Source organism: Anguilla rostrata, chromosome 17, assembly GCF_018555375.3.
Source record: "Anguilla rostrata isolate EN2019 chromosome 17, ASM1855537v3, whole genome shotgun sequence".
Taxonomy (NCBI): Eukaryota; Metazoa; Chordata; class Actinopteri; order Anguilliformes; family Anguillidae; genus Anguilla; species Anguilla rostrata.
The window spans coordinates 10,920,231-10,981,178 of NC_057949.1; the positions used below are offsets into that span (position 1 = coordinate 10,920,231).

The 60,948-nt window shown below is 43.5% G+C and overlaps 1 long non-coding RNA gene across 2 annotated transcripts; it reads right to left on the reverse strand.

Moving 5' to 3' along the window:
• Positions 1-3,462: 3,462 nt before the first annotated feature.
• LOC135243002 (uncharacterized) lies at positions 3,463-57,006 on the reverse strand. Of its 2 annotated transcripts, none has more exons than XR_010326524.1 (4): positions 56,668-57,006; positions 48,946-49,027; positions 28,494-28,623; positions 3,463-5,911 (listed from the first exon to the last, which is right to left on the reverse strand). It is a non-coding gene; the product is annotated as an uncharacterized LOC135243002 (long non-coding RNA). The 2 variants fall into 2 exon arrangements; XR_010326525.1 differs by lacking the exon at positions 3,463-5,911 and adding an exon at positions 24,121-24,431.
• Between the last annotated feature and the right edge of the window lie 3,942 nt (positions 57,007-60,948).

Consider the following 60,948-nt stretch of genomic DNA (forward strand, 5'->3'; position numbering starts at 1 on the left):
TATAATGCTTATATGTCCAATTTATCCAAGTAACCACATTTTATGGGAGTTTTATTTTATTTTTGTTTCCCCTTTTTTTGTATCATAGACTAAAACCAGAATTCCTTAAGAAATCTCTTTAGCTTGTGGAAACATCTAACCAGCGCGGTGGAAATATAAATATTAGTGGCGAATAAACAGCTGCAGTAAAGCACATTAAGCTTGGTGTTCAGAAGCAGAGATGAAGGAGAGGACTCAGCTGCACTATGAAAACTCAGTGCACACAGTGCTGCCTCCAAAATAAAACAACAGTAATCATAATAATGATAGCCAACATAAAACCAGTACACAGGAAAGCAATCCAATTATAATGAATTACCATTATACTACACTACATTACCCACCATGTTATTATAACACACCTTGTGCTTTAACTGCTGAGCAGAGGTCACCGTTCTCTCTCTAAAGTGAGTGCACATTACATTCCTGAAGCTGCCATCTCGGTCTGGAAAAGAGCCCAGTGTGTTAGCTCTTACAATATTGATGTGCTACATTTTACAGATTTGGTACTAAAAAAAAAAAAAAACTAGGACAAATAATTGGTTTGGAGGGTCCAGGGTACATTAAATGATATTATATCGGTAAATTTCAGACCCTAAGCGGTGGCAAAGCGTTCGCTGATGAGAGGAGGCCGCTCGGCTGATCTACGCCAGTCATTTTCGCTGTACACACATCCGCTCGTTCGGCACAGGCTCTCCGTCCGGAGTGATTCACGGCGGCATCGCGGCACAAAGTGCAAATAGCCCCGGGGGCGGGCGGCGACGCCGCGGATATAGGGCCGAGCTGATGGGGGACTCAGCCTTGACACGAGCGAATGAAATTAGGTATAAGGTGCGGGGGGGGGGGGATATCGGACTCGGAGCTCTCAGAGCTCTAACGCAGGCGCGAGGAGCCCCGCCCCCTCCCCCGCCCGAACACGTGATAAATCAGGAATGAAAACCGCGTACCGCCGACGATCCGGAAACATCCATAAAAGCGGGAGAGAGTCCAGGCCAGGAATGCGAAAGCCGTGCGATTGGCTGACGGGGACGTGACGTGTAAAATGTGCTGGTGAATTAAACGCTGGCGTTAAAACTCCTCCTTCTGTGGACTGCTTTGAAACTTATGCAGCCCCTTTTAAACTTGAACGCTGATGAGACCGGGTGCAAGAGCATCTCTGCTGAATCGCCCTTTTCTTTGGTTTGTTTTGTTGTTCCGGGAGGATTGCTGTACAAACTACAGGCCTGTTTCAGGCTGCACAGTTGATATTCCTCCTTGGAGGTCTGCATGTCCCATTATCCTCTCTGAGACTGAATTGCTTCCTCCCCCAGACCTGGAGTGCTGAGTCACGTTCTATGTAGCATTACAGTACAGAACATCCATTGCTGTATTACAGTATTGTACCTGGACAGACCCTTTCACGAATGTCCTTAAGGTGCTTCAAACCAGGATGCTTGGGCTTCAATGGCAGGGGGACACCGTACAGAATCTGTGCTGAGTCTCCAGCCCCTGATGAGACTTTGGCAAGATGGCAGGGCCAGGAAGGGTGGTTATCAGCAGGGTTCGGCTCACTGCAGAAATGTCACTGTGGCCCTCAGGGTAACCTGTTTTTGGGTAAAGAGCCAGCGGTCAGCGCGCATTTTGTGTGTTCTGGCACTGTTCTGGAGCTCGGCGACTGGGTTGAGTACGGACACTCTGACATTTTGGGTTCAACAGGAGGCTCTGTGCAATTTTTACTGAGAGCTGAATGTTCCCTACCACTCCCACAATTATTTGACTTTGTACCCTTTGAGGATAAATCTGTCTTAACCAAATTTAACCAGCGTTGTCTTTAATGTTCTCAAAATAGTATACTGTTACAGTCAGGCAAATGTAAGTCTATTTTTTATTGTCAGCTGTGAATCCAGTTCTCTTCATCATTAATAACTTTGGGACTCACACTTGAAGTTTTCTTATAGCTGCATGTAGTATTAGTGTTTTGTGACTCGACAACTAATAAAGTTCAAAACCCGTCTTGTGACTAACAATTTTGCCCAGCAAACCACAGATTCAGGTCAACTCACAACACCCTTATAAAGCAAAAAAAAATAAAAAATTCATTAGTCCAGAGATTCTTGTTTATGCAAAATATGACTTTGAATTACACTCCTCCTTGAATTAAAATCTTTCAATTGCACTGCGGATGTGAGGGCCTGTTACTGATGTGCTCACATCCCTGCTGTTACTTCCAGGTCAGATCTGAGGTCGTAAATATTCAGTGTTTTTCCCTGAATGTTTCTCATGAGCATTTTATGGGACATACTTTAAAGAAAAATAATCTGCATATTTTTTCAGTTTGATGTTGGTGTATTGACAGACTGTGCTGTTCTAGCTTCTGTGAGCCACTCTATACTCCTCCAGGACTTGTAGAGGGGAATATTAATGGAGCCTCCAGACAAACAGCACTCAAGGTCAGGAGTAATTCATTAACCAAGGAGTCACTGAGTTAGAAAATAAATAAGCAAAAGCACCACATACGTCTGATAAGACTGACCACTGAGCTACCTCTGCATACACGCCTCAGATACAGGGGCCACATTTAGAACCTACAGGATACTGTAGACTTGTTACATACAGGGGCCACATTTAGAACCTACAGCACAGACATCTCACACACAGGAGCCACATTTACAGCCTCCAGCATATACATCTGTGATACAGGGGCCACAATAGGACCTACAGCACAGACATCTCAGATACAGGGGCCACATTTAGAGCATACAGTATACTGTAGACATGTTACACACATGAAGCCACTTGTACGGCAGGGCCACAGAGTAATGTAATGTAATGTAATGATTAGGGAACTTGGTTTGGAAACTGAAGAGTTGCGAGTTCAGTTCCCAGGTGGGTCAGTGCAGTTGTAGCCTTAGTTAAATCGCACATACACTCTTAATGCTACAGCATGCAATAACATTCTAGATGATTCTGTGCTTCCCCAACAGTTTGGGGAAGGCCATGTTTCAGTATGACAATGCCCCCAGGCACACAACAAGGCCCATAGAGAAATGGTTGACAAAACAATGTGGAAGAACTTGACTGGCCTGCACAGAGCCCGGACCTCAAGCCCATCCAACACCTTTGGGATCAATTGGAAAGCCAGGAAGAGGCAGGCCTAATCACATCAGTTTCTAACCTCACTAATGCTCTTCTGGATGGAAGCAAATCTCTGCAGCAATGCTCTAACGTCTAGTATAAAGCCTTCCCAGAAGAGTGGTGGTGGTTGTAGCGCAAAGGGTGGACCAACTCCATATAAATACCCATAATTTTGAATGAGATGTTGGATGTCAGGTATCCACATACTCTTGGCCGTGTAGTGTATGTCAGAAACAAACTGTAGACTCAGCTGTGTAAGGATATGTTAATCTGCTAAATACCTGAAATACTCCTTAACGGAGAGCTTGCTGTAGTGCATCTGTAGCATTTTCCCCACAGGGTGGTCCACCGTCTACCCAGCACACACCCCCGAAGGCTGGTATTTACTGAGCAAGACGCTCATTTAGGATTCATCTCATCTGCTATCACACATCCCCAGTATTTTAGAGAAGGAAATAGATGCAACACCACCATATCAATATTTTGTGTAAACTCCTGGGGGAAGGTGTATGTCCATGTGTATGCGTGCGTGTGTGTGTGTGCGCGCGTGCGCCTGTGTGTGCGTGTGCGTGTGTGCCTGTGTGTGCGTGTGTGCATGTGGGGTGAGGGTTATCATTCTAGTAGGAAGCAGTGGAGTTACAATTTAATAATTTACAAGCACAAACAAGCAGTTACATTTAATATTTAATGGCTGTTTTGGCCTGTCTTTCATAGGGGGTGATTAGCAACAGCCACTCTCCCTCTGTTAAATGACAGCGTAATAAGACTCAGCCTTTTAATATGAAAATAAAATGTGAGGTAAAATCATTGGATGAATGATTTGCTGGCCACTTTGTTAAAAGCCTCCTGTCAGTTCCTGGCAGTGCGCTTCAGTGTTGATTAAAATTATGAGTGCATTAACAAGCTCATTGATATGCGCACACCTGCAGTGGGCAGTGATCTATAGGCAGGTTAGGCTTGAACTTGAATTTGAAGCCAAACAGGCCCTATGCTAGTCCAGTTTTGTTAGGCTAGTTTTAAAACATATTTTAAAAGTTCTTTTTACTGCGCACAAAGCACCTGAATACATTTACAAGCTTTTAATTCATTATCAACAAATCAGAACTCTTAAGATCTGCTGAAGCAAAGCTCTTATGCCCCAAAAGGTGAATTATACATGAAGTGGTAAAACATCCTTTCCTGTGTATGTGCCAAAACTATGAAACAGTTTAATACAAGCTGCTTGTTTTCTTGCATAAACGTTTATGATTATAACCATTACTGTGTGCAAATCTCTCATGTTTTTGAGAGATTGTTACAATGATTAAGTTTGTCAGTTTAGGCACAGACCTTTCCTGAGCTGTGGATTTGTAATCTCTGATTGAGGAGAGGATCTAGCGGTGAGTGATATGTTATCTAATGCCTGTACCAAACACAGCTTAATTTTATGCACCACAGTTTTAAAGATATGGTGATATACTCAGCTCAGCTCAAGTAGCTTTAGCATCCATTTAGCTCATATTCTTTCTTCAGCCTGCACTACATTTAAACACATCTGCTGTCGGCCATTTTATATCCTTTGCTTTGTTGTGCTGTGCTTGCAAAAACTGATGTGATGCAACTGAATGAATGATAGTTTCTTTAAACAAACAAACAAATTCTCTCTGTGTGTATACCAAAGGTTCCTACGGGTCTATAAATATGGTGATGAGGTTTTTAGTCCTGCCCCAAAGAGGCTATATTAATGAGCAAGAGTGCAAGCACAACAGGATTTGAGATTCTTGAGTGTTGCTCTTGGAGTAGGCCTGCATTCATAAAGTATCTCGGAGTAGGAGTGCTGAACTTGGATCAGCTTTCCCTCGTCCATATCCTAACCTTATCCAATATAAGCTAAAAGCTAAACTGATCTTAAATCAGCCAATCTACTCTAAATAATCGAAATAATTTCTTAAAACTGGCCATGGTGGTTTCAGCAGGGGGGGTTGGAGTCCTAGTAGCTTCTGTGTTTGGCTCTGGCAAACAAGCCAAGGTCAAACTCTGGCACACCATAAAACCACTCTGACCGTTGTGTTGTTGTGTCCTTTTTCTCCAATTTCTGCTAAGAAAAAAAGGTTGACAGTAAATGTTTCCACCATCTGATGCAGAGCTGAACTGTCAATGGCACTAAGCCGGTCACACAGGTAGGGGATGTGCATTCTGGACAAGGGTCTGAAACACTGGCTCTTCAGAGGACTGCCACATGAGAAATTCCACCATAAAATGATCTGTCTCCAATAATGTAGTCACAAAATGTATAACTTATGACATAAATCTTCTAGATAGCCATGTCCTGTGTTGAATCCCATCACCAGGGCAGCCATAACCACTCTGAACATTATGTAGTGAAACATCAAAGCTCAATCAAAGAGGAGAGGGAGAAGTAGCGCAAAGCTAAAAAAAAAAAAAAAAGTGGCAGTGCTCATGAAAAAACTCGGAAGTTCCAGTAATGTATTAGTCCATTGCAGCGTACTTCAAGCCCTGTACATGGCAAGATATCTGCACAACCCCAAGCTGGAAAAATAAGGGTTTTTAAACCTTCAGTGCAAGGATGAATAAAATACAATAACATGAAATTAAAGTGGATATCTGATTGCACACTTAACTCAAATCACATGGTTTCTTGAACTGGTTGCTGATTTTCCAGCTGAGATCAGGGCTGAGAGCCTCTGCATTAGACCATGGATCAGCTCAGCTCCCAGGGAAGGGCCGGGGGAGAGGAAGGGGGCGATGCAATCTGAATCTGCAGGGAGGAGAAATTGGATCAGCGGGTTTTTACGATACCGATCACCTCGGTACTGAGACAAGGCGGGAACTTGCTTCCAAATTCGTACGACAGGCAAACCTATCCCCAGGGGGACGGGCCTCGTTTCCAGAGCTCTCCTTGTTACTGTGAAATATTTAGAGCTGCTGCATGGCAGCAAGCCGGCCCCAGCCTCGGAGAGACTTCCACCAGCTCCCGTTAGCGACAGACGCGCGTTGCTAACACTTAACTCAGCTCAGCTCAACTTCACTGTGTCACGCAGGCATTGTTTAACAGTGTGTTAGCAGCTTTTCACACCTTTTTTCCTAAAGAATCTGTGTCACATTTTAAATGACATCAGTGGTAGCGGTAATGCAGGATTCTGCTATTTTTATAGTGAAAAATTGCTCAAACGGAGGAAAAAATTACACTGCATTCTCTAAACGCAGATTTTACTAGGTCTTTTTTTAAAGATTACAATAGGCAACGACCCAGACTTGAAATACAACAAGATAAATGCTCCTGTGTCTTTGAGCCAATCATCTTTCAGTGTCTGACATTTGTGTTGTTTTTTCTTCATAATATGTACAGTCATTGGTAGCATTGCCAGATTCAAAAAGAAAGCAATTTGAAAAGTTGGACATGAGATATCATGCTCTGGCTAGCTTGCTCAACATGAGTAAATTAAAACAGAAGTCACTCCAAGGGTTTCTTAATATTATTAGCCTGTGTGACAAAAATGTATCCTGCTTCTGTTACAAAATAAAATTTTGTAACCGAAGAGATAGAGAGAGAGAGAGACTGACAGACAGAGAGTCTATGTGTGAATGTCAGTACAATGTGTTAAAGTGCAGAGGTCTGCTGCTATGCTAGGGCTCAGAGCACCACTGGGACAATCATGCAGAGCCCAGAACACTGTAAGGTCAAGGTGAGGGCAATAATTGGGCTGTACCCGTGCAACAAATAATATGCCAACTCACAATAAATGTATGTCATTCATTCATTCATTCAATTATGAATGACATACATTTATTGTGAGTTGGCATATTATGGCAAAAACAGTCATTTTGATCAAAATGCAAGTGAATTAGAGTAAAACGCAGATTTTTAAATGTCCTCCATTCCAGTAACGCAGCATTCCATGGCCTAGCGTGATCACTGGCATGAATGCGATACACCATTGGTACTGTAGTTATGTGTAAGTGGGTTGATAGCAGCTTGTGTTGCAGAATAATTTTGATGTTAACTCATTTGTGTCCTATTGCTCCCTACAGACTGAAATTTGTCAGGATATTCACACGGTCATCACGTTTTCCAAACTGCAAACGTTTCTTTACTCCTGGAAAAACTTGGTGTACTTCCAGGCTGGGACAGGCGTGAAGTACAGAAGCAGGACACGGTGTTGCACGGGTACAGCCCAATTATTGCCCTCACCTTGACCTTACAGTGTTCTGGGCGCTGCATGATTGTCCCAGTGGTGTTCTGAGCCCTAGCATAGCAGCAGACCTCTGCACTTTAACACATTGTACTGATATTCACACATAGACTCTCTGTCTGTCGGTCTCTCTCTCTCTCTATCTGTCTCTCTGTCTCTATCTCTCTATCTCTCTGTCTGTCTGTCTGTCTGTCTCTCTCTATATATATATCTCTCTCTGTTTGTCTGTCTGTCTGTCTCTCTCTCTGTGTCTGTCTGTCTGTCTCTCTCTCTCTGTCTCTCTCTGTCTGTCTGTCTCTCTCTCTCTATCTGTCTGTCTGTCTGTCTGTCTGTCTGTCTCTCTCTCTCTATCTTTCTCTCTCTGTCTGTCGGTCTCTCTCTCTCTATCTCTCTGTCTGTCTCTCTCTCTATCTCTCTCTCTGTCTGTCTGTCTGTCTCCTCCTCTCTGTTGGCATTGAGGGTGCAGTGTTATACTGTGGAGGGCCAAGCCCTCCTGTGTCCCAGCCTGTGACAGCGTGGGTGAGTGAGCAGCCTGAGCCTGGAGTGAGCTTAGGGGAAAAACCGCCTCTGTTTCTCATTACCGCAAACTGCCTGTGAAAGCCCTCGCTTGGCAGAGGCAGCGGTCAGCTGACCATTCAGAATGCATGTACTGTAAGATGGAGAGCTAACAGGGGAACAGGGGGCTGGATAGCGGGGGCAGGGGCAGGGGCGGGGGCGGGGGGGGGGGTTTCTGTCCATACAGGCCGAAGAACCCTGCTGTTGTGAAGCCAATAAACTCATTCTGCAGTCAACGCAGAAATAATCATACATGCACTGCTATTCTACACTGGATTAACTGATAATTACGCAGGAATTATGAAAGTGTGTGTACGTGTGTGAGTGTGTGTGTGTGTGTGTGTGTGTGTGTGTGCATGTGTATATAAGGGTTCAATGATGACATTCACAGCACTCGACTCAAAGACATAGAATCCCCCCCCCCAGTGTGATTGTGGACTGTGTAAATTGTTTTTATTTCAGGTTACAGTTTCTACCAATTTCTACCAGTTTCTAAAAAAAAAAAACCAAAGACCACAAGTGCCTGCACGCCCCACACCTGTGGAAGGGTGTTGTGTTGTGGGCAATCTGGCGCAAATAGACCGCGTTTGGGAATGCGCTGACGACTACAGGGATCAGCGTGTGGATGCAACGCTGTGGGGAAGATTTATTCGCAGATTACTTACAGGAGGAAACGCACACCGCACAGTCGCTCATTAAGGAATTCTGAAATCCGGCCAGATATGCTGACAGGCTGATTAAATACAAGCAACATCTGCCGGGCTTTCGCTAATGCTACGCGTCACACAAACCTCATAACACGGTGCTGGCACCAGCCCAAAGAATTCAAGCGCTTTCTCTTTCCTCGCATAAATATCATAATGCATTTTCCAAGCATAACAGAGAAATGACAGTTGCTATGGGGATGCTTCTGTTTACGTGCAGATCTTTTCACTCAGCAGTGGTCAATCTAAAGGTAGTCGCACTTTTGAATATTATCTTAAAGGAGTAGAGGGTTGTGTGTCAGGGATGCAGACCTTTGTTGAAATTCAGGCCTTTGAATCCAAAATATGTCACACGTACAAGTAGCTAAACGGGGGTTGGTGGTAAGTACATAACATATACATCCTAGCTATGCTCACTAATCAACAAAATAAATTTCCTCGACTTTTGACATCAATGAAAAAGCACACGCTACTCAACTCTGCAGTCATTGACCAAGAACAGAGGACAAATATTTGAAGTCAATATTTCAAGCTTCATGTAGAAATCTGACCAATGTTACAATATTGCCATTTAATTTCCATCAAGCAAAAGTTAACCAGCCAAGGCCTGAAGTACCGTAGATTGCTAATCCTACATTCAAGAAGAAAAAAAAAAAACATAGTGAAAAGTGCCAGGGTGGGGGGTCCCTAAGTGGCATTTCACAGGGCAGTTATATTATAAATGGGTAGACAGTGAGGCGGTTTTTGCAATCTCGGAATTGAACAAAAATAAAATGGGCAAAATCAAGTATTTACTTAAGAACACAAAAAGTTCTCTCTTTCTCCCTCTCTCTTGCACACACACACTCGCACACACAAACACACACACAGAGGCAATTGCATGCAGGCACGCACACAATAATCTGCATCTCAAATGATGTGTCCTGCCTCCTCTCTCTTCGTCTGGGGGCAGATGAGTCAGCTCTGTGACCTAATCGCCTCCTGCAGCTCTCACACAGAGCTAAATACTCCCTTCTGCAGGAAAATGCTCCCCCCCCCCCCGCAGGCTGTTCCCTGAGCCAGGGTCATCACAGGTCACTGTGCCATCATCCTTCAGCGGTTAAACGCGTCTGAGATGTCCTGACACTTCCTACAAACAGCAAGCTATCTGAATTTGAACTTCAGGAACGTGCTCGTTTGGAAATGCCAAGAAAATGTGTGTACAAGAGCAAGAAAACTTTTTTTTAAAATACAGCCACCCCCAGGCCCACTCTCACACCCCTAAACCTACTGTCTCAATACATAGCAAACTGAAACTAATTCTGGGGCAAAAAGTATTTCCAAGACAATACAAAAATAATGTTGTTGAAAGGCCCAGATCTGGTGATCAACATCTTTATAAATATCACAATAAATTCCACGTGGGATAAGCACATATTTAAATACTAAAGCACTCATTTAAGTTGCCCATTGAAGACACACAGTGTGACCCAGGAGTGCAAACGGTAGGTTATCCATTAGCTACCCAGGGAGTGGGTATCATCGGACTCACTCGCTCTCCCACCCCCTACGGGCAGACACATCCGCCACAGGAGACTGAGAACCGTTTCCCCGGCCACCTGCGAGAGACGACAGCCGCGCTTCACGCGCGCCGCACCGCCCGCCTCAATGTCACCGCTCGTTTTCCTCGCGGGAGGGAGAACGGCGGCGACGTCGCGGGGGAAGAACCGAACGCCGGACATCTGGAGAACGCGCTCGATAGCCCTTAGCCGCACGTTTCAAACGAGTTGAAATTTTTAAATGCGCGAGAAATGAGATTCATTCATGCGGCAAAGTAATGAGATACAAGCAGTAAAGACTAACTAACCGTTATTTTGAACGGAAACGGGGAGGAAACCGGAGTTCCTGGAGGACACCCATGAATGTAACCCACGAATGTAATGAACGCATTCAGTCTGAAACGCGGCATGTGCGGTTTCTGTAACTTATTAAAGGAAGCAGCGTGCATTGGAAAGAAATACCTAAGTGATGATATTTCTTTCCAACACTCACTGCTTTGTGTTGAGGTGCCTGACAGCCTTAAGTTTCCCAGAGTACTTCAGCTCGAAGGATATGGTCAGCATCGTCTTCATCTTCATCCTCCCCCATTAAAACTTTCACACACCTTAATCAATTACACTTTCACAGCATGTGCAAGAGGCCTCCCATGATAATAGATTAAAATTGCACATGAAAGACTACAGACATTTTTTATTTTATCAGTCTCCCAAACGTGATAATGCCCTTGATTAAAAGTTGACAGTTGCACAGAATGCTAGATCTGCGCAATCAGTGCCATTGTTCAGATTTTATTTATTTTTTTTACGAAGAAGATTTTGTGTGCATGATGAACAGTGGACGTTTGAAGCCCCGCTTTCTCTCCTGAAGCGCCGATCGCATTGTTCCACGGCTCAAAAGAGCCCGGCGCCCGGAACGACGGCAGGCCCAGGGGAAGCGGGATTATGTCCACGGCCCGGCCAGCGGACTGACGGGAGAGGAGCACCCGAGTCGCGGCTAACGGCCGCCGGCGCGCCCCCGCGTCTCTCGCGCGGCGGTAACCGATTTCCTCTGTGCGACGCGGGCTGACGTCCTGTCCAGGGGAAGCCCGACCTTCGGAGCACCGGACGCTTAGCGCGGCTAATTCCGCCGCCGTTAGCGAACGCCCGCCCGCGCCGCCTGAGCGCTAATAACGGGCTGTCCGCGCGGGCGGCCAAACGAGGCGGAAAAGACAGCGCCGCGCGGATTGTTCTCTGCGAGCTGAGACGCTTCTTAATTAGCTTCTTTTTTAAAAAAGTACATTCGGACCGACGCGGAAATATAGAGAAACTGACATAGTCTCAGTCACCACAGATTCACAGGCAATAGCCTCTGTGGTATCGCTCAGTTCTTCCACATTGACATTAAATAGAGGATAAAGGACTTTGTCTTTCCTGTCGGGGCGGGTTGGACTCACATCAGTCAGGGTTCCTCAGGCTCCGGCTGTATCAGTGCCCTTTAGCGGCTCACCCGCCAGACATCACCGGGTTAGCACTGCTCAACAGTGAGAGATACATCTCACCCGCCATGGAGATCAGGGGTATGAGGCTTAAGACGGAACAAGGTCCGCTGGAGGGGTTTTTTTTATTATATTTCGGGGTTATTTCTGTTAAATTAGGTGTCAAAAGTATGACAAAGTGTCTTAACACAAAAGAGAGGTGATTTGTCAATCTCAGCATGACAGAGACATCTTGCCATTTTCTTTTAAAAAATGAAAAAAAAAATATTGAAACTGAATTTCCTCCTTTAATGTACTCAGCAATTCTGAACAGGCAACAGATGAAACTTTCTTGACATGGAATTAGTTTGCCTTTAATTGTGCTGTAATGATGTTCATGGAAAAACAAAGACCAGAAAGTAGTGAGATCAGAATGATAAGTGCCAAAAAAGATTTAAAAAATAAAATAAAAACTCGATTTCCCACTATGCACTTGACTATATCATACTTCCCCATAACTGCTAGATCATGGTCAGCAGTTCTGATTCTGCAGCATTGTCAAGAGCCTCCCTAATCACTATCCCCAGCTTCCTGCAGCATGGAATGATGAATCATTACCAGTGATAAACAGTGAGCGGGGTGTTGTTTCCATGGAGACATGGGTGCTAATTGAAAGCCTGCCAGCACTGATACCACCACCTGCTGTCACAAGGCACCAGTTCTGTGGCCAGAAGGGGGGAGTCGCCACCCATGTGTCAAATTAGCTCTCCAGTGCCCGTGTCAGTTATGTAATTACTTACTACTTTTTGTCTGGATGGGAAGTGCTATGGATATTTTACGTTTTAATAAATTTTTAAAAATGGCGTTCTAATTGTATATATTAAACAGCAGACAGCACAAGCAAACATCAGGTGCTCTTCTCCACAGTGCAGCCTGCCTGCTGCTGCTTGCTTCCACTCAACAACTGCAAGGGATACTAAAGAGGAACCAGAAAACCAGGAGGAACTGCACTACCATTAACAGTCAACAGGGACAGCTGATGTTGCTAGTATTCACACAATTCAAATACAATGGGACAAGCCCCATAAAATTACTTGTGTTAGACAAAAGTGAAATATCCCTTTAAACATGCGTTCAACAACCTAATTAAGAGCCTGTTCATTTCCCTCAGTCCAGAATTTAATCAGTTAAAAATTTTTGTTGCCTCCTCTTATTGTTGTTTACCATATAGCACCATGCAAACGTGGGACTTTTATCTTAGTAGCATACATAGCTATTTCTGACATAATGTGGCTTAAGAGGGTAAATAATCCCTCAAAGCATGAAAAGAACCTAATTAAGAAAAATGAGTGTGTTAAAATTCTGGGACTGCAATTGTGGTTGGAACAGAAAACAGCATACGCAGAGGGTCCCCAGGACCGAGTCTGAATGCCACTGGGCTGAAGCTATGTCTGATTATAATTTTAAAAATGGATAAAGGGTGAACAAGACCATTTCTTCAAGCTTGAACATTCTCTCTCACAAGGACAGATTCTCCCTCATGCATACACACACACAAATACACACACACATTTATGTCATCTTGCCCAGAGATGACACTGCCCAGTGATGACACTTTTGCTGAGCCTAGAACCATTATTTCTGGGCTGACTGGAGTTTAATTTGGAGCATAACAAGTTTTCTGGCACATCAGACAAGTGTAATTAAGTGCCCTTTAGCACTGAGATATCTAGCGTGTCTCTGATGCGGACCCATGAGGCATAATGTCCGCTGATCTCAATCCAAACTGACATGGAGATGAGCACCCCCTACAGAATCAGACCAGGAAAAACAGGCCCTTAAACTTGCGAGCAGCCTCCTGGATGCCACGCCACAGCCTGCTGTCACACGTCAATGACCTGTCGCTGTGCTTTGTGGTTCTTTTATCATTCAGGAGACTTGAGACTCCAGCTAACAACACTGATTGGTTGGCTTGGAGCAGTACTTGAAAAAGCTAAACTGTGATTGGCCTACTTGCTCAAAGAAATAGGCTGTGATTGCCATTTTGTTTGTATGCACAAAGTAGTATGCACTCAGTAGTATGTACAAAGTAGCAGCTACTACGTAGTATGTACTAAGAAGCATTTCCTACGTAGTATGTTCTCAGTAGTATGCACTATGCAGTAAGTACTAAGTAGTGTGTGCTATGTAGTATGTACTAGGTAGTATGTACCAAGTAGTGTGTGCTATGTAGTGTGTGCTAAGTAATAGGCCAGCACTGTAGAAAAAGAAATGTACTTTAAATTACCACATTCTGTTCAGATTGTACGATGAATAAACACAGGCCAAGTGTTATAATGGCCACTGAAATAATTTAGGAAACATTGGGGTAGCTTTGTATTGGAATAGAGCTTGTTTAATTTGTGTGAGCCTCTAGTGTTAAAGGAAACTCTCGGCTAGCTTTCTAATTGAGAAACTTGGTGCTGACATCCGAGCAAATCCCAATAAAGGGATGGGAAAATGGATCCAAATCCAAATAATACTGCTCAAATTCGGAAGGAGAAAATATTCAGAGAGAATGTATTATGCGAATATGGTATTTGTATATGGCACCATCCCTAATGTACAGTGTGCTTGCACTGTTCGTATGAATCCCTCGCCGTTTCTTATCTTTTTAATTCAGTGTAGGCTGGGCAGTGAAACCTAAAACAGACAGCTGGACAGCAATCATATTCTTTTATTGGTGGTCTCTGCTAAATAGCTGGCCGGCTGCTCTAAGTGGATAGTGTTGGTCAGCTAATACAGGCAGTGACTGATGAGAATGGCCTCCTCCCCCCAATCTCTCCCTCTCTCCTCTCTCTCTCTGTGTGGAGTGTAATTAGAGCAGCCTTTTGTGTGCAGAGGACTGGGGTTATTGTGGCAGTTGCACGCTTCCCTCTAATCGCTACTCACAGGCAGACACTGCACAGTTCTGTTGTGGTTTTGGAGAGGGGAGCGGTAGCCTCCACACAGAATGACCTTTACACTCACTGCGTTAAAGTACCACAGCTTTCTGTCCTCATTCACTCACTGAATGCTCCTTAAAGTGTTGCTCTGTCTTTACTCACTTCACACAGTCAAAATATGTCTACTTTCTTCTAAGGAAACAGAATATATTGGAAATAAAAAAATAAAAACACCGTCAAGATACTAGCCCACTTCAAAATATATGGACAAAAAATCTAATTAATGGCACTGTCAGATTTTAAAATAAATATTTATAACACATATACTGCTAATATTTTTAAAGTTAAAATTTCCAAAGAAGCCCAATTCGTGTATGGTATATAGCAGTATATTCCATTTCTTTAAGGTTTAGAGCTCCAGGTATAACTGTTGTGCCTCGTTCCAAAGAATCCTGATTGACTGTGAGCGCTGGATGCCTGGAGAGAGGAGAAATACAGCGGAGGTTCAGAGTTAGCACTGGCGCTTAAATTCCCCCAGGACTGCGGCTGCCCGCCCTTTCTGCGGTTTTCTCGCTTCGACCAAGCAGACACATCATGATTTGGTGGTTAGCTAATATTCACCGCTGCAGTCAGAGGTGCCCATTATTTATAATCAGCTCTGTGACTGAGCCAAGCACATTGTCTCATAAAACACCATCTCCTTATTATTATATTTATTACTAGATCATAATCAGGTTGGCAATCAATTTATTGTTTATTGTTCATAATTTGAATGAACGCAACACATGAAATGTATTCCCACTGCATAAGAATGTGGGTTAGACTGTACTGTGCCTGGTCACATTTGAGGTCATGTTGCATTTTATCACACGAGCGAGCATCAAGATTTCATTCGCGCCGGAACTGACATCGTTTCCTTTTTTTAATCGAAGTGCTTTGACTTGCAGAATGGTGACTGCCGGTGAAGGGAATTAAACGGCGGAGTGGGACGGGAGGTTTCCACGGCGACGTCTGTGGTTCTGCGCCGATGTTGAAAATGAAACGGCGACGTCAACCGCGGCGAGCTGGCTGCACGAAGAGACCATTAAACGACGAACAACATCGGTCAGGGACATTGTGGAGTCCGTTTCTGAACCACGGAGCGATGTCAAAATCTAAAGTTGTTTGATAGCCTGACGTCGCGTTAGGCTGCAGGTTGACTTCACGTTAGCCTACTAAAGCAGGTGAACAGGTACTGCCTGGGTTTTCACATTTTTAACACACAAAGAATCCTCAGACTGCAGTGCTTCCATCTGTCTTTTTATATTAAGTATATTTTGTTCCCTAGCTACCTCATGTTAATGGCTCCACAGAAAGTCAAGATATAACTGATAATTATAAGGGACATGTTTCTTGTATTTAATTTAAAAAATGATCATCACATACAATGTACTCTTTTTAAAGTGTCCCTGACAGTGCATGCAGTAGAGAACAATGACATTAACATTGCATAATTTCATCAGGCTTTTCTTTGAAGCTGCTCTAGTTCATTAAGTGCTTAGATTCATATGCAGCATGCGGCTAACAATTGGCTAAGATTCCCCTTTGTTATACAAATGTTTAAAGTTATAAGAAAAGGTGTACAGTCTTTTGTTATTTGTTCATAACTGCATGAACAATGTTTTTTACTGCCAATGTTCATATGCTAAAACACACCCCAGTGAACAAGATTTGTGTTGAAGCTTTTCCATAGCTTTAAACAATCAACTTGCCATATATAGCCTGTTTACTACCTGAAACAGTCGAAAACTAAAAAAAAAATAAGAATAAAAATAAAAAGGCTCATTAGTATCAAATGATACAAGTTCTGGTTTTGGCAGAAACAGCTGAATAAATTCAAGCCATTTATACATTGTGTGTTTGAAGCTGAAACAAAAAGCGGTCTAGAGATCAAAAGCTGCATTTCTCAGCTCTCGTTCGGCTGGGCATGACGACTTTCCTTAGGCCTAAATTTTTGCACTTAATAAATGGATGTTAATAAATGTAATAAGAGTTTCAGAGCCAGACAGCTGATTTAAATACATCACGGTCTAGGAGAGCATAGCAAATCAGAACTGTAATTTATATTAACTGCACAAAAGTATGAACTGAGAAGGCCACAAATGACGATGATGAAATGATCCACCCATTTCATTTTAGGAACAACATTTTGATACCAATTTTTCCATTATTCCTTAATTTGGAATTCCTGATCACAAGCGCAAAAGCTCGCCCAATCGGCACAGAGTCCTCCGTAAACGTGCAAGGGTGAGTCCACGAGGCCAGTGCTTTAGGGGCCCGCACACGTGCAGTTCCATAGCACACCGTAGACACGCCACTGTCCAGAGGGCTGGCTTTGTCTGAACTCGACAAAGCTACACCGAGCTATTTCACCATTCCAAACAAGGAAGGCAGAAGCAAGCAGGGCATAAAGATGTGTTCATCAAAATAAGTTGAAAGCTGCAATTGTGCAGTGAAAGCGGACATCCAATCAGAAGGAGCGGCAGTGGGAGGAGTGGGCGGAGCCACAGGACAGAGAGAGAGAGAGGCTCATAAATGCACCCTAACCTTAACTTTAATTGCAACTGCAGGAAGGAGACTTCACTGCACGCTCTATTATAAGCAACCTTTCAGAGGCCCAATTACAGTTATTAAGAATATTCAACACCCACTTTGATGCTCCAACAGGTAACCTTCCCAAACAGCTCCTTCCAACTTCCTTTTCAAATCTTGGAGAAAGTAGGTGCAGAAGCAAAATCCTCCCACACACCTGACGTATTATAAAAGCCCTTTAGATTTTTCAAATGCTCCTGCAGATCCCTGAAAATTTTCCACAAAACATGTAATTAACAAAAATGTCGCATTTCAGAAGAATTTGGTTCTCAGTATTGGCAAAAAATATATTCCTTGTAAAATTGTCTGCAATTAGCAGGGATGGTCTCTCGGGCTCTCTGCTACCCACAATGCTTTGCTATTTCCTTGTTCGGCAATAGATGAGTCCTCTGAGCTCCACCTTACCCCCCCCCCCAAGCCCACTGTCCCGATGTCTAATCTACAAAGGAACTAGTGTCGGTGTGTGGAGCTAATTAGTTAATTGATTCAGGGTAATTGGTAGAAACAGAAGCTTGGCAGGAAATCCAGAAACAGATATGGCTCTCCAGGGACCGGGCTCCCCTCACCTGCTTTATCCAGGGTAAAACTGTTCAGTGTTAACTCAGACTGATGAGCATCCAAACATATCTATCAAAGTCAAATGTATTTTTAATAGAGTTTATGTAAAACCACCACAAATTTGCAGTGTCGTACTTGTAGTTTTTGCAGTAATCACTCACATTCCAGAAAGACTAAGACTCAAAAGCTGCCCGCACAGAGACTAAAACATATGCGTATTCCCCTGATCTAGCTCACGTTAAACAGTTCACATAAAGTTCACATTAAAATACATCCAAAACAACCGTGCACATTCAATTTGTTTTATTGACATAAAGAGCCTATAGCGTCAATGCAATGCTATTTATACCTAACTGGAGAAGATAAACTGTTTGAGGTTGTGCTAGCCCTGCCCTGATCGTCTCTCTAAAAGCACTCCTCTGTGAGATGGGATCAATGGTCTTCCACCATTCATGCTTTCGCCTGCGGTCGCCATGACAACGATTGTTATGCTCGAGACTCTGAAATCAGCTGGAGGCAGAAATGACAGGGCACACCAGTGCATTTCAGCCTCTCTGGATAAACATAAAATACTGGATAAACAGAACACCAGGGTAATGAACTGCATTAGGACAACTCTATTTTATGTGCAAGTTCAGTTTTCAGAATGAGTTCAGGATAGCTGATAACCAAAAACTACAACAGGTTCTACTCATTGTATCAAACTTCTTTTGTAGATGTTGAGTAGCTTGACACTGGATATACCACCTACCATATTTACCATGTCAGTAGTTCAGTTCAGTCACGTCTTAGGGGGTCACGGGAAAATAGTCCAGTTTCCCCACTTTGACTTACAAGTGATTTGACTAAATTATTTCAAATGCAACTATAAGAAATAAAGACTGATTGATTGATTTTTCAGTAATAGCACGATGCAATTATGTAATCATGTAGCTTTTCCCCTGAAAGAGGAATGGCTCTGCATCGTCCTGCTGCAAGCGGTCCCGGGTCTGTGAGATTAAGCACAGTGGTATTGTATTGTGCCAGTGGTGCCCCAACTGCCAAAAATGTACAGTTTTTAACCACGGCTCAAATTTCACATGTGCAGCTAGGGCATCACGCTGTGCAGCCTTCACGGCTACAGGCTGGCGTCATGGAAACCAGCCTTGAAACGCCGAAACCTAAGACCTGCAAACAGACCATTTCAGAGTTCTGTCTGTAGACCGTGTCAAAAGCCAAGCGGGCAACTTTTAATCAGCAGGTAATCCAGGAGATTTCTGATACCCCCAGGTGTCTATATTTCATTCTCACCTGTTACCATCAGGAAGTGAACGGCAACCAATCACATGAATGCAAACCACCGCCTGAAATAAACGGGCGCTTATAAAATGGTGAAAATCACCCAATGGTCAGCAGTCAGAGATGCTCATTGGATCTCATGAAAAAGATCACTAATGGATTTCAATGAGCCAGGAGGGGAAAGATCATCCATTTTGTCTGCATCTCCACAGACAAATCTGATCAACCTGAAGACCGAGCTTGCGTCCGAGCTCTGGGCCCGTCTTTGCCGGTTTTTCCGACAGTGACGGGAGGGCTTTCTCTGCCAGTATTTGAGTTTGGAAGAAGTAATCAGGTGCCTGGGATGCGTCGCGCCTTCTCTTTATTCATGCCGGTGCTTCTCCAGGCCTTTGGAGTGTCGAGTGCATTCTGCCGGATGACAGCGTTCATTAATGCGGACAGCGAGGTGGTGGGGGGGGGGACTCACTAACCTGCACCTGAGAACACTGCCGCCGTTCACCCAACTTCAGAGCAGGGGAGGGGAGGAGAGGAGAGAGAGAGAGTAAAGCTGATGAAAAGAGAGGAGAGGTGGAAAGAAGACAGAGCTTGAACAGAGGAGCCTGAACAGAAGAAAGGATGACAGGAGAGATAATAAAAGGAATAGGGCAGATGAGAGAGAGAGGGAGGAGCGAAAAAAACACTGTGCTTCCAGTATGTATACTACTCAAACACATCAGACACCTGCCATGCATGTGCACTTGGTCCTTAACTTTGAACAATTCATTTTTTAAACAGTACTCCAGTCACTTAAAAATGAAAATACTGTACAACTGGCAAGGACCAGCCACAGAATTGCCAGCAACACTGTAGATTAAGGTGTAAAATTCATAATCCGTCATTAAAAAAACAACTGTATGTATATATTTTAAAGGAACCTAGTTCATTATGATGTGTTAGTACATTTTCAAACATTGAAGAGAGCCAGATTGAATACTTAACTGGGATACAGCCTATGGTCCGTAATGACCACAGGGAGTTACAACCTTGGTTTAATGTGTCACCTGAAAGACAGGTGTGTGCATGTATAATATTATATAATTACAGAAGTGGTACTGTCCCTTTAGGAACTCTTTAAGGGCACTGATGGAGTGGTTCCCTCCAATGTAATTGCAGTGCTTGCATTTCACCACAAGATGGTGGAAAGATGCTAATTAAGGGATCTGCAGTAATAGCCACAGCTTTTGATTGGTCAGGGCGATTTTTATCATGCAATATTTTCACAGAATTTCACTGATTTTGATGAAGCTCACTACAGCGCAAAAGATAAAAAGAAAATCCTAGCACTCGTTTGAACACTTGCTTGTTTTTTCACATCAATGATGTTAACTTCCCTCCGAGTTTTTAGAAACCCAATCGATGCGGAGACCACGTCTCTCCAGCAACCAAAATAATTGCCGGGCCAAAACGTGGGAGGAATTTAGAATCCCTGCAACCTCAGCACTCCAACGCTTCTTTTGATGTCTGGTTTGGTTGTTTGAGTGGGTGGAAGGATAAGCAGTGTTGGGATGCTTGTAGCTAGTGGAAAGCATGAAAGTATTCAGATATGGGTGATTTGAAAGAAAAACATTGTTGCCTAGTTTTCTTTTTAAAAACCAAAAAAAAAAAAACTTAACTACATTACTTTAAAATAAGACATCTTCTGTTTTAGTGGTAGTGTGCTGTGAAGTTTATGGTCAATCACATTTCTATGTGTACCTGACTGAACTCCATGGAGCAAGACCAGCACTACCTACCACCCCAACATTGTCACTCCAAGCTACAAATGTCACTCCACAATGCTTTCTGCTTCCTATACAGATAAGTCTGTTTTCAGTATGAGCTTTTCTCCAGTCCATCCCATTCATAAACAACATGGCAACATGGCAGCCGTATGTATCCAACACACGGCTGCTCAATGTACAGCAAGCTCAATTTCCGTAAATGTGTGTGTTTCTATGCAAGTCACATTGCTTTAGTTTCATCTCTGTCATATTGATAGCTACGTTTCTGGCCATAATTGACGCCCCTACTTTTATGGTTATTGAGCCGTGGGGGAAAGATCATCTCAGTGGGGCAATAAAGTGAAATATGAACAGCTTAATCTTAATCTTAATCTTGCCAGAAAATGAAGAGCACTCAGGTAATGTGATTTCTCTCCCTCCCTGTTCCTCCTTCTAATCTGGTATAAATGGAAAGATGAAGCCAGTGAGAGGGTTTAGGCCCAGCTGGGGCCCCAGAGCTAGAGCATGCTAACTTTGTAACGTCAGGCTTGATTGCCTCTGAAGACCGTAATGCTCATATCTGAAAACAAAATGAAGGAGTGTTTCCGTGGATTTATCTGCAGAGGGGGTGGGAAACTCGATTTGGGGGGACCTCCGCCTGGCTGAGCTAAGAGCCCTGATTTAATTAAAACAAGACGAGCTGAAAGGAGAAAGAGATAAGATATGACCTTTGACCTCTCAGGAAATTTGAGGAGGATTGCAAGACTGCCATATGCATTATACATAGCGAGCAGCTGATTTTTGCCTGCTAGTTGTCAGTTATTTGTCACATACAATGTCACAATGGTATAGTGGATGTGTTTGTGCCCGTGTGCATTTCTGTCTGAACATATTTGCTCTACACAGTATCCCCAGTGGCTTAGATACCTATTGCAGGTATGTTGAAAGAATGGGCTAGACTCAACAGCTTCACATACATGGTTTGTCCCTACTGTAGGTGTTTATCTAGGTTTTAACCCCTTCACGAAAGCCCCCAAGTGTCCAGGACGTCGGTGACCTAAGATTGCTCAACTCAGATATCCAGTGCCCCTGCAACTAAACTATGGGTGAAAACAATAGGGTCTTAAGGCACTGTTTCACTGTGAATGTAATTATGTGTCCATATTATTGAGGAGGGATATTGTCACATGAGGTGAATTCATACTGTTATGGTCACTTTAGGGAGACATCTTGCTCCCAGTGTTGAATTTTGCATCAGGAAGAAATGTTTTGACTAATTCTAATGGCAGCAGATTTATTGGAGTTGAAACAGCATATCAGGGAGCATAATGAGGTAGGCACTTCAGCAGTGCTCATCTGAAATGGCAGGCTAACACAGTCAGCTCACTGATGATTGGCACCCTTGGTAAAGATGAGCAAAAACGGAATCGTTCAGTATGTAGATTGGAACTGGATGTTATGATCAGATGAGATCAAAATGGATCTTTTTGGCCAAGCACCTCAGCGCTGGGTTTTGTATCGGGTGCTTATATGTTGAAAAGAAGGGCATACTGCTAAAAGATGGGGATGGATCTTTGAATGTTACGGTGTTGTATTACTGGTCCTGGGTCTCATGCATGGAATGGAATCATAATCTCCAGCGAGTCCAAAGACATTTTGGTCAGAAACCTGGTTCTCTCTGCCAGGAACGTCATAGCCACAAATGGATTTTTCAGCCAGACAATGATCTCAAGCATACCTTAAAACTATCAGACAGGGTTAACTGACCACAAAGCCTTTTTTACCTTGACCTTTATCAAGAAATATTAAAGGCGACTATAACTGCACTGAATGCCAGCAAGCTGTGCAGTTCACTCAACACTCCTCCTGTTCCAAATTCACCAGGCATGTTAGCAACAGTGAAAGAGAATCTATTTTCTCATTCTGAAAGAAACAACAATTTTCATAAACATGCGAGCAAGGCATACATCCTGCACTTTACTGCATGACGAAGGTTTTTTTTTCTCTAATTTGTTGATTGTGAGACTTTTTTCCCCTCAGACTGTCCTTCTTGACCTCCTTCCCATATAATATAATAATATTACATTATTATTTACTAGTTCATACCGGTCAAGCGGAAGAATAAATGCATTAATGGTGGGTAATGCAGTTCTTGGCAAACTATTCAGCATTTATTATATTAGAGAGAGGAGGAGATTGAAACATAAAATAGAAGTGATTAGAAATGAGTGAGATTAGCTCTGCAGCAACTCATCATTGCACTCTCAGTAGAACTCATTCCCAATTCACTGTTTTACATTCAGCATCTAAAATAATCCACAGTGACCTTGCGTTCTCTCCTTTTTGAATACACATTTATATTTTACTTACTCCCCTTCCTTTGAATAATAAGTGTCCACCCAATGGACATGACTTCAAGTGCACAATGCAGGCTCGGAACAGAGCGTCTCTGTCTTTCGTTCTTCCTGTTTCGTGCTCAAAGCCGGCTCCTCCAATTTCAGGTTGCTGGTGTCTCATTCGTTTAAGGCACCACGCTGTGGTGGATGGATGAGTCCCACGGTTTTGGATCAAATCCAGACCGCGCCAGCGCCGACCGTGGCCGGTAGCTCCATGGGGTGATATGTAATTGGTGACTGCGTCTCCCAGGGTACGGGAGGGCCCAGTCGGTTAGGGGTCCGCGTTTCATCTACCGCACCCCGCTGGTCGACCGGGTGCACGTGGACCGCATATGAAAAGGTCTTCGTCGGGCTCTGCTCAATGTGAGCTTAGCTGTAGCCTGCGATGTGAACCTTACTGGTAACCCCACCTACCTCAGAAGAGAACCATGAACACCTACGCTAACCTGAATTGGCGGTGGGGTTCACGCGTGAACACAGCAGCGGTCGCACAATCAGGTGAATGCACTTCTCCAGAGCCACCCGTAATGTGGGAGAAGATAAGCGCGCTCGCCTGATTTAAGCAAGCAGAATGTAATCACGTTAAGCGCTCGCTGCGAGATCACTGGCCAGAGAACGCGCCTGCGGTGTTCGGTCGTCACCCATTCTACCGCTCCCGCCTTCTGAGTCACTGACCCGGCAAACCAGCACTTAGCCCATTAAACTGCTTTTCTCCAGCAATCAGGAGCAATTAAAATAAGTCTCGCTGGCTCCCCAGGGTGGCTGGCAACAGCGACAGATTTCTACCTGTGCAAAGTGAACACAATAAACACAATGCACTTTGCCTTCCATCCAAACGACCTGACCATGTTAGTTAGAATGGAATAGAATCCAATGCACACCCACTGTACCTTGCACATCTGCAATCACTGCACTTTACATTACATCTGTAGGCAGAGTTATTAGAAATGAGAAAACACATCCTATGCACTACAATAAAATGACCACATGTCTGTATATATGAAACACCTTAATGTGTAAAGGCAAATAAATAAATGAAATATGAACAGCATGTTTAAACCCCGCCCACCATTCTGTTCCAGAATTCTGGGAAGATTCTGGCACTAATGGTACAAAGGCTGTATTACAAGGGAAATTAATTACAACTGCACAAGAGTAAATGATCACAGTGGGGTGGGAAATTGTCACTGTCTTGCCTGTAGTACTGTGCGTGACCTCTAGGGTGCAGAATAGCCACTGGCCTGCAGGTTGGTGTATCGCAGGAGTGCACATGCTTCAGCTGCAGTGTTCCTGGTGTGCAGGTGCGGGCTGCACAGGGACAGATATCATGACATCACAAAGAGGAGCAGTTAGGGAAGAATCTGGGTACCAATGCGACAGGAATGAAAACTCCCTGCACTGATGTCCACTGCATTATTCATTAACCGAAAGCTGAGAAGAAGCTTTTAAAGTCATGTTGAATATTTCAGAAATAAACGCTTGTGTCAAAGCAGGCCCTTCTCGGGGTCATGTAAAATTGACTAATTTTGCAATTGAAATGCTCAATTCTTTGCATAAAATTGTCTAAAAGATTAAAATTGTCCAACATAAAGATATAGGTTCCACTGAGACTGATATTGTTTATTTCACATTCAGACAGCAGTAATATTTAAGCATTTAACTTTTGATAATATTTGATATTTGAAGGATTCCGAACATAATAAATGTGCACTAGAGAAGAATTGAACTTGAACTCGCACTAGCAAATCAAAAGTGTAACTGTGTCCATAAATTAGCACTAATCAATGCCACGCCTTATTAATTGCCCTGCCAGCCCTGAACACCACCTATGATTGCTAATGCTGCTTCACCTCTCCCAGGGATTTCCTGTAACAGATCTCCATTTCAGTGGGAGTCCCACGGTTAAATAAAAAACAAATAAAAGAAGTAAAAATAAAGAATTTGCTCTTTGCCACCCAGTATGTGATCGAAATCTGACATTTGCACAGAAGCGTCTCACGTTTCGCTCCCTTATTACCGAGTAAATCTCCGCCAGTGCGGCGCGGTGACTCTTCTCATGAGCAAGCAGTTTGAAAGTCTCTGTCTGCGTGCGGCAATAACTCCGCGAGAGCGTTTATACAGCGGCTGCGCATAAACGAGGCCGTATCTCATCTCCGTACTTGGCTTTGAGTTTCCAAAGCGTACCCGGCTGAGGCTCAGAGATCGCTCCGGTTATTACCGATGAAATTCGCGGAGAGACGCAGTTAACCTTGAGGGGTGTGATGGCGATAAAATGAACTCATCTCAAATGTAGGCGACCAGATGCCAGCCGTCTCCGGGGGAAAACAGGGCCAGTGCGAAATTCTGTCCGACCGCTACAGAAACTGCGCTCGCTGCTGAAGCACTTATGAGACGGATTAACACAGAAACAGGAGGAAATCCGCTGAAGGTAAATTGTACAATGATAGCAGGAGTTGTCAATGCATGAAAGCTGTTGTCAACACGACCTGAGCTCAATGGGGATTAGCGACTTTGGGATGTTATTAGCATTTTTGGGATGTAATTAGTACTGATTGGATGTGACTAAATTTTGTGTCTTAGCACCTTTGTGATGTGCTTAGCGCACACACTTGGTCTGAATATCCTAGTAAAAACCCTGAATCCGTCCAAAAGAAGCAATTATAATGTTTTCATTTAAAATCTGCTTTAAGTCTTTTGTCCTGCCCCCTCACATTATTTCAGGGCTGTAACCATTATTGGATTTCTGGAGAACCAACTACTGCTCTTAACTATTTAATTAGCAAAAATGTTGTGCAGAGTGCAGAGTGTGGGAGGGGGAAATAGAAACTCAGATAATCATCTATTTAAACACATCTAAGGACAATTCATGATATAAACCCATATTTCTTTGCCACAGCAGGGTGTAGTAAGGTGATCGTGTGGGTTAAAGCTACCCAGCATGCCCCAGGTATTATATTGCTGTGGTACCCCTGGGCAAGGTTCTGCTCTGATAAACACCAAACAGAAGTGGAACATTTGATTAAATTGTTTTTTGACGTAACCCCCCACCCCCTACCCCACTGTGGAAAGATGCCACAACAGTGCCAAGTAGGTCAGTATGTTAAAAGATACACCACTCCCAGATGCTTTCCATGATTTCACACGATAGCTTGTGTGCCAGAAACCTAGCATAACAAAATTCATCATAATAAAACACAGTTCTGAAGACAAATGCCCAAATGAAACATCAACACACCACAGCAATCAGGAGATCAGTTATGGATTTTACAAGAACCTCCAAGGGGAGGCTGCAGCTGGTGAAACAACAGGTGTGGAATTATGTAAATATTAAATATGCCAGTTTGGAAAAAAAACACTGCAGTTTCCCGATGGACCAGACAAGTCTTTTTGCTAAGTGAGATGCTGCGGAAAACCTTGCTGACTTTAATCCTTCTAAACAACACTCCCTCTGCCTCGAATCAGAGTCTGCCTGAGATTTGCTGGCAGGATTTGCATCTGGACCACAAAGCACATCACTGCACCAAGGACTGCTGCTTTAGAAGGCTACTCCACTTCAATCAGTACTAGTTCTGTACTTCAATCAGCACAAGAGCCAAGCCTCACAAATGTGTTCATTTTTTTACTTTACAAATAGTTTGATGGTCTTCACAATCATCAAAAAGAATGGGAAAAAATGTGCTTTGGATTGGGTGAAAAGTATTGCTTGCATTTACTTGAAAAAGAAAATGACTAATGCTGGAAAAATCCTGTCCTGAGCACATCTATACTCTGTTTTATCAAAAACCTCAGACAAAATTCTGCTACACCTCGCCTTTGTGTTTCTGACTTTGGCCCAGCCTTCACTACACACACACACACACACACACACACACCAGCAGTGTTCTCAGGTCCAGCCCACCAATGCAAAGTCTTTGGCCGATTCAGGAAAGTCCGGAAGTGCACACATGCTCCCGCAAAACCCTGCCAGCTGCACACTTCCGGAATTTTTGACCTCTCCGTGATTAAAGCTGCCATTTGATAAATGATTCCATTTTAAAAGTGTAGGAAAATGAGCGCCCCGAGCACATCACCCAATCAGAAAATGAAAACGTCAATTGTCTGAGAGATAACCGAACTGATTATGAAGTCCCTAAATGATTGTGGCGTATTTACTCTTCGCAGCATGCGTGACTATTTCTGACACGACGTGGCCTCGGAGGGCAAACCGTCACAAGTGTCTAATTCAGAACAATTATCAGCTTGCTAGAGCAGAGGATCTGCGTTTGCAAATGGAGCAATAACCCTACGCGGTAGCTCCAGGATACTGGGAAGCCTTTTGTGTCTCACCGCAAGTCTTTCACCGCGATGAAGAAACCACGTCTTCCCCTGAATAATTTAACGATTGGGTAAAAACTTTTATTACTTTTACTGTGACAGCACCTGGACTCCTGAAAGCTGCGTTAGCGGCGTTTTTTAGACGGGCAGGCTCGGAGCAGCCATGTTTTTATGGAGCGTCGAGCGGGCGAGCGGCGGCCTCCTCTCTCGCTCCGCACCGCTCAGGAACGTTCGCCGGACGGGTGCGTGAGCGTGAGGCCTTCGGAGGTGGCCCTGTTTCGCCCAGCCCAGCGTGGTGCTCCACATTAAGTGCAGTACCCCCCCACCCAGAGCCCCCACCCAGTGCATTAGAGACTGCTCGAGCGACTCACACTTACTAGCTTCATGTTCCATCGCTTTTCTGAGGCTAACTGCTAGGGAAGGAGTAGGATCGGCTACAGCGAGCCTACCACTCCATGCCCATGACTGCCTGCTCCAGTTCCTCGCTCTGAGGCATGGAGGCTGACTAGCCCGCTCACGGTACGACTAGCGAGAAGCGCAGTGTTCATGAATCAATGAATGAACCAATTCATTTATGTATTCATTCATTCATTCATTAACACCGTGCTTCTCGCCAGTCGCGCTAGCCGCCATTTCATTTTATCATGAAATATTAATATGGGCCGCTATTAATATTTCACTCCGCTGAGCCTGGGGGGTCAGATGGGGGCGGAGGGGAGAGCAGGGGTTCAGGGCCCGACGGCGCCAGGGAGCAGCGAACGCGGGTGACTCCCTGCCCCCGTCGCAGCCGCGCAGTACAGACATTAGGGACGGAACACACTGCTCATCCTCGCCAGCGCCACCCACCCCAGCCTCGAGGGTAGGAAGAGGCAATTGCAGAGAGAGAGATTTGCTCGAAGGGAGGCATGTGGATCTCTATCACGTGGGTGCTTACCCGTCAAATGCTAACACCATCTTGAAAGTTAAATTTCAGCCAGCTAGCCGATCATTTATTTAGACACAACAGATCATTTTTTTTAGAACTACATATGCAGTGTACTTTTGCACATTGTTTACCTTTTAAGTATGTGGATGCCGTGTGGGGCAGCAGTGTGGGTACTGGACTCTGACCGTGCTGGCTGAGATCCACTGTGCACATTCTCAGCTGTAAGCTCTGGAACAGCAGCCACCTATTAGAACTGCGGTGCTTTAATTGAGAGAGAGAGAGAGAGAGAGAGAGAGACCAAATGAAAAACATGAGAGACAGAGCAATGAGAGAAAGAAAAAAGGCTGAAAGAGAACAATTATTTATGAGAGAGGGATAGTCAGATAAAGACAGAAGTGAAACAAAGAGAGAGAAAGCGAAAAGGCGTGAGACGGAGAGAAAAGGAAATGAGAGAGAAATAGAGAGAGAGGAAAAGCATGAGGGAGGGGGGATAGGGGTGAAAAAAGAGAAAGAGCGAGAGATGATATCGGTCCATAACAGCTCCCTCCACCAGCATTACGCCTCATTTCCTCCCCTTAAGGCTGTGACGGGCCGGGCTTAATGAACACGGATTACAGCCCGTAAACAAGGCCAGGCGTCGCCCGGGAGACGGAGACGGAGAAAATGAGACGTGGGATAAGAAGGGCCCGAGTTATCTAAAGAGACTACAAAGCGCGGCGTCTCACCAAGCCCCGGTCCGGACCGCTCGACCGTTCTCCCGTCTCGAGTTCAAACCCCCCCCCCCAAGCCCGCCACACAGGGCGAAGGAGCGGGGAAAGCGTTCTGCGGCTCCCTCCTGACTCCGGGGAGGAACCGACGTGCGTTTCATCACCGCAAGATTAAAAAGAAAATGTCTGTCGAACAGCCAGCAGCTGATACGCGCAAAGACAGGAAACGCCCGAGACATCAAAGCGCTGATGATCGAGCCAAACGGCCGTCTGACCCAGACACGGGGACCTCGAAAAGATCATTCACATTACGGCAGGCCTTTACAAAAAAATCTTGGCGCTTGCTCTAAATTGGATTTTAATAGAGAAAGAGGAGCTTTGGTCCCAAATCTTTTTTTTTTTAATTATTTGCTTGGGAACATGCATTTGCATACTCTTGCTACTGTTCGATTTCAGGACTAAAAAATAATTAATTAATAATAATAAAATAACTAGCGCGACAGTCAGAAAAACCATTTAACAACATGACAAACTAGCTAGCTCATTAATTCTCAATTATCACCTAAATCAGAAAACAACACAGGTAGGGGGGCTTCGTTGCATTTTAAATTAGTACTTAAGGTCAATGAAAAATGGGTTTCATTTTCTACTGGTAGCTATAGTCAACCATGTACAGTAAGTGTCCTTTCAAAACCATTTTAAGCTTAAATGAATATAAGGAATTGCTTTAGTTTGGCCCATGTGTTCTTGGCTCATCTTTTTTTCTCTTTATTTCTCTGTTCAAATTTATTTAAATATGAAATACAGCATATACGGACTGCACATTTTAATACACATCATTCTGTAATAATGACATATGTGTTTTTGTTTTTGGTTGTTTGTTGGAGAAGAGGCAACAAGAAACATGATGCAATATATATCAATAAAGTCAGTAAGAGTGGTTACCATAGTCTACAGTTGTAGTATGGTACTGATGACCGAAAATGAAAAATCCACCTGAAACTTGAACTTCCGATTATTCATCTTTCATCTTTTCTGAGAGACTGGGAGATTTTAGATACCCACAGTGAAGAACATCAGTCCAATTAGCATCTCCCATGCTGTCACTACAGTGGAAAAACATCAGCATCTATCAAATAGACACAACGGACTGACAACAAGCTAATTAACATTGGGAGGCCTGAAATTGCCAAGGTGTGATTTCTGTTCTCCTTGCCATTATCACCACGTCAATGTTCATTTTGACAGATGATATCCATGTGAAGGATTGAAACGGCTGGAGTTCCTTATACACTGTGAAGACGACAAACTACGGGTGAGGAGGGTCACCTATTGAACGTAATTTATTTTTGTTCTTGCTGGCAGGTCTTCGATTGCCAATAATACAATCAGAGACCTTCCAGCAAGGGCGTGTAAAAATAAAAAGATTAAAAAACGCTGTGGCAGTGCAGTGACTGATAAGTGATTTCAAGGCAAGGATGGTTGCTTTGACCTGGCCTTTGACCTGTGTGGGTCCATATGTGAAAGTGATAAACAAATCTATTCAAAATTAGCCCTTGAAGCAAGTGTGCTACAATTTGGGAGCTGAAAAAAGTAGGAACAATCACACTCCACTTTTCCTTTCAGACTTGTCTGAATGCATTCAGTCTGAATGAATGTGTTTCTGCAGAACTAACCCCAAATTACCATTTCAAACACTGATCTAGTGTGTGATTTTTTTCAAACATCCCTTGAAATGGGAAATACAGCAATAACTTATGCTATGACAAAAATACGGTATTCATCTACCATAGAATGGTCTGTTACCTTTCCACAGCAATGGAAAATGTCCTTAAGGCAAGGCAGCTTTTAAATGAGATCTATTCAGCCAGCTGGCTTTCTTTCCGTTGGCCAAATGGTCCTTTTCTACTGTTACAGTAGCCAAACCCTCACAATTACCAAAGTTACAGTTGAGCAGGGGTAAAACAGTGTTTAGATGCTAAAATGCATGTCGTTCTGGAAGGCGTGATTACAGGTTTTGGAATGGTAAATGCCCATTTCCACGGCACAGTGCCCACCACCGGTAAAACGCGTCATGAGTGACACGCAGGGGTCATCCTCACGGGCAGTATAAAAAGCAGCTCACGCAGCGGAGAAGTCCTAAGCTGGGGGCTTCGGGAGCCTGGCAGGCGTGAGCAAGCGAGCCAGGCGGGGGTGCCTGTGGGGTCCTGTCAAAGCCCGATAGGCGCCTTAAGAGAAAGCCTGCTGGAAAATACTGCCGGATAGTGGGCAGTTTTTGGCGTGAGCTTAGGGGGAGAACATTTGATTCTGGGACACCTGCAGTCATGTGGAGCATGCTGCAATGTCAGGCCTGTCATTTTCTTAAGGAAGTCACCTGACTTCCTTCAAAAAATTATTTTAGTGCTATGAGGTTCCCAAAAGAGAAATTAACCATAGTGCTGCTGTTCATTTCTGTATGGAGGTATGGTGTATTGTGGTACAACAAGGACATAATGTTTCCTTTTGGGTAACCAGTTGGAAACTACATAATAAAAGAAACTGCGTAATTTTGCAATATACAGCCTCGGTGAGCCGATTGCAGGGATAAACACGATGAATCATTCCATTTCGGCGCAAACCGGATTTTCATCCAAGGCCTCAGCCTCAATCGGAAAGACCTCTGACAGACTGCATGTATCCACCCCAACGTTCTCCACGAAAGCATCATCCTCCTTCACGAACCACTATAATGGTAACGCACTCCGGACAGAAACGCACGTATGACGCGTTCCATCGAAAGATCTATATCGAACAATGAAATTATCTAACAAATTGCAATTATGAAAATAGAAAACGGCACACGGACAGCAGCTACAGTCCCTGTAGCTTGGCAACTGGTGTGGTAACTATGGCGATTTGCCTGGAGTGGTTATGGACACTCCAGCCTCTCAGTAATCCTCCTCCTCATTAAGGCAGAGAATGAAGCCATTGGGGAGGGGAGGGGAGGAGAGAGAGAGGGGGGGTCTGATCCTTCAGCTGGTCTCTTTCCAAGAGCGGGAGCAGTCCGCCGTTTATCACCGCGAGCTCGGCGGGACTCCTGCCGAAAATCGGCTCGCTCGCGTCGGAAACGAGCAACGAGGGGGTTAGAGAAGAGCTGAGCAATCACACCTCCATCTTTTATGGCTCTCATTAATCAAATACCGCGCATTAAGGCCGGTGCCCAAGGTACGAACTGGAAAAAAAAAAATAATTTAAACACGCATTTAAAATTGACTAATAGTAATAGCTTTTTTTCTTAAAGCAAAAAAAGTATTGTTTACATATGGCTTAATAAAATAATAATTAGGTTTCACGGTTATAAATTAAATCAATAATAATCTTAAGAGCATTCAGATGATTTATGAATAATTTTGCTTTGCTTTGATACCTCACGCGTGCCTGTAGACTCATTAGTTTTGAAGTTGTAGGAAGTTATTTGGGGGCACCGCTTGCGGTGTTGAAACTGTTCAAATCAACAATGGACTTTATAAGGACAGCGTAACGAAAGGCGTGCTTTTCGCCTAGTTACCCACAATTCCGCCGCACCCGCGTCTGAGATGCTGACATCCAGTTCCTCACACCTGCATACCTGGAGCAGGTGTTTGCTGGGGCAAAAAAAGTATGGCATCAGTATTTTTTTCTGCTGCAAAGCGTGTACTCGATGGGGACCGGGGTCATAGTTTAGCTCATGTTTACGATGGCGTTCTTTGTGAGGGTGAGCCATCTCAGGGCTTTTAGCGATGCATGACTGAACGCTGACACCACCACTGTAACCTTATGGCACATTGTGGGCCCGATTTTATATCACTGATCACAGTATCTCTAGTGCTGAATACACTGGAATTAAAAGCTTTGAGAGGACTGTTGCTTCTCATTTTCTATGTCTTCATGTACTTTCTTTTGGGAGATATTTGTGAAAACCCCCATTTGATGCTCCTTGCTAAAGAAATGGTGTTACTCATGGACCTATTCTAGGGCCCATGGTGCATATTCATGCACTTCTGTTTTATTTGCTGAGCTGACATAGCCGGTGGGGCTGTCCAGTCATGGCTTTACCAGTATGCTATGTTGTCCTCCCGATTTGTAGTGCCAAACTGTGGCAAGACGCAAGGCGCAGTCTATAGGGCGACCAGCTTTCTACCTGTCTGAATAAAGCTAAAGATATGAAAGAAGAATGCCTAGTTGCATTCATCATGAGCGCTTTTGCTATCGATTCAGGGGAGCACGTGATGACAGCCACCGCGTCCAAACGCACTGCAGTTAAGAAGTTTGTCTCACAGAGATACATCATGTGAATCTCAACTGATTTGAAAACGAGTGGTGTTCAGTCATTACCATGAGCCTCCTGCACTCAATACCACAGGTTCATCTGAGCCGATCGAAACCGCAGGCCGTGGTTCCCGGTTTGTCTTGCTGTACAGACAGATCAATAACAAAACTAATACCTCTGTTTCTCAGAAGCCCGGCTGAAAAAAGCTCTGGGCACAGGATACCCTGGAGTGAGAACAATGGGGGGGGGGGGAATACAAATGAAAAATGGCCTGTCCCAAATGGAGACAATAAGACTGGGCCAATGAATATTTAAACCACAGCACTGCGAGGCTGCTGGATGGCTCGTGGTAAAACGTTGGGTTTCAGCGTGCGGATGGGCCTCAGAGCCAGGTCAAATCCTGACAATGCCCGTGCCAGCCAGGAGCACCTGCCCCACAAGGTGACATTGTAATTGGCTGTAAAGTTGCCCAGCAGGAGGGGTTTAATTAGTGGGCTTGTCCATAACTCAGCACACACTGACCCCTGCTGGCCAATGGGGCACCTGCAGCGTGCCTGCATCAGCAGTGCGTGAGGCTCACTCCTCAGATGCAGAGACCGAAGTGATAATGAAGCAGTGCCTGGCAGACCTGTCGCTCTGACCCGGTGGATGTGACAGCGATGACGTTCTGCACGGGTGCTGTGAACAGAACTGAAAACCTGAACAGCTGGATGCGCGCCAGCTTTCAATGCAACCGCTCAGTCACATTGGAGTGTGTTCAGGGTGTGAATGCTGAGCGAGTCTGTCTGTGCAAAAGTTAGTAAATGTTTCTTTTTTCTTTCCTGTACGCCACCGATTCCCACTAGGTCAACTTGACCGCCGTTTAAGGTCAGCCCAGTTTTAACCGCATTAGCTCGACTTGTCTTCTTTGTTTGCTCTGGAAAATGTGCACCGCCGAGCACTGTGTGAAACCTGTCTGCAAGGGATGCAATTCAAAGTCTAAATGCTGTGATAGATCGACAGATTTAGCTTAAATCTGAGCTGTTCTCCAGAGCCTTTCCTTCACCTTCGCTATGATTGGGCTGTGTGGACTGTGCTCCTTCTGATTACTGCCAAATTTCCCCAAAGTTCTGTCAAACTCCTTCGATTTTCTTCACCTCTTGAGCGTGGTATTGTCATTCCAAATTATCCACGGCAGCACACCGAAAAGCTTGAAGGGTTTCACTAGCCTTCAGAGACCAAAAAAAAGAGCTTTTTGTTGTTTTTTTTTTTTTGTTTTGTTTTGTTTTTTTACTTCAAGATATTTTCCTTCCCAGGGTGCTTTGGTGCTGTCTCCAGAGATCAGACTTTAAAGACAGACTCAGAAAGCAGGAACGCAGCAAAGGAGAAGAAAATACCTTTAAAATGCTGAGAAAAATGAATTTTTGAGCTTTGTTTGTCACGTAATCATGGATGGGTATGCACAGACAAACTAATTAATTCACCACACAGCAAACTCCTGCATAGCTACCTCCCACATAACTGACCTTCCAGATTACCCAACGACTTCATTTAACTATTAGTTTTTGAAGGAGACTGGAGTTCTGGCAAACTGCCGTCTTTTAAGCCAATACGGCTGAGATGAGTGGCGCAGTCCATGGGGCAGCTGGCTATCAGCACATATACAACTGGCTATCAACACATACACAAATCCGCCTTGCGTAGTTGGGGCTGGTATCTCCCACCATGGCAACTTCTGTACTGTGATCCCATCTCTACCAGTTACCCTCTCTGCTTTCCCACTAGATTTTTCTAATTTAGTGTAATTAAGTGGGGGACTGTGGAAAACAGGAAGCGGTATGGGAGGGAGGGAGGGAGGGAGAGTAAGAGAGAGAGAGGGAGAGGGATAGAGAGAGAGAGAGAGAGAGAGAACAAAAATAGCAAAAGAAGGAGCATGTGGTCTTGTCCAGTCCCTGTATATTGTAGTCTGGTGAGAAGCTGGACTGTCTTCCTTTCTGACTCAGGAGCCTATCAGAGTGCAGATAGAGAGGCTAATTTTTTTTCTATTGTGGCTCCAAAGAGCCAAAGAGGTCTGGGCTAAAAATAACCACTCTCCTTCCAAACCTCTCCTCCATTCACACCGAACTTCCTTTAGCCCTATTCAAAACCCACACATGCACACAGGCATACACACTGAGTCCTTCATACGATTTACAGTTTACCAGTCCATACAGCTGTATACTGTAACACATTACATCATTTATACAGCTGTATCCTTGGATTAATTGATTGTAAAACTAAATAAGCACATCACCTGAAGTCCAAGGCAGTTATAACGAAGATGCAAATGTAAATGTAAAAATAATGTAATAATACGTTTTTTATTACAAGATGCAGTTCTTGCAAAAGTTTGAAAAGAAATTGGTTTTTCCACTGACAACGCACTACAGATGCAATAATTACAGGCGCTAATTAAACACAGCTCCGGAGTGACAGATGAGGAGTCAGCGGGGTCTCAATCTACACCTTGACTGCGAATGACAAGCTGGAGCTCAAGTTCCAGAACATTCCTGCTGAGGAAGTCACGTCAAAGACTGCACCAATAAAACCCACAGGCTGCCTGATTCTCATCAGTAAGAGAGGTGGATTGTGGGTAATGGCCTGTGAAAGACCAGTCTGACTGGGGGTCAGTACTTGTTCATCACTTGCTTCACACCACAGAAGTGAGAGTAACCTCTGCCCCCAACATGCAATCCAAGCTTAAAACAGAGCTCCCCTTACACTGGTTCTGGAAACCTGCAGGTTTTAATGGTGTTTATTGTTTCTCAGAACTTAACTGGATCGATTGCGGCATCTGGTGACAGTCGACTCACCTCACCTGGTTTCTTGGGTCTGAATTTTTTTTCTGATTTCAAGGCGAAAACAAAAAACCAGCACGAGGTTCTCAGGGACCAGGACAGCCCCCCCCCCCCCCCCAGCAGGCCCTGTGGCTCTCTAGGACCCGGGTTCTGGCTTAATGGATACAGAGTTCTGGCCTCTCCTTATCAGTAACTGTTCAACAACCACACAGATTTACACTTTACACGACCCTGATTTCCATGTAAACAGTCAGCACGTTTCTAACATGGAAGTCAGCCTTCGATTCAGGGGGCGGTCCCTGCGAGGCGGATTTCCGCTCGATGCAGCCGAGCGATCCGAGCGATCCGAGCCGTTGTTTCTCTCGCAGAGGCGCCCGGCGAAGCTTCAAAGGCGTGAGCGCGCGGAGCGGGAGCCCGGAGCGTCCCGGAAGCCTGTTTACAAACGCCGCGGCTCAGTCGGAATCTCCTCAGGCGCCGGTGGAAATTACGTCTGTCAGCGATAAAAAAAAAAATTATATAAAAAAAAAAAAAAAGCCAGGCTGCGCAATATTTAAAATGCTGTTATGAGGAAGAAGTGCCCGATAAGCAGAAGGCTGAACCGCGCCTGTGGCTCGTTAAATCTGTGATCAGCCATCCTTCGTTAGCCGCTCGGGGTTTACTGAAATATATATATATTTTTTTCACGTTATAAACAGCCATAATTCTGTTTTCCAAATTCAAACGTATAAGAACTCGCACGTTGTGATTTTAAACTGCTTAGACTCACTAGACCTTGCCAAAATGTAACATTTTTTAATCTAGCCCAGAATCTGCAATACATTTTAAGTTTCTTGCTCAATGATACAGTTCTGGTAATGACTTTGGCCACTTCAGCTAGAAGACCATTTCTGCTGTTCTAAAAATGGCCTAAAAGTGTTTCCTATTTGATGTGAGTACACATTATAAGCAATCTGAACTTGCTATAAAACTCCTGAGGGGAAAAGCAGAGTGTTTCTTAATCATTACCAGATTTCACAATGAAGCAGCGTGAACCAAGGAGGAAAGGCAAATGAATATCTGCCAACAGTCACAAGTTTAAATTTAAAAACCGCCAAAGGAGTTTATAGGAAAGGTTTTTTTCTTTTCCTTCATCTTTGCTGTTAGTTTCTTTTTGTATGCTCCATCACAGACTGATTTCACTTTAAAGTAGAGGATTTCACTTCCCCACAGCTCTGACAGAGTGACACATCTTTCTCGCACATTCAATGTCTTTATCTAGAGAGTGAGAGAGAGAGAGAGCGAGAGAGAGGGAGAGAGAAATGGTGAAGCACATACACACGCACACGTGCAGAGACACACATCTACACAAAAAATGTATGCCCAATGTGTACACACACAAACACATGCGTGTGCACACAAACAAAGCCATGAACACACACGCAAGTGTACTGCAGGCACACACATTTGAGATGGCTTGTGCTCTCCATTCTATGCGATGTGACTTCCTCCATTTAGCTTCACGAGCGATCATACAGAGAGACAATGACAACCCGCCTAACGCGAAACGCTCTCGCAAAGTTCCTGCCCCGTAGTGGCAATGCTATAACCTGGGCAAAACATTCCAGTAACACTGTGAGAACATTGTGTGTCCGCCGGGCCTGCTAGCCAAGGCGTTACTGCCAAAGTCAGCGCAGTCTGCGTTTGCCACAGCTGCAGACCTGATGTCACCTTTATCGGAAGAGATTGAGAGTAAAAAAACACGCAGACCCAGGGACCTCAATCACACAGCAGGTGCCGGAACATATAAAGGAGGCTAATTAACGGGCAGGCTAAGCCCAGGCCTTAACGAGGGTGACTAACGCGTGGCTACGCCTCGGCTCTGTTTGTTCCGAGAGACCCAGCAGGCACAGAGTGCAAAATCGTTTACTTCGAGGTCAGCCTCGTCCACTGAGGAGCGCGACGCCAGGGGACGCACAAATTCACACCGCTCATTTGGCCAAAACAGGGGGGATACAGCAGGGCATTCATGCTCCATAAGCACTGAGCCATTACTGTAAAAGGAAAACAACTGTCCTGAAGACTGGACACAGCTGAAGATGATACAGGAGCAGCAGAGGAGAGATGCATGTGGCACATCGTTCATTTAAGGCCTCTGTGCCCTCTGAAGGTGCAGCGGGCTGTGTAAGTACCGGCCTGGCCCGGTTCAGAGTCATCGCTCAGCCTCAGCTGTGCTCTGTCAGTGAGGCGGCTGCTGTCCATGGTGCTGAAGGTGCCCCAGGCTTTGGGAGACAGTAGGAAGCAATTGCATCAGCAAAAAGGGAAGCAAATTTCCATTTCCACTATATTGAGACTGCTAAAATGTCAGTGGTTTCCATGGCAAAACTGGCTTCAATAGCCTAACCTCTGTATTTTTACAGATGGATTGTGGGTAATGGCGTTCCATCCTGGGGATAAAGCTTAGAAGTTCACCTTCTGAGTAACTTCCCTCTGGCCAACTCTCTGGACACAGGCTAAATATCTTTATCAGCATAACTGTCAGAATATAAAAGCTTTTCAATGCCAGTGAATCCTATTCTGGGGTGGGCAGAGAGTGTCTATTTCCAGGTTAGAGCAACAGAACGTCCACGGTCTGAAACTTTAATCGTGAGCGATTTTATGGAAGACAAGCTATTTAATTCACGCTTCACTTGGAAGATAATGGAAAAAAAGATGTTTCTCAAACAGCTCTTCTGACACATCACTCCAAAAATAGTAAAGAATACTGTCTGGTCCATGTCTCCCTTCCCATGTATCTACTTGGGTTTTGCCAGGTAAATAATGCATGGCAGTTTGATGCTTTGGATCATACATAATCCACACCAGTATGTGGGAAGAGCTTGGGCCTAATGTAGAATTGCTGTACTCATATAGAGCAGGTCTTATATAGAGCCATACACAGATATACAGTCACTCACTGACTCAATCACTTACTCACATTCAGTAGCTGTCTCACTCACTCATTCACTCACTGTCTAAATTTGTCACATTTGCAAACTCCCTCTCACACTCATTCACTCACTCGCTCGTAGTCTTAGTCCCCCCACACACACTCACTACCGCATTGATTCACTCACTGTGTCTATCATACTCACTCACTCACAGTCGCACACACTCAAACTCACTGCTTCCCAATACTTTTCTCAGTCTTAGTCAGTCACCCACATTAGCACTCTCGCTAACTCTCACACTCACTGCCACGTTCAAGACACAGCAGCATCTCTCAAAAAAAAAAACATGAACTTTTTTTATCAAGCCGTTGCGCTGGGTAGATGAGGAACAAGACAAAAAAATTGAGGAAAAAAAAGCAGTGATGGCTGGCCAGCCTTTTTAACAGCTAGTGACCATGTGACACAGAAGTTGAATTTTCCCTTTAGTAAAGAACTCAAGCTTATGGCTTCACAGCTTCCATAAAGAACTTCAACCTAAATCTTTTGTAGGGAATATCCAGAAATGGTTACATGCAGTACAAAAATACAATGCCATATGCTGCTCAAATTCACCTCCATAATCCTATTCTTTCTGAACAGTGGTCGTAGTAGTAGTAGTAGTAGTAGTAGCAGCATGTCAGCTATTGGACAGAAAGTAGACAGAGAGATTTCTGGGCTGTTTGAAGGGAGGTTCTGATCACGTTTAAACCAAAGAGGCACTTTAAAGGAGGCATAGATCTGCAGCTTCAGGTGCAGCATGTTGTGAGTTTTCTGAAGGCCCTCTGAAGGCTGCCTTCTATCCCAGACTAAGTTATGTTACCCGATACAACCATGTACCAATCAGACAATAGAATTACGTATGTTATTGGAAAAACACTTTTTACTCATAAAAAAGCAGGGACTGCCCCAGTTTTGTGTGTGTGTGTGCATGCATGTGCGTGTTGTAAAAAAAAAAAGCGTGTGTGTGTGTGTGCATGCGTATGCGCGCGCGTGTGTGTGCATGCATGCGCGTGTTATAATTCAACAGAGAAACTGAACTCAGGAAGCTCTTTCCCACCACAACAGACTTGAAAGAGTTCTGCTGTTCTGATGTGCTTCATATAAGCACCATTAAGATATCGCCAGTCCAATTAGATTAGCCACAGGACGCGCCTTTTAAAGTCGTAATTATTCTACCATAGTACATGCAGATGTTTATGAACTGAAACTCTGGATTTAAATTGCTGAAGGCTCCTACATGTTGTCTGAAGCACACATTATAGACATATCTGCAGATAGTACATCTACTTCCTGACGGACATTACGACTGGACAATATTTAGTTTAGGTAGAGATCCTGGGGTGCAAATCAGAGGGGATCATCTTGTTAAATCAATTTCAGACAATTCTCGGTAAATCAGAACGAATACCTCACTATAGGGGTTTAGAGGGTATATACCTTGAACAATGATTATGCTTTTCATATTGGATCACATGCATCTCCTGTTAGATGAGAAATGTAATTTATTCTGATGCCATGACAACATCACAACACTGACAAAACAGAGTAGCATTAATTTTTTTGTCCTTGTAACAACAATCATTGCAGTCACAGACAATAAAAGGACATGAATACCTTACATGGACAAACCTGCACGAACCAGCTCTCTAAAATAAAGCTTCATTTGTTTTTTTGTTTTCCCTTTTTTCTGCTAACAGCGGGGAGTCTTTGAGCACTTGTTATACTAATCATGGCTTTAAAGGGCGAATTAAAGCTGAAAACCACTGGGGAATACATTTCCGCTGCTCTTTTTCTCGGCGTGAGCCTAAAGCAGACATCCCCATTAGTCCTGCAAGTCAGACGCCATTCGGTTCCTCGCAGGTATTGGATCAAAGGCGATATCTGAAGCCGGGAAGGATAATTATCCCCGGTCAGGGCTCTCCCCGACACCGCAGAGCCTCTCTCTGCCTTCACCGCCCGTTTTAATAACGCTCTCCTTTCTGCGGATACTTTCATTAACTGTGCTTTTTTAGCAACGGCACAGAAAAGCCAGACACCAGACGCCATTTGTGATCTTTATTGGGGCAATTGGACAAAACAACCGTGTCGTCTGGAGCAGACAATAAGGGGGGTATGCAATGTAATCATTTTGGCTAAGCGCCGCACCTTGGTTAAAGGTCCGCATTATGCACGGGAGATTAATTTATATCGATACATTACTTTAAGTTTCGATGGCGCTATTAAAACCTCTAATGGCGCTTTTTAAAGTCTTCCATTTAAACGGGCTAATCAGATGTGTAAATGTGACTGAGCAAACGCAGACACTGAGACTGGGGTTATGTTGCGAAATTTTCCAAAATAGAAGAACAGGATGGAGGCCAGCTAGCCCACTTGTCTGGCTCATAACCTTACGATACTGTGAGCATGGCCAGGTTGCTTACAATCTTACAATACTATGAGCCTAACCAGGATGTCCATAACCTTAACGTGCTATGAGCCTGACCGCGGTGCCCGTAAACTTACAGTACTACGAGCCTTACAAGGATGATCACAACCTTAAAGAGCTATGAGCCTGACAAGGATGCTCATAACCTTAAGAAGATTTATGAGCACTGAAAAACACCAACCCGATTTTTAATAAGCAGAGCCAGGACATGGAAACCAGCACACAGCAGCAGACAGGCTGCAGGAGGAGGAAAACACTCTCATTTACAAAAGAACCAGAGCTGGATTTCCAGACAAAAAAAACCCCCACATTTCTTCCCAAATAAAGGAAATCTAATCTTCCCTGGTCCTAAGAGCCTCTCAGAGGTGCATAATTTGCCATTCTTCCTAGAAGAGCGGAGAAATGTTTCATTTCAGTATATGCCTTTGGCTGCATATGTGTGTACTTGTCATGCCAAGTGCGAGTTTTAATGGGACTTGAATTTGAGATATTGTCCCTTTGTTAGCACTTGCTAGCTCGGTAATAGGAATGCACCTAGGAACGTGCATCTGAGAATTTGATCGTATCACATTGAAAACGTGTCCCACCTCCTGACAGGAGTCAGGATTGGGAGGATGACATGAACAGATGGCCAGAAATAACAAGACCGTTTTTAATTATTTCGTCTACTCCCTCTGCATTGATTACGGTACGATACAAAAGCGCCAATGCAGGGATAACAGGACAGTGTCTATATCTATACCTATCAACCCGGCAAACTATCTATCAATCAATATGTTATTGATGTCTGTATGTATTCAGAATTTGTACTTTGGTTCTTGATTAACACAGTTAACTTGCAATGGTGCTTTAAAGACAGGGCATGTTTACTCTCTGGTCTGGGAATGATGCTAGCCAGGTCTGGCACTATTGTTTATACTAATCAGGTGAATGCACGTATATCCCATACTGTAATTTGCTCTGGATGGGGAAGCCTGCTAAATGAATGCTATGTAATGTAAACAGTTGATCTCCACGCTAAACAGGCTACAGAACGAAGACACCATCACCCCACGTCAGCAGACTCTTCCCAGCTCAGACAGCACACAGAATCCAGGAAGGGCCAATCATTTTATCTCCAGTTTTATCTCGGAAGCTTATTTCCCCTGGCAAAACACATGCACAGAATGAGATAAAGTACTGCACACCCATAAAAAAATTTCATATATTTCTTATTTTCCCACAAACGTTTTCGGGCAAGACGCCCTTCTTCATCGTGCCAAAAGGAACCCACTGCATTGCAAGTCATCAATCAAATATCGTTCACCTGGCGCAACAGGTTAGATGCCGTGGTACATAATAGGGCCAATCACACACAAGAAACCAGCAGCAAGCAAAGCTCATATAAAACAACTCCTCTTTAAGGCCTTTTGGCATTAATGTATCCAAATCATGTATCCTCTCAGAAGAAGAGTTTTTTCTCGATTTTCTTCCCTATTTACCCTAATAGCTTCAATGCCCGCGTATTTACTGTAAGTTCACTCAAATTATGTTTGCAGCTGTTAAAAGGTCTAGCCACTGATCTTTTATCATCATTGTTATGTATAGAGCATTTGCGTACACAGATTCTTGTTTTAAACCCTTGTTTGGTTTTGCCTACATAAAGCAAATTACACTGACATTTAAGCGAATAAATCACAGAGTATTGCATGTGATTCTGCCCTTTACCTTTACCTCAATCCCTGTGCTTGGGTGAATAAAAAATGTCCTTTCATCAAACCATAACAATGGATACAATTATGGCAGGGAAAATTACCACAGGGAATATGTGTCAAAAAATGATGAAAAGTCTTTTGGAATGTATGATGTGTCAAATAATTACTTGAATTTGCCGTTTCTAACAGAAACGAGGAAGATTGTGATCTAGGAGAAACACATGCACATACTAAAGTATCTTATGTGTAAAGTGCATTGTGTGGGATCTGGGAGTACCTGTGCACTCGATGAGACGGCGCACAGTCATGCACAGTGTGTGTGACAGGCTGCGTTGCCTGAAGCCGTAGTTTGGGCAGGGAAACCACGCTGCTGCTGAACAGGACTGCTGACACCATCGCTGGGTTACGACTCCACTGCAGCTGCTCTTCTGGCTGCAGAGAGTGTGCACCGTGCACCACTGAAGCACTGATAGGTACAATATTAACGAGCAATGCTCGTACTTGGCTTTGTTCATTTGGTGATCTGTCGGGGACAAGTGACACTGAATAAGTGATAAAAAAACGACTTTATTGTTCAAAGCTGGGCTACTTGAATGAACGTGGTCCTGGGGGGCCACAGTACCTACAGGGCTGCCCAGCTCTGGTCCTGGAGGGCCGCAGTACCTACAGGACTACCTAGGCTCTAGTCCCGGAGGGTCATAGTGCCTGCAGGTTACTAAACCCCACATATCAAGTGTTCTTGTTTGTCTGAAGTTGGTAGAAAGCATTGTGGAGACAGAACAGGCCTTCAAATATGACTGGCCATTCCAAATTGTGTGAAATTCCCATGACTGTCAATGTTTTGCAGTAGCTGTCTAACGTGTGATGTTGCTTAAGTGCTGGAACAAAGTGTTCAATTTGCTTAATTTGTTGCTCAAAGTGAAGAGGATTGAATGAGTTAGAATGAATTTGGAAAGAAACTACTTCTTTAAGTGAAAGATAAAAAAAAGATGAACATTCACTAATGAATGTGTTCTTAGACACCAAATGAGCAGCTATTTTAAGCCTAATGGCATCCAAGTCATTATAAGCCCAGAGTAAGTCTAGTCTAATTTAATGGACTATGAAGCACAATGAAAACATTAACACTGAAATAGTGGCCAGGGAACCAAACTGGCGAGCAGAAGGATGCAAGTTCAAATTCTGGATGAGGCATAGCTGTTTGCATCTCTGAGGCGATGAGATCTTAAAGCTATATGATCATGTAAATAATCAGCTCTACCGACGAAGAATCATTAGTAAGAACAGAATAAGTCATGTACCTTGAAACGTTAAAATTGTGCTAAATGTAAGCTGTATAGTCTCCATGGATACGGCTGTGTGCTGGCTGGGGTGGGGGAAATATGAGGTGGAGGGTGTTTCTCTGCATTTTCCCTCCCCAGTCTGGACTGATTGTGATGTGTCTGGGCAGCTATGATGCACTGAGGAGCAGGCTTGGTCTCCAAGGCAATCTGAGAGCTCCAAGGCAATCTGAGAGCTCGAGGGATGTCACAGATTCTACAGGTGGGTTTCTGTTTTAGGGTCTTGAGGGAGGCGAAGTACATGCTGGAAAAAGGAAGCGCCCTTGTGAGGTGCATGCTGGTTAATTACCTCACATTTCACCTACATTTAAAGGGCCAATTCTGAGTACCTCACTCTTAACTGTACTGAAAGCCCAGATTCTGTCTGTAATAAAACAATTTGAATGACTTAATGAATGAATTCAATGAATGAATGAACAAATGAATTTGACAACTTAAAATCAAGATTGTACAAGACTGCATAGCAGACAGTAATCCTTTAAAAATTGTCAAAGATAGAAACACAAGAAAGCTTGACAGGCTCATTTTCATTGTGGTCCTCTACCATTGAAACATAGACATGCCAAAAACATCGAGCAATACAGATGGATATGACAGGACAATAGATTTGCCACAGGACAGACAGCATACTGGCAGACTAGCTGATTATATTATTATAAAATGACAGTTACACAGTGTTTAACAACCATCTTTTTAAAGATAATTTAAAATTGTTCTCTGACGCACATGATTTCCATTCAGATGGGAGTCTTATTCCACTAGACCTACCTTGTACAAAAAGGTCTTCCCCATTTGGCCCTTGAATGTACAGGGGACAAAATAAGCAAGATTGCCTCTGGTTGCGTAATTATGGATGTCTTTGATTCAAGTAAAATAATTTACAACATAACTTGATACAGAGTTGTTTATAATTTTGTATGAAAGCCTCATAGTAATCCGCACGACCCTCTTGTCTCCGGTAAGCCATTTAAGAATCAACAAGATGGGTACGAGGATGGACCTTCAAAATAACTCTGTTTGTTTTGTGTCGTTTGTAATTTATGTTTGAGGTGCTGAGGTGGAGCATAATACCACATAGACAAGCAGCATAATCAAAGTGGCTTTGCATCAAAGCCCTGCTAACATTTGTGGTGCTGCTTGATCCAAAAACAAAGCTTTTCGAGCAAGAAATTTAATCTTATGATTTATTTTAGTAATGGCTTTCAAAGCCATACTTTGCCCAGAAAGCTGATTGTTCTCAGACACATCCCAGATAATTAACAGATGTTTTAGCAATAATCTGGGAGTCCTCACCCTTGACATTGAATTCTGGTGTTTTCCCAAGCGTTTCGGAACCAAATAATATGATTTATGTTTTTCCGAGATTGCAGAGATAGTTAATTATCAGAGAGCCATCCTCCTACATTTTGTAATTCCACGCCGTTTCAACAGCTGTTCAATCTTTACGGGATACGAGGAATGCTGAGTCATCAGCATATGAGAAAAGGTCACATGAACAGATTGCCTTTTAGTCATTAATGTACGCCGTTACTCATGTTACCTAGTTAATATTAAAATTCAGTTCTGTTTTAGGTCAAAATGGTCTCTGCCTATTCGAAAGTATCCGGAAGTATAGGTGGGTATTATTGGGTCATCTTCAAAGCGTTCATTCGTTGACATTCAAATCACACGTGTGATAGTACGTACCAGGGACCACTTGCGCTGCTATGTTAGATACAGGCTTCTAATGCTGTGATTAGGCTAGCGACTGGTAACAAAATTAAGTGTTTTAAAATTAAGTGAAAGATGACCGATTGTTGTTGAATTGTAAATTTAATCGTAAACCTGTTTTTTTTATCTTCTTTTTTAGATCTTTTATAACAGAATGCAGCAAGTGCCTCTATGCGTTTTTCTCTTAATGTCAGGGGAGGTGCTGGGTAACCTGGGGGAGGTGCAACACCACTCCCAGAAAGCACTGGGGGAAACCCTGCCCTTATTGTGCAGAATGTGGTATCACAGCTAGACATGACCCAAAGCAATTGCAGCTGGTTTAAAGGAAAAATTCAGCTACGTTGTTGCTTACTTTTATCGTGAGTACGTTGTGGTAGCAGGTAAGCTATAAAGTGTGCCTTTTAAAAATTTTGCTGCAAAGCCAGTCTTCAAATTTGGCATGATAATAGAATTCCCAGACAAAGACTGCAATTGACTATGGGAGCTTGAAGAATGGAATATCGGGAAATGGCTGTGCGCCATCAAGGTTCTTATCTTTAAAACATTTTACAGGACATCATACTGACGTGCCAAATTGATTGATTTCCCAGCCCGTGTAGGGATGAATGATTCTGAAATTGCAAAGATAATTGAATATACAGCTGGATATTTATTGAAGCAATTCAGGTTAAGTGCCGTGTACGAGCCTCGAGAGTACAACCGTGATACCCTCAGCGAAGGCACAACCCTGGAGTTCAGACCAGAGAAACAGTCAAATAGGAGAGGAGAGGCATACCTCATACTTCACACATACACACAGAAGAGGACCTCATACTACACACACACACAGAAGAAGACCTCATACTACACACATACACACAGAAGAGGACCTCATACTACACACATACACACAGAAGAGGACCTCATACTACACACACACACACACACACAGAAGAAGACCTCATACTACACACATAAACACAGAAGAGGACCTCATACTACACACATACACACACATACACACACACATACGCACAGAAGAGGACCTCATACTACACACATACGCACAGAAGAGGACCTCATACTATGGAAAGGCATGAATGAGCCATCAAGAAGCTTTTAAAGCCACCAACTCAATGTTTGTACTCTGGGCCTAGCTATTACTAGAAGTGTAACCATCTCTGTCACTTCAATTATTGGTTTAGCCATGTCTGATCATTTTGTGTATTCTCCTAGGTAATTTTTTGTTAACGCGGTGGGAGGGAGGGTATGAAACACACTGTCTAGAAGCGGAATTCAAATTCTAAAGTTGCTGAAGTTTTTCGATCTGATATAGGCTTCACCACTAGCAGTTTTTCTTCTTTTCTATGAAGGCTTAGTTTACGGCTTTACATCTTAAAAGTACACCAGATATCATATATAGCTTCAGTCAAATATAACAGTGTTCCCCAAAACAAAAGGCTCCATGCTCGACTGGCGAGATAAGCCAAGTTTAAAAGAAACCGTAGAAAGGCAAGAGGAGAAAAACAAAACCGCAGATTCATTGTGACAGCTTTAAACAGCTCCCTGGTTACAATAGGGTAATAAAGGAGGCCGGGCGGTTTCGTTTTTACTGAAAACAAGGATTCTTTTTCCAATGGCTGATGACTTATTAAATCCAGATGTGGCAGCTGGTCTGGGAAGAGAACCTTTGTCTAAATAAAAATCTGAGGGGTTTGCAATGTCTTTTCGAGAAAGAATAACCGTTATCAGATAGAATACGGCAAACAGATGCAAACACAGTATCAGACTGTGCAAATGTACAATGTGATACTGTCATGGATTCTTTTGCTCTGACTGATGTACATATGGTGAGTACAATTGTAATGAAAATGATCTAATCACCTACCCGTTCTCATGATTCTGTCTCTAGTTATTTAAATGCTTTTAAAGTGCATGTTGGATGGCTCATTATAAATAATAAACGGCTTTTTCTTAGCAGGCTGATTTCAATATCTGTTTCCTGTCCTTTATAAAAACTGGCATTGTAAAACTTCTACTTACAAAAAACACTCTAAATTGAACTGTTCTTTCTAATTACAGACTAAACTCAAATAAATTTTTCATTACTAAATTTAATGCTGATCACAGTGCTCAAACTGATTTTGTTGTAAATGACCTGTGTCTCAGTGCTGATGCCCCATATGTCTCAGTTCTTGTTGTCCTTGTAGATCTTTGTTAAGGGTTCAGTACAGCTGACCATTAAATTCAAACACATCCACTAGAACATTGGGCAGGTCTCTCAGGAAGAGTACAGCAATGGTGTGGACCTTATCGTCTAGACAGAAATGTCCACTGCTGCTCTCTTGGTAAGACATTAGGAAATGGTTTACATTTTCATAGCTATTTGGATGACACACAACTCTGTATTCCTGCGTTTCCTGAGGATGAAAGCACGATCAGCTCTTAAGCAGTAGTGTGACAGACGTAAAGTTATAGATGTCACAACATTTTACAAAGTTAAATGAAGATAAGACACAGAAGTCATAATTACTGGACCAAAGGCTCATTGAAAAGTTTACCACTGCCAATAAACATTAAATCAGAGGTAATGTCTCTTGGAGTGATTTTATGATTTGTGCTTTCGATCTCACATGAGAAAGAGAACCAAAGCAGCATTTTACCATCTTATAAACGTACCCGTGGCGAGGTCATTTCTTTCTTTCATTTCGAGCTGATGCGAGGTCATCCAGTTCCAGCCTGCCTAGTCCTCCACTTCCTCCTGAGTCATGGCAGAAAATAATAAGCATTTAAAATTTTTGATTAAACACGAGCGTCTTGGATGACAAAAACACGTTGCAGTGAAACAATGCGGCAATTATTTTCAAAAATAATATTTGTTACATTTTTTTTATTGAATGCCTGTAGGTTTCAGCATAGTAGAGTATATGTATGGTTCTTGAGATTAAGACCAGAGACTCATGTCCCCTACAGAAGAATAAAAATGAATTGTCAGGCCTCAGGAAGACATGCCAATCACAGCTTTTAGTTTTTATTTCACTACATTACGGAAGACCCCATCATCTGATATTAGGGGAGTTCCAACAACAGAACATTTTTAATGCAAGCTGAGCACTCAGTTTTCAGATCTGCTTTTGTAAAATTATTTATATTAGTAACATAATATAATAATATTACATTTTACCATTTTGTTGTTTTTATTTTTATCCATTGTCTTTAAAATTGCCGTGTTCAGACTGTATTATCTCTAAATTGCCTCTTGATTGTTTTTAAATGAATAAAGTGTTGCTCATTACTTTCTTTATTTGATTAACTTATTTTGTGACTATTATGTTTGTATAAGGTGCTTTACAAAATGGATCAGAATATTTATCTGGGAAGCGAATGCCAAAAATAAACATGTGGAAATTCATCGGCTTGTGTCAGCATTTCCATAGAAGCCAACTCACAGTTCATGGGACAAAACCGGAAAACAGGGTGGACAGACATGACTTGGTGTCTAATCGCTAAGATTGCTGATAAATCGGGAAAGAATTACGGTGAAGCTAAGGCTAAGGCTGAAGCTCAATGAGACGTCCTCCCGCACCACATCATCGCAGAGCGTCCAGGTCCTTCACTCTAGCCTGTGACAGAAATACTGCTCCCGACAGATTAGAAGACATGATTGTGGAGAGAAAAAGGGGTTCCTTATTTACGTGTGCTATAAACACTACAGCAGACAGTGCCTGATGACCCACGCCTGACTGGAAGTCATGTTCTCTGAGCGAAAGCACGTGCCTAAAATAACAGCATTACACGGGCATGAATTACACAGGGATCACAGCTGAGGTGCCACATATAAATACAGACACAAACTTACACACAAACACAATTTAGCACACACACAGACTCTCTCACAAACACACACTCACACACAAACACAAACTGACTCACATACAAACTCTCTCAGACAAACATACACTCTCACACACTCACACACAAACACACACTCACACAGTCTCACATACGCACAAACTCTCTCACACAAACACAAACACACTCACACACAAACACAAACTGACTCACATACAAACTCTCTCAGACAAACATACACTCTCACACAGGCACACACAAACACACACTCACACAGTCTCACATATGCACAAACTCTCTCACACAAACACAAACACACTCACACACAAACACAAACTGACTCACACCCATACACTCTCACACACACATACTCTCTAATACAAGCACGCACTCACACACGCAATCTCAAATACACACAAGCTCTCCCTCACACACACACACACTCTCACACACAAACAAACACTCAAACACATACAGTATATAGGACATGGGATACTAGGCCGGGTGCAGATGAGGTTAATAAAAGTACATGCAAGTGAAATTATTCCAGAATGAGCTGCCTAGTGCAAATGCCATTGACAAAATAACACTGCGTGTTTCTCAGAGCAAGTCTGACAGACGTAGGAGAGTCAACAAACCCCCTGTGGTTTCTGGATTATGCACAGGAAGTGAGCTCAGCTCAGAGTCCAGAGATGTATTTAATTACCTGGGCAGAAAGGATGTCTCTTATTCGATATGCTGTCCCCTAATGAGAAATCACTACGCACACGCCCCATCTTTGTAATTAAATCAAAATGTTAAGTGGTAGTTTTAGTGAAGTGCTGAAGTGGTGGAACAGCATTGTTTTTGTTCCAATTTTTTTTCTGCCTTAAAAGTGCACAGCAAAAAAGTACATAACAGAGTGACTGAATTTGGCAGTATGGTTTCCATTCCTACCTGCGACTCAGGAAAAAAAAAAACTTACCCAGATTGCCCAAATGGTGGCACTATAGCAAGAAAGTGACTTTTTCTTTTAATCTTTTTTGTACTTAACTTTTGAACTGTTCGGCCTATTGTCAAAATTTTTTCCCTCAGATTGCCTGGCTAACATCAAACAAATTTGCCTCAAGGACCCATGAAGTCCACCATACCAGAATTTAACGTTAAAATATAGATTAATAACCAATTAGCCAATGAAACTCGATGTGCCCATGGCTTATTACATTACTTTTGAATGTAATGTCTGACCATGAGAAAACTTGATGCGTATTTTCCCCATGTGAACCCCATGTTAAATCTTCTTCTCCAGCGCCCATGAGTCTGGAGGTGAGACATTCTTTGGATGTCACCACAGAAGAAGAATATAGAACTCTGACTCACTCGCATCACTTCCTGACTCTCGGCAGTCTGGGACACAAGCACCAGTGTTCCATCAGCGGTGACGTACAGTACTTGTCTCTGACAGGAGGACTTGACCCCGGATGTGAAGTGAACCGTTAAGTTTTGGAGGAAATAAATGAGAGCTGGAGTAGGGTGGCATTTGCATGGCAACCATATGAAAACATCTGAGGAAGTGACGAAAACTTGAATCTGAAGGCGAGGCTTCCAGAGTTACCATCCACCATCAATCACCACTGATTGATATCAACCAAATAAAAAATGTTTCCCTCCACTGCAAAACACTGAAATTGGTTCAGATCAGGAAGGCATTGATAGTACATGACTGTCTCCCTTGTGTGCTCCATGAAGCCTCCCATCACCGCAAACAACCGGAGCAGGGTATAGAGCAAGGGCAGGCATATCAGTTTCTGGGTTTCATATCAACTTCCATTCTTATTTATTTAATGAACCCAATACATTGCCTGAAGTTTTAGGTACATTTATTGATACATTTACTGATGAATGACAGCTGAAGGCTGTTCTTGTGTCCTTATATGAAACAGTTTACTAATCTTTGAATGAAGCACCATTGATGTACACAACTAAACAGCTCAATGAGCCAGAGGTAATTGGTGTGAACAAAACCACACATACGCATCCGTCCTTGAGAAACACAATTTTCTCAGCATTGCCACGTAAGGACTTTAGATGAGTGCTGTTTCACCACTCTCATGGAGGACACATGTGAATCTGGGACATTCATTCACACGAATTGGATTTGACAACGCGAATAACCCCTTTAGAGAACCAGAGTTATCCACAGCGGTCAGCATTCGTGGCCCAATGCCGAATTCACTTTCCGTCAATTACGCGTTTCTGGCGAGCGACCGTCTCAGTGCACTCTGGGATGGTGCGGCGGCGGCTCGCTTCCCCCCCACTCCCTCGCTTGCCGGGAAGGCCGTGACACACCGGCGCATTGAGACGCGTCTGATCCGCCGCCGCGGCGCGACTCGAAGCCGAGCCCATCGCCCTCGCCGATCCGTTTAAAAAGGCGATCGCCCCCGGAGACTGAGCGGGCTCGGCGGAACGGAACACGGCGGCGGGATTCCTGCTCGCGAGAAGAAACGACGCGCAAAAAAACCACAGAGTCATCCGTCGCGGGAAACACAAGAGCCCTCGTGAAACGCCCACTCAACAGCGGCTACATTTTTAAAATAAAAAAAACACACAAAATAGGCCGATAGCACACAACATAAGCGCACTGTTATTATTACAGTACACTATTACAATTACAGCTTTCGGTTATTCAAAAATGTCATGGATTTTAGCGTGTTTCACAATGTATTTGCGTCATTTACCAGTCTATAGTACACGCAATGAGCGATAACACATTGAAGCGGCAGCGTATGTTGCACACGTGCTGAACGCTGTGCTTAAATCCTCAGGTTTCTGGGCTTTGTATTCGCAGGCCTCTGCTTCCTGCATCGCACCATTAATCTGCACAGCCAAGGCCTCGGCGGCCATTCTGTGCCCTGGAAAAAAAGGACGCTGCTCAGACAAGCGTCAGACGCAGAGCAGACTGACACATTCAAATTGACGTCGCGCGTCGTTAAATGAGCCGCCGTCCTTGAGCTCGGAAGATGCAGCCGGTGAAGAAAAGACCATTTCTCTTAGTCTTTTTTTAAATATGTGTTGTTAGAAGTGGCCTTCATTTTAGCTTCTCGGCCATAAGTTACAAGAAAGACAACCCATTTTGTCCTGCGGTCAAACAGACTGGAATGAAAATCACCCTGGGGTGAGGGGGGGGGGGTGGGTGAGGGGGGGCAATAAGGTACAGAGGAGCAGTTTCAGTCACACTCCTATGTCTGCAGCAGAATCTCTTCTCAAAAACATTACATTTAAAAACCCTGGCTTTTAACTCCCGGAATGTCTGAGGTGGCATTCCTTTAAACCCTTAAAACCCACTTAAAACTCAATAAAAATCCAGGGGTTTTTGTATGAATCTGCCCGTCTTAAATAAACCCCTTCATCTCCCAAACTATATACAGTACAGACAGCACGTATGTGCCTTAATAACCAATCCCCTGATCCTACAAGAGTCTAACTCAACAAACTTGTGCTCAACTGTCAGGGGAAGGGGAGGAAGAGAGAACCATCTGTAAGTGTATGTTATTATTATTATTGTTGTTGTTGTTGTTGTTGTTGTTGTTGTTAGCCAGTCACTTATTAGCCAACCCAACTATAGTTATCAAAGCTCACAAAGGAATTTCAGAGGGAGGTGTGAAGTGAGGCAGCACCTGTCTCCCCAACTGCAACACGTCTTTTGCCATCGCATGCAGGGACAGGCACACGCGCGCACGCACGCGCGCACGCACGCGCACACACACACGTTGAGCGGGCCGTGCTCTCTACAATAATCCAGTTGATTGGGCTGTGCTTTATCTCACCGTTTGTCCTTCAACCCGGACCTGCCCGTTTCCTCCCACTGACATAGTTTCCTTTCCATTCTCCTTTATAACAAGCACTAATCTAGCACTGATAAATGGATAAGCAAAAATCGTGTATTTTGCCCTGCTACTGGCCTCAGATCCAGAACAGGGCATTTCCCAAACCTGGCATTTGCAGCAGTACACCGAATCATTGCTTGCAGAATTGGATGGTAGTGGATCAACTACACAGGCCTGCATTTGTCCAAACATATTAAAACATGAGCTACATAAAGCACATATTTACGACTGGCGCATACAGAAGCCGAATAAACATACTGAGCATAATCGCAATAATAATATAGACAACTCTGTGAGCCTAAAAGCTGGAATACTAATACAGTGAAAATGTATAACATGGTAACACAATAAGTTGTAGCATACGTAAACAGGGAATACAAACAGTGTAGGCTCACAAGTCCAGAAGAGGATCCAAGCGGTCATCGTATGCTGCTGTTTCTATGGAGTCTAAGCTCTCCAGTCCAGAGGGAAGTTCGCCATCACTGTCGCTCCCGTCACTCTCCAATTCCGTAAATGCTTACTTCAAAGTCTTCCTCTTTTGCTTGTTGGCTATGGTGTCTTTTGCAAGTATACAGCAATGAACGAGGTCCTGAAAAGGAATCCAGCTCAATGGAAAATAATGCATCAACTTTGCCTAGCCTATGCACAAGGATTGGATTCAATTGTTTTGGTAAATCCCAGGAGAGAAGGATTAGCCGCTGCTTGTCTTGTTGGGGACATTTCTTAGATAATATAATAGCATAATCTTCAACCTGGGGTGTCAATCTCAGCCCTCCTTTGGGAGGGGGGGGGGGCTGCTTTCTTATTTGTATTGTTATCTCTAGTGGTTTTACTGATTGAAACAAAGTTTTTTGCAGCAAAGTGCAAGAATACACTGGTACATGAGTCATAACATTGCACCTTGAATCAATGATCGTTGAGACAATATTATTGTTAGACACTGGCGTCTAATTTCATGGCCACCGAGCTTTAAGGGTTTAACTACAATAACAAGTGTCTGCTGTCACTGTACTTGTCTGTGAGGATCAACACACTAAGTTAGTTTCAGCTGTGAGTCAGTTATGAGCTACCCTCAGCTATGAATGAGCCTCAGCTAGACGCAGGTGTGTCTTCAGGTGTGTCCTCAAAACCCCTTTGAAAAAAGCACAAAAAGCAACTGTGCTTTTGGCTCCTGTTCTTTTTAATTCAAGCTCCTACAGCAGATAAGGGGGGGTAGATACAGAAAAAAAGAAAAGGAGAGCTATCGCTGTACCTCGCAAAAAACCAAAGCCTTCTCTGAGCCTGGGCGGGGTCACTGGGTCAAAGACTACCCTGATGGGTCTGAAGCAGCTGAGGGACAAGAGGGAAAGAGTGAGGGAAGGAAGAGAAGGGAAGGTGAGAGTAGGGACAGAGAAAGAGTGATAGCAAGAGATGAGGGAGTGAGAGGGAAAGGGAGACGAGGGCAGTGAGAGAAGGGAGGAGGGGGGGGAGGTGAAGGCAGTGCATTTCCACATGGTATTCCATTAAAGCAATTCACAGAGCATCATCAGAGAAATAAGAACATCCTCTCTTATTAACCACTGATAGGGCAGAGATGCTGGGTAAGGGCAACATCGAGAGGCATCATTCAGACGAATCATTGAATTGAACTGAAAGGATGAGAGAGACGGAGAGACAGACTGTAATTATTAGTGCCATTGTACCCCTGCTGAACTGCCTGATAGCAAAGATCACGACAGGATCAGGTGAGATGAGGCACGCGTTCACTCGCTGCAAGTGCTCCATTCTGGCCTTTCAGTACATAGCATGCACAGTTCTTTATCATTTATTTATCCTTTCGTTATACAGGTCATCTCATTGAGATTGAAATATCATGTACAAAAGAAACCTATTCAAGAGGCAGCAGACAGGCACTTACACCCTTTTACAAATATAAATTAAAAACCTTGCCAAAACGACCTGGGCATTGATGTACAGTTTTAAATGACTGACAACTGAAAGCAGGTTAGATTAAAACTAGTTTTAACTTGCTTGAGATCTGTTAAATATTAAGTATATACCTCAAGTGGAGTTAATGATATGGTAATTGATGGTGAGCAAAGTGGTTTGCTCTGTCGTGTGTCTGTGCTGTGACTCATGTTCTTGCTAAGAGAAGTAAATCTTTCCCTTTTGTAAGACTCACCCCCATTCCCATCATCATTTAAATTACATAGCACTGATGGTTTTGGCCTGTTTGTTTCACTCTAGTGCCCTCTGCTGGTGAAACAATGCCAAGCACAGTCAAGATGTTCACTACTCTGGCGAATTTGGAAGGCCCACAACACATTGGTGTCCTCCAGTCTAATGGGCTATACAAATTTTTTGGCTATGTTATGTTAAAGGCTAATGGCTGAGTTGCCCGGATTCTCCGCATCAACCTGGAACCCCACCAACACATAAGAAGAAACTGACCATTGGGAGAATTAGCAAAGCTCATCCTCAAAAGAAAACGTATTTCCTGTCAGTAATCAGTATAAACCTGGCCAGGATTACTTTACCATAAGATTTAGGATGATCAGGCTAATAATGCTAGGCTTGGATTCATAGAAACTTAAGGTTATGAGTAAACACAGACAAGTCTATCTGTGCTCAGTTTTAATCTGGGGTGTCACGGTTACACAATGCAAAGAATGATAAAGAGCACAAACGGATGCATTTAACTCACCCAGCCACGGTACTTTTTTCAGTAACACGTTCCCCAACATGGCACCGTGCAATGAATGCTAAATAAAGCATAGCGTAATGCACACGGCTAACAGCCCCTGAAACCCAGCTACATGTTTAGGGTTCAAAACTGAACTGGACGGAAGGAAACTCTGCCTGAACTGAAGCTTTTCCAGCCAGAAGGCGGAGAGCCTGAGGCAACGATGCCGAGCAAATCAGCCGCGTTCAAATTTCTTCAGTCAGTGTGTAGAGTATTTAACATTCCTAAGAGCGTTTTTACTGCATGCGTATTTTTTTTCTATAAATTGATGGGGTACACTGAGAGAGCTGTAGCATTTACGTCATGAACTTATTCATGATACACATTAGAATTCTATGGTTTAATTTAACTTTAACTCATTAAATTGAATTAGTAAATTAGTTATTTTTTTGGTGATTACACGTACTGCATCATAGATGTGGTAGAATTTCTTCTTCAAATGACATGCACTGTTGAATAAAGCCACCAGGGGGCAGCAGTGTCACAGAGCTCTGAAGTTACTTGAGTCTACACTCAAACAGAGCAAGAGCTCAATTCCAGTGGTTTTGAGCTGAGATTACAAACAGCATGCATCTGTAGTTACAGAAAATAGATCTGTGGGGGGAAAAAACAGCAACAATCTCTAAATTGTCTTTCACAATGGCACAAAATGACACTACAGGCAACAGTGGGTTCAAGTGAAATCAAAAGAATCCATCATTTAATCACTCACTTGCAAACCGCCCACCCCCTAAAACAGCTGCTATACTGCTGTTCCATTCATATTCAGCATTTTATTGGGGATCCGAGCGAAGTGCGTCAAACCCTCGGCGGGAGCGCAGAGCTCCCCCTTTCGCACACGGGCTTCCTCGGGCTCGGACGTCAGAGCTCTGTATTACCCCTCTCCAGGGAAATGGCGCTAACCAAGAGAGAACGCACTTCACTTCAGCACCCCCGAAACAGGGCATCGCTTTTATATCAGCTTTGATATGACATCAGATGGCTTCCCTGGACTGGTTAAGAAATGTTTTTTTTTTTTTTTTTTTACAGGTGATGCCATCTCGTTGAAAAGGACACTGATCATTGCGTGTTTTGCCTCGCCTCTGCCTACACTTCCCAGCATGCACGGTGAAGAGGGTCATCATGGCCCTTTGCACAGTTTTGACCTTATTTCTCCCCTATTTTGGGTGCATCTCGATACTCAAAAAATGTATACTCCTTTCCTCCACTACCACCTCCCCTCCATCCCGTGTGTCCTCTGTGCCCCAGAAAACCTATCTTTGTGTCCTCCCTCCCTCCAGTGTCCCAGTATTGTAGGAGACGAGCGAAGTGCACAGAACTGTAGTAGCGAAGTGGCTTCAAATTCGTCTCCTCCCTTCCTTTCCTCCTCATACTTCCGGGTAGGAGACGAGTGGTAGTGGGGGAGTGGGGGAAAGGAGGTGAGGAGTGAAGAGTAATGGGACGTACCCTTCTCTTTTTAAGTTTCCTTCCCTTTCAGGTGTCGATATATGACCAACTGACCAAGGGCATGTCCAATGGGGTTGTCGGGATGGCACTGAATTTGATTGGCCACCACTATTTTTCCACTTAACATAGCACATTATCATTGGCTAACATACATACATACATACATACATACATACATGTATATATATACAGTGAGTGCCATAATGTATGGGACTAAGACATATTTTTTATTGATTTGGTTCTGTACTTCACAATTTTAAATTTGCAATCAAAGAATTCATATTGGCTTATCAGGCTCTTTGTGATTTCTGAGGTCAGCAGGGCTCTCTTTCTACTTAATGATGTTCCAAATAGTTGGTTTTGGTTACCCAAAGGTTAGGCCTATGTCTTTGACTGCTTTTTTTCTTATTTCTCAGCCTTATAATGACTTACTTGTCTTTCATGGCACAATTCTGGTCGTCATGTTGACAAACGCCAATAACAAATGAGGGGTTTATGCACTGCAACCCAACTATAATATTCTCTCTACGTAGTTGTCGACAGGCTTTTCTTGCTGACACAGTCTGATCATGTCCTGTATAGACATTCTCATTATGTTTCTCCACTTATTTATTCAGGTTTTTACCTTTAATTTGTCATCCATCTGTATATATATATAAACCTGAATAAATTACACACACACACACATATATATATAACACAGGCTGAAAGTATTCAGCCACCTGCGGTTTAAAAAAGAGAGGAATTCAGTTAATATATGCGCATTTATTAAATACAAATACAAAGTATAAACTTTAAAACCTACAGGAAAACAAAAAGATAATTTTTACTTTAAAAAAATCTTAGGCACCACATCTCCTCGAAATAGATAACTTTCCTCATTCCACTTTTCCATAATTAGAATTCTATCCAATCATTTTGCGGTGGTAGGTGGAGGGCTTGTTAAAATGATGCAAATCTTATCTATCTTACGCTTTTTTAAACTGCAGGTAGCCTAACACCATTGGCCTGTAGTGTGAGTAAACCAGGCACTAAAGATGCAAGAAATATGGCAAACAAAGGAGTTAGGCATAGATGTGTGGAGCCAAGTAAACATACTGTGGCAAGTATGTTATTCCCAGCAATAAATTGCAAAGAAGCTTAAGATTTCCAGGTGCAGTGTTCAGTACACACTCAGAAGGTTCCAGCTGATAGGCAGTAATGTTAGCAGGAGAAGACCAGGAAGAAGAAGGGTAACATCAGTGACAGAAGACAAATCTCTTGTGGTGTCTAGCTAAAGATACAATTATAAAACTGCACCACTACTACAGGAAGAACTCAATGCAACTAGAAAGAAACCAGTTTCTTTAACTACAGTGTAATGGCAACTGCAATCTGCTGGTCTAAAAGGATGTGCATCTGCCTTTTCCCAATATTTCTTGGTCCAGTGTTGATGGTCCTTGGCCCACTGGAATCTTTTCTTCCTGTTAACAGCATGTAGTTTCCTTTCGCTGTTTCACTGTAGTCAACCTCCCTGCTGCTGAAATTGACTGACACTGGACCCTTCTGTTGTGCAGAACATTCAGCCAGTCTCCGTGCTACCCTTTCTCTCCAAAACCCTGGAGCGTGCTGTATCTGTACCAACTCCCTTCCTACCATTAAACATCATCAGTTCTTTCCAGTCTGGTTCAGTGCTGGTCACTCCACAGAGTCTAGCCTTCTCTCCATCAGCAGAGCACTTCAGTCATTTATAGTATCTTCCCTCTCTCCTGTCCAAATCCTACTCTACCTTTATGCAGTTTTCGACACTAAAGACCACATGCTTCTCCTCTCCCTGTCCGCCAAGGCAGTAGAGCAAACAAGTAACAGCACAACAATAAAGTAATGTGACATTATTCAAGTGTAGATTAATTGATCAATCAATCGACTGACACATTTTAACTGCAGCAAAAAAAAGGCAACTGATTTTACAGTCCAAATTTCGGAGATGACTGTCTACGGTGTCACAGATCTGGCTGCCCTTTTAACAGGCCTGTTGTCGTGACAACAAATAGAGCCAAGCTGTGAGCTCACGCACGGTGCCTCATGCAACCGGACCGTGGGAAGGCTGCTCAGTCCGGTCTGAGGATATTCCAAAACGTGTTCGGCCTTCTTCCTCCCACGCCTGAAGCCGTCCAGATCCGAAGAATGGATAAAGAGACGTTCGGCCCACCGTGACTTGATTTTAAAAGCTACTGAAAAAAAAACGAATAGTATAACTGGTGTTTGGTCCTAGAGTGTGCAGCCTGATTGCCCTTAAGAGTCTGTGGAATAATTTGTTCACCCCAAAATGGCTCATTTGTTTCTTCCTGTCCTTTTTCTTAAGTGCTGTGTGACAATCCGTTTGTGAATACTCAGTGGCCACGCCAGTTCAGGGGCCCTCAGTCTTATCCGGAAAGATCCGGCGTGGGTGCAGGCTTACGTTCCAACCGAGCAGTTTCACACCTGATTCTACTAATCAACCACTCCAGTCTTTGCTAAGGACATTAATTAGTAGTGCCTGGATGAAACAAAAGCACCCACACCTGCACCCACACCGGCCTTTTCTGGATGAGATTGAGGACCCCTGTGCTAGCCCATGGAGTGCTGCATCTTTGGATCACCAGACTTTTAAAAATCAGAGTTTTAAACTGACTCTCTTGTGTTCTGATAAGAATACTATACCATAATATGCCCACTCACAATAATGACACAATACATGTACATCATTCACAATCTTATTATGACATTTGTAGCTCGTAAAAGTGGGATGAAATAGTGGGATTAACCGAATGAAAT